Raw genomic sequence first — 72,089 nt, 5'->3', positions numbered from 1 at the left:
TGTGTGACTGATACCAGTTTGGAAGAGCTGGTCATGTCTAATAGTTATCTATGGAACTGATACCAGTGTGGAAGAGCTGGACATGTCTAATAGTTATCTATGGGACTGATACCAGTGTGAAGAGCTGGTCATGTCTATTAGTTATCTATGGGACTGATACCAGTGTGGAAGTGCTGGTCATGTCTAATAGTTATCTATGTGGGACTGATACCAGTGTGGAACAGCTGGTAATGTCTAATATTTATCTATGTGGGACTGATACCAGTGTGGAAGAGCTGGTCATGTCTAATAGTTATCTATGGGACTGATACCAGTGTGGAAGAGCTGGTCATGTCTAATAGTTATCTATGTGGGACTGATACCAGTGTGGAAGAGCTGGTCATGTCTAATAGTTATCTATGGGACTGATACCAGTGTGGAAGAGCTGGTCATGTCTAATTGATATCTATGTGGGACTGATACCAGTGTGGAAGAGCTGGTCATGTCTAATAGTTATCTATGTGACTGATACCAGTGTGGAAGAGCTGGTCATGTCTAATAGTTATCTATGTGGGACTGATACCAGTGTGGAAGAGCTGGTCATGTCTAATAGTTATCTATGGGACTGGTACCAGTGTGGAGGAGTTGGTCATGTCTAATAGTTATCTATGGGACTTATACCAGTGTGGGAGAGCTGGTCATGTCTAATAGTTATCTATGTGGGACTGGTATTAGTGTGGAAGAGCTGGTCATGTCTAATAGTTGTCTATGTGGGACTGATACCAGTGTGGAAGAGCTGGTCATGTCTAATAGTTATCTATGGGACTGATACCAGTGTGGAAGTGTTGTTCATGTCTAATAGTTATCTATGGGACTGATACCAGTGTGGAAGTGCTGGTCATGTCTAATAGTTATCTATGTGGGACTGATACCAGTGTGGAAGAGCTGGTCATGTCTAATAGTTATCTATGTGGGACTGATACCAGTGTGGAAGAGCTGGTCATGTCTAATAGTTATCTATGGGACTGATACCAGTGTGGAAGAGCTGGTCATGTCTAATAGTTATCTATGTGGGACTGATACCAGTGTGGAAGAGCTGGTCATGTCTAATAGTTATCTATGTGACTGATACCTGTGTGGAAGAGCTGGTCAATTCTAATAGTTATCTATGTGGGACTGATACCAGTGTTGGAGAGCTGGTCATGTCTAATAGTTATCTATGGGACTGGTATCAGTGTTGGCGAGCTGGTCGTGTCTAATAGTTATCTATGGTTCTGGTACCAGTGTGGAGGAGTTGGTCATTTCTAATAGTTATCTATGTGGGACTGATACCAGTGTGGAATAGCTGGTCATGTCTATTAGTTATCTATTGGACTGAGACCAGTGTGGAAGAGCTGGTCATGTCTAATGGTTATCTATGTGGGACTGATACCAGTGTGGAAGAGCTGGTCATGTCTAATAGTTATCTATGGGACTGATACCTTGTGTGGAAGAGCTGGTCATGTCTAATAGTTATCTATGTGGGACTGGTATTAGTGTGGAAGAGCTGGTCATGTCTAACAGTTGTCTATGTGGGACTGATACCAGTGTGGAAGAGCTGGTCATGTCTAATAGTTATCTATGGGACTGATACCAGTGTGGAAGAGCTGGTCATGTCTAATAGTTATCTATGTGGGACTGATACCAGTGTGGAAGAGCTGGTTATTTCTAATAGTTATCTATGTGGGACTGATACCAGTGTGGAATAGTTGTTCATGTCTAATAGTTATCTATGGGACTGATACCAGTGTGGAAGTGCTGGTCATGTTACGGTGCGTGAATGAGGACCCAAAAGCGAATCAACTTAAACAGAGCTTCTTTAATTACCAAACATAGGTAGGCTCAGATGGACCGGCAGATTCCGACAGGACAGGACAAGGTTACAGCAAACATGACGACAGTCTGGTTCAGGCATGAATGACACAAACAAACAAGAATCCGACAAGGACAGGAGCAGAAACAGAGAGAGATATAGGGACCTAATCAGAGGGAAAAAGGGAACAGGTGGGGAACGGGGTGAATGGGTAGTTAGAGGAGACAAGGGACAGCTGGGGGAAAGCGGGGGAGAAAAGGTAACCTAACACGACCAGCAGAGGGAGACAGGGTGAAGGGAAAGGACAGAGACAAGACAACATGACAGTACATGACAGTACCCCCCCACTCACCGAGCGCCTCCTGGCGCACTCGAGGAGGAAACCTGGCGGCAACGGAGGAAATCATCAATCAGCGCACGGTCCAGCACGTCCCGAGAGGGAACCCAACTCCTCTCCTCAGGACCGTACCCCTCCCAGTCAACTAGGTACTGATGACCACGGCCCCGAGGACGCATGTCCAAGATTTTACGGACCCTGTAGATAGGTGCGCCCTCGACAAGGATGGGGGGGGGGGGGGGGAAGACGAGCGGGGGCGCGAAGAACGGGCTTAACACAGGAGACATGGAAGACCGGGTGGACGCGACGAAGATATCGCGGAAGAAGAAGTCGCACTGCGACAGGATTAATGACCTGAGAGATACGGAATGGACCAATGAACCGCGGGGTCAACTTGCGAGAAGCCGTCTTAAGGGGAAGGTTCTGAGTGGAGAGCCAAACTCTCTGACCGCGACAATATCTAGGGCTCTTAGTTCTACGCTTATTAGCAGCTCTCACAGTCTGCGCCCTATAACGGCAAAGTGCAGACCTGACCCTCTTCCAGGTGCGCTCGCAACGTTGGACAAAAGCCTGAGCGGAGGGGACGCTGGACTCGGCGAACTGAGATGAGAACAACGGAGGCTGGTACCCGAGGCTACTCTGAAAAGGAGATAGCCCGGTCGCAGACGAAGGAAGCGAGTTGTGGGCGTATTCTGCCCAGGGGAGCTGTTCTGACCAAGACGCAGGGTTGCGAAAAGAAAGACTGCGTAAGATGCGACCAATAGTCTGATTGGCCCGTTCTGCTTGACCGTTAGACTGGGGGTGAAAGCCGGAAGAGAGACTGACGGAAGCCCCAATCAAACGGCAAAACTCCCTCCAAAATTGAGACGTGAATTGCGGACCTCTGTCCGAAACGACGTCTGACGGAAGGCCATGAATTCTGAAAACATTCTCGATGATGATTTGTGCCGTCTCTTTAGCAGAAGGAAGCTTAGCAAGGGGAATGAAATGAGCCGCCTTAGAGAACCTATCGACAACCGTAAGAATAACAGTCTTCCCCGCTGACGAAGGCAGTCCGGTGACAAAATCTAAGGCGATGTGAGACCACGGTCGAGAGGGAATAGGAAGCGGCCTGAGACGGCCGGCAGGAGGAGAGTTACCGGACTTAGTCTGCGCGCAGACCGAACAAGCAGCCACGAAACGACGCGTGTCATGCTCCCGGGTGGGCCACCAGAAACGCTGGCGAATGGAAGCAAGCGTACCCCGAACGCCAGGGTGGCCGGCTAACTTGGCAGAGTGAGCCCACTGAAGAACGGCCAGACGAGTAGGAACGGGAACGAAAAGAAGGTTCCTAGGACAAGCGCGCGGCGACGGAGTTTGAGTGAGTGCTTGCTTTACCTGCCTCTCAATTCCCCAGACAGTCAACCCGACAACACGCCCCTCAGGGAGAATCCCCTCGGGGTCAGTGGAGGCTACTGAAGAACTGAAGAGACGAGACAAAGCATCAGGCTTGGTGTTCTTAGAGCCCGGACGATAAGAAATCACGAACTCGAAACGAGCGAAAAACAGCGCCCAACGCGCCTGACGCGCATTAAGTCGTTTGGCAGAACGGATGTACTCAAGGTTCCTATGGTCAGTCCAAACGACAAAAGGAACGGTCGCCCCCTCCAACCACTGTCGCCATTCGCCTAGGGCTAACCGGATGGCGAGCAGTTCGCGGTTACCCACATCATAGTTACGTTCCGACGGCGACAGGCGATGAGAAAAATACGCGCATGGGTGGACCTTGTCGTCAGAGAGGGAGCGCTGAGAAAGGATGGCTCCCACTCCCACCTCTGACGCGTCAACCTCGACAACGAACTGTCTAGAGACGTCAGGTGTAACAAGGATAGGAGCGGATGTAAAACGATTCTTGAGGAGATCAAAAGCTCCCTGGGCGGAAACGGACCACTTAAAGCACGTCTTGACAGAAGTAAGGGCTGTGAGAGGAGCTGCCACCTGACCGAAATTACGGATGAAACGACGATAGAAGTTCGCGAAGCCGAGAAAGCGCTGCAGCTCGACGCGTGACTTAGGGGCGGGCCAATCAATGACAGCTTGGACCTTAGCGGGATCCATCTTAATGCCTTCAGCGGAAATAACAGAACCGAGAAATGTGACGGAGGAGGCATGAAAAGTGCACTTCTCAGCCTTCACAAAAAGACAATTCTCTAAAAGGCGCTGGAGGACACGTCGAACGTGCTGAACATGAATCTGGAGTGACGGTGAAAAAATCAGGATATCGTCAAGGTAAACGAAAACAAAGATGTTCAGCATGTCTCTCAGGACATCATTGACTAATGCCTGAAAGACAGCTGGAGCGTTAGCGAGGCCGAAAGGAAGAACCCGGTATTCAAAGTGCCCTAACGGAGTGTTAAACGCCGTCTTCCACTCGTCCCCCTCCCTGATGCGCACGAGATGGTAAGCGTTACGAAGGTCCAACTTAGTGAAAAACCTGGCTCCCTGCAGGATCTCGAAGGCTGAAGACATAAGAGGAAGCGGATAACGATTCTTCACTGTTATGTCATTCAGCCCTCGATAATCTATGCAGGGGCGCAGAGACCCGTCCTTCTTCTTGACAAAAAAAAACCCCGCTCCGGCGGGAGAGGAGGAGGGGACTATGGTACCGGCGTCAAGAGCTACAGACAAATAATCTTCGAGAGCCTTACGTTCGGGAGCCGACAGAGAGTATAGTCTACCCCGGGGGGGGGTGGTTCCCGGAAGGAGATCAATACTACAATCATACGACCGGTGTGGAGGAAGAGAGGTGGCCCTGGACCGACTGAACACCGTGCGCAGATCGTGATATTCCTCCGGCACCCCTGTCAAATCACCAGGCTCCTCCTGTGAAGAAGAGACAGAGGAAACAGGAGGGATAGCAGACATTAAACATTTCACATGACAAGAGACGTTCCAGGAGAGGATAGAATTACTAGACCAATTAATGGAAGGATTATGACAAACTAGCCAGGGATGGCCCAAAACAACAGGTGTAAAAGGTGAACGAAAAATTAAAAAAGAAATGGTTTCACTATGATTACCAGAAACAGTGAGGGTTAAAGGTAGCGTCTCACGCTGAATCCTGGGGAGAGGACTACCATCCAGGGCGAACAAGGCCGTGGGCTCCTTTAACTGTCTGAGAGGAATGTCATGTTCCCGAGCCCAGGTCTCGTCCATAAAACAGCCCTCCGCCCCAGAGTCTATTAAGGCACTGCAGGAAGCTGACGAACCGGTCCAGCGTAGATGGACCGACAAGGTAGTGCAGGATCTTGAAGGAGAGACAGGAGTAGTAGCGCTCACCAGTAGCCCTCCGCTTACTGACGAGCTCTGGCCTTTTACTGGACATGAAGTGACAAAATGACCAGCGGAACCGCAATAGAGACAGAGGCGGTTGGTGATTCTCCGTTCCCTCTCCTCAGTCGAGATGCGGATACCTCCCAGCTGCATGGACTCAGCACCCGAGCCGGCAGAGGAAGATGGTAGTGATGCGGAGAGGGAGGCGACGGAGAGCGCGAGCTCCTTTCCACGAGCTCGGTGACGAAGATCAACCCGTCGCTCAATGCGAATAGCGAGTTCAATCAAGGAATCCACGCTGGAAGGAACCTCCCGGGAGAGAATCTCATCCTTTACCTCTGCGCGGAAACCCTCCAGAAGACGAGCGAGCAAGGCCGGCTCGTTCCAGCCACTGGAGACAGCAAGAGTGCGAAACTCAATAGAGTAGTCTGTTATGGATCGATTGCCTTGACATAGGGAAGACAGGGCCCTGGAAGCCTCCTCCCCAAAAACAGATCGATCAAAAACCCGTATCATCTCCTCCTTAAAGTCTTGATACTGGTTAGTACACTCAGCCCTTGCCTCCCAGATTGCCGTGCCCCACTCACGAGCCCGTCCAATAAGGAGAGATATGACGTAGGCGACACGAGCAGTGCTCCTGGAGTAAGTGTTGGGCTGGAGAGAAAACACAATATCACACTGGGTGAGGAACGAGCGGCATTCAGTGGGCTCCCCAGAGTAACACGGCGGGTTATTGATTCTGGGCTCCGGAGATTCGAAAGCCCTGGAAGTGGCCGGTGGATCGAGGCGGAGATGGTGAACCTGTTCTGTGAGGTTGGAGACTTGGGTGGCCAGGGTCTCAACGGCATGTCGAGCAGCAGACAATTCCTGCTTGTGTCTGCCTAGCATCGCTCCCTGGATCTCGACGGCTGAGTGGAGAGGATCCGAAGTCGCTGGGTCCATTCTTGGTCGGATTCTTCTGTTACGGTGCGTGAATGAGGACCCAAAAGCGAATCAACTTAAACAGAGCTTCTTTAATTACCAAACATAGGTAGGCTCAGATGGACCGGCAGATTCCGACAGGACAGGACAAGGTTACAGCAAACATGACGACAGTCTGGTTCAGGCATGAATGACACAAACAAACAAGAATCCGACAAGGACAGGAGCAGAAACAGAGAGAGATATAGGGACCTAATCAGAGGGAAAAAGGGAACAGGTGGGGAACGGGGTGAATGGGTAGTTAGAGGAGACAAGGGACAGCTGGGGGAAAGCGGGGGAGAAAAGGTAACCTAACACGACCAGCAGAGGGAGACAGGGTGAAGGGAAAGGACAGAGACAAGACGACATGACAGTACATGACAGGTCATGTCTAATAGTTATCTATGTGGGACTGATACCAGTGTGGAAGAGCTGGTAATGTCTAATATTTATCTATGTGGGACTGATACCAGTGTGGAAGAGCTGGTCATGTTTAAAAGTTATCTATGGGACTGATACCAGTGTGGAAGAGCTGGTCATGTCTAATAGTTATCTATGTGGGACTGATACCAGTGTGGAAGAGCTGGTCATGTCTAATAGTTATCTATGGGACTGATACCAGTGTGGAAGAGCTGGTCATGTCTAATTGATATCTATGTGTGACTGATACCAGTGTGGAAGAGCTGGTCATGTCTAATAGTTATCTATGTGGGACTGATACCAGTGTGGAAGAGCTGGTCATGTCTAATAGTTATCTATGGGACTGGTACCAGTGTGGAGGAGTTGGTCATGTCTAATAGTTATCTATGGGACTGGTACCAGTGTGGAGGAGTTGGTCATGTCTAATAGTTATCTATGTGGGACTGATACCAGTGTGGGAGAGCTGGTCATGTCTAATAGTTATCTATGTGGGACTGATACCAGTGTGGAAGAGCTGGTCATGTCTAATAGTTATCTATGTGGGACTGATACCAGTGTGGAAGAGCTGGTCATGTCTAATAGTTATCTATGAGACTGATATCAGTGTGGAGGAGTTGGTCATGTCTAATAGTTATCTATGGGACTGATACCAGTGTGGCAGAGCTGGTCATGTGTAATAGTTATCTATGTGTGACTGATACCAGTTTGGAAGAGCTGGTCATGTCTAATAGTTATCTATGGAACTGATACCAGTGTGGAAGAGCTGGACATGTCTAATAGTTATCTATGGGACTGATACCAGTGTGAAGAGCTGGTCATGTCTATTAGTTATCTATGGGACTGATACCAGTGTGGAAGTGCTGGTCATGTCTAATAGTTATCTATGTGGGACTGATACCAGTGTGGAACAGCTGGTAATGTCTAATATTTATCTATGTGGGACTGATACCAGTGTGGAAGAGCTGGTCATGTCTAATAGTTATCTATGGGACTGATACCAGTGTGGAAGAGCTGGTCATGTCTAATAGTTATCTATGTGGGACTGATACCAGTGTGGAAGAGCTGGTCATGTCTAATAGTTATCTATGGGACTGATACCAGTGTGGAAGAGCTGGTCATGTCTAATTGATATCTATGTGGGACTGATACCAGTGTGGAAGAGCTGGTCATGTCTAATAGTTATCTATGTGACTGATACCAGTGTGGAAGAGCTGGTCATGTCTAATAGTTATCTATGTGGGACTGATACCAGTGTGGAAGAGCTGGTCATGTCTAATAGTTATCTATGGGACTGGTACCAGTGTGGAGGAGTTGGTCATGTCTAATAGTTATCTATGGGACTTATACCAGTGTGGGAGAGCTGGTCATGTCTAATAGTTATCTATGTGGGACTGGTATTAGTGTGGAAGAGCTGGTCATGTCTAATAGTTGTCTATGTGGGACTGATACCAGTGTGGAAGAGCTGGTCATGTCTAATAGTTATCTATGGGACTGATACCAGTGTGGAAGTGTTGTTCATGTCTAATAGTTATCTATGGGACTGATACCAGTGTGGAAGTGCTGGTCATGTCTAATAGTTATCTATGTGGGACTGATACCAGTGTGGAAGAGCTGGTCATGTCTAATAGTTATCTATGTGGGACTGATACCAGTGTGGAAGAGCTGGTCATGTCTAATAGTTATCTATGGGACTGATACCAGTGTGGAAGAGCTGGTCATGTCTAATAGTTATCTATGTGGGACTGATACCAGTGTGGAAGAGCTGGTCATGTCTAATAGTTATCTATGTGACTGATACCTGTGTGGAAGAGCTGGTCAATTCTAATAGTTATCTATGTGGGACTGATACCAGTGTTGGAGAGCTGGTCATGTCTAATAGTTATCTATGGGACTGGTATCAGTGTTGGCGAGCTGGTCGTGTCTAATAGTTATCTATGGTTCTGGTACCAGTGTGGAGGAGTTGGTCATTTCTAATAGTTATCTATGTGGGACTGATACCAGTGTGGAATAGCTGGTCATGTCTATTAGTTATCTATTGGACTGATACCAGTGTGGAAGAGCTGGTCATGTCTAATGGTTATCTATGTGGGACTGATACCAGTGTGGAAGAGCTGGTCATGTCTAATAGTTATCTATGGGACTGATACCTTGTGTGGAAGAGCTGGTCATGTCTAATAGTTATCTATGTGGGACTGGTATTAGTGTGGAAGAGCTGGTCATGTCTAACAGTTGTCTATGTGGGACTGATACCAGTGTGGAAGAGCTGGTCATGTCTAATAGTTATCTATGGGACTCATACCAGTGTGGAAGAGCTGGTCATGTCTAATAGTTATCTATGTGGGACTGATACCAGTGTGGAAGAGCTGGTCATTTCTAATAGTTATCTATGTGGGACTGATACCAGTGTGGAAGAGTTGTTCATGTCTAATAGTTATCTATGGGACTGATACCAGTGTGGAAGAGCTGGTCATGTCTAATAGTTATCTATGTGGGACTGATACCAGTGTGGAAGAGCTGGTCATGTTTATAATAGTTATCTATGGGACTGATACCAGTGTGGAGGAGTTGGTCATGTCTAATAGTTATCTATGGGACTGATGCCAGTGTGGGAGAGCTGGTCATGTCTAATAGTTATCTATGTGGGACTGATACCAGTGTGGAAGAGCTGGTAATGTCTAATAGTTATCTATGTGGGACTGATACCAGTGTGGAAGAGCTGGTCATGTCTAATAGTTATCTATGTGGGACTGATACTAATGTGGAACAGCTGGTCATGTCTAATAGCTATCTATGGGACTGATACCCGTGTGGAAGAGCTGGTCATGTCTAATAGTTATCTATGGGACTGATACCAGTGTGGGAGAGCTGGTCATGTCTAATAGTTATCTATGTGGGACTGATACCAGTGTGAAGAGCTGGTCATGTCTAATAGTTATCTATGTGGGACTGATACCAGTGTGGGAGAGCTGGTCATGTCTAATAGTTATCTATGTGGGACTGATACCAGTGTGGAAGAGCTGGTCATGTCTAATAGTTATCTACGGGACTGATACCAGTGTGAAGAGCTGGTCATGTCTAATAGTTATCTATGTGGGACTGATACCAGTGTGGAAGAGCTGGTCATGTCTAATAGTTATCTATGAGACTGATATCAGTGTGGAGGAGTTGGTCATGTCTAATAGTTATCTAAGGGACTGATACCAGTGTGGAAAAGCTGGTCATGTGTAATAGTTATCTATGTGTGACTGATACCAGTTTGGAAGAGCTGGTCATGTCTAATAGTTATCTATGGGACTGATACCAGTGTGAAGAGCTGGTCATGTCTATTAGTTATCTATGGGACTGATACCAGTGTGGAAGTGCTGGTCATGTCTAATAGTTATCTATGTGGGACTGATACCAGTGTGGAAGAGCTGGTAATGTCTAATATTTATCTATGTGGGACTGATACCAGTGTGGAAGAGCTGGTCATGTCTAATAGTTATCTATGGGACTGATACCAGTGTGGAAGAGCTGGTCATGTCTAATAGTTATCTATGTGGGACTGATAACAGTGTGGAAGAGCTGGTCATGTCTAATAGTTATCTATGTGACTGATACCTGTGTGGAGCTGGTCATATCTAATAGTTATCTATGTGGGACTGATACCAGTGTTGGAGAGCTGGTCATGTCTAATAGTTATCTATGGGACTGGTACCAGTGTTGGAGAGCTGGTCATGTCTAATAGTTATCTATGGTTCTGGTACCAGTGTGGAGGAGTTGGTCATTTCTAATAGTTATCTATGTGGGACTGATACCAGTGTGGAAGAGCTGGTCATGTCTAATAGTTATCTATGGGACTGATACCAGTGTGAAGAGCTGGTCATGTCTAATAGTTATCTATGTGACTGATACCAGTGTGGAAGAGCTGGTCATGTCTAATAGTTATCTATGTGGGACTGATACCAGTATGGAAGAGCTGGTCATGTCTAATAGTTATCTATGTGGGACTGATACCAGTGTGGAAGAGCTGGTCATGTCTAATAGTTATCTATGGGACTGATACCAGTGTGGGAGAGCTGGTCATGTCTAATAGTTATCTATGGGACTGATACCAGTGTGGAGGAGTTGGTCATGTCTAATAGTTATCTATGGGACTGATACCAGTGTGGGAGAGCTGGTCATGTCTAATAGTTATCTATGTGGGACTGATACCAGTGTGGAAGAGCTGGTAATGTCTAATAGTTATCTATGTGGGACTGATACCAGTGTGGAATAGCTGGTCATGTCTAATAATTATCTATGTGGGACTGATACCAGTGTGGAAGAGCTGGTCATGTCTAATAGCTATCTATGGGACTGATACCAGTGTGGAAGAGCTGGTCATGTCTAATAGTTATCTATGTGGGACTGATACCAGTGTGGAAGAGCTGGTTATGTCTAATAGTTATCTATGTTGGACTGATACCAGTGTGGAAGAGCTGGTCATGTCTAATAGTTATCTATGGGACTCATACCAGTGTGGAAGAGCTGGTCATGTCTAATAGTTATCTATGTGGGACTGATACCAATGTGGAAGAGCTGGTCATGTCTAACAGTTATCTATGTGGGACTGATACCAGTGTGGAATAGCTTGTCATGTCTATTAGTTATCTATGGGACTGATACCAGTGTGGAAGAGCTGGTCATGTCTAATAGTTATCTATGTGGGACTGATACCAGTGTGGAATAGCTGGTCATGTCTATTAGTTATCTATTGGACTGATACCAGTGTGGAAGAACTGGTCATGTCTAATGGTTATCTATGTGGGACTGATACCAGTGTGGAAGAGCTGGTCATGTCTAATAGTTATCTATGGGACTGATACCTTGTGTGGAAGAGCTGGTCATGTCTAATAGTTATCTATGTGGGACTGATATTAGTGTGGAAGAGCTGGTCATGTCTAATAGTTGTCTATGTGGGACTGATACCAGTGTGGAAGAGCTGGTCATGTCTAATAGTTATCTATGTTGGACTGATACCAGTGTGGAAGAGCTGGTCATGTCTAATAGTTATCTATTGGACTGATACCAGTGTGGAAGAGCTGGTCATGTCTAATAGTTATCTATGTGGGACTGATACCAATGTGGAAGAGCTGGTCATGTCTAACAGTTATCTATGTGGGACTGATACCAGTGTGGAATAGCTGGTCATGTCTATTAGTTATCTATGGGACTGATACCAGTGTGGAAGAGCTGGTCATGTCTAATAGTTATCTATGTGGGACTGATACCAGTTTGGAATAGCTGGTCATGTCTATTAGTTATCTATTGGACTGATACCAGTGTGGAAGAACTGGTCATGTCTAATGGTTATCTATGTGGGACTGATACCAGTGTGGAAGAGCTGGTCATGTCTAATAGTTATCTATGGGACTGATACCTTGTGTGGAAGAGCTGGTCATGTCTAATAGTTATCTATGTGGGACTGATATTAGTGTGGAAGAGCTGGTCATGTCTAATAGTTGTCTATGTGGGACTGATACCAGTGTGGAAGAGCTGGTCATTTCTAATAGTTCTCTATGTGGGACTGATACCAGTGTGGAAGAGCTGGTCATTTCTAATAGTTATCTATGTGGGACTGATACCAGTGTGGAAGAGTTGTTCATGTCTAATAGTTATCTATGGGACTGATACCAGTGTGGAAGAGCTGGTCATGTCTAATAGTTATCTATGTGGGACTGATACCAGTGTGGAAGAGCTGGCCATTTCTAATAGTTATCTATGTGGGACTGATACCAGTGTGGAAGAGCTGGTCATTTCTAATAGTTATCTATGTGGGACTGATACCAGTGTGGAAGAGCTGGTCATGTCTAATAGTTATCTATGGGACTGATACCAGTGTGAAGAGCTGGTCATGTCTAATAGTTATCTATGTGGGACTGATACCAGTGTGGAAGAGCTGGTCATGTCTAATAGCTATCTATGGGACTGATACCAGTGTGGAATAGCTGGTCATGTCTAATAATTATCTATGTGGGACTGATACCAGTGTGGAAGAGCTGGTCATGTCTAATAGCTATCTATGGGACTGATACCAGTGTGGAAGAGCTGGTCATGTCTAATAGTTATCTATGTGGGACTGATACCAGTGTGGAAGAGCTGGTTATGTATAATAGTTATCTATGTTGGACTGATACCAGTGTGGAAGAGCTGGTCATGTCTAATAGTTATCTATGGGACTGATACCAGTGTGGAAGAGCTGGTCATGTCTAATAGTTATCTATGTGGGACTGATACCAATGTGGAAGAGCTGGTCATGTCTAACAGTTATCTATGTGGGACTGATACCAGTGTGGAATAGCTGGTAATGTCTATTAGTTATCTATGGGACTGATACCAGTGTGGAAGAGCTGGTCATGTCTAATAGTTATCTATGTGGGACTGATACCAGTGTGGAATAGCTGGTCATGTCTATTAGTTATCTATTGGACTGATACCAGTGTGGAAGAACTGGTCATGTCTAATGGTTATCTATGTGGGACTGATACCAGTGTGGAAGAGCTGGTTATGTCTAATAGTTATCTATGTTGGACTGATACCAGTGTGGAAGAGCTGGTCATGTCTAATAGTTATCTATGGGACTGATACCAGTGTGGAAGAGCTGGTCATGTCTAATAGTTATCTATGTGGGACTGATACCAATGTGGAAGAGCTGGTCATGTCTAACAGTTATCTATGTGGGACTGATACCAGTGTGGAATAGCTGGTCATGTCTATTAGTTATCTATGGGACTGATACCAGTGTGGAAGAGCTGGTCATGTCTAATAGTTATCTATGTGGGACTGATACCAGTGTGGAATAGCTGGTCATGTCTATTAGTTATCTATTGGACTGATACCAGTGTGGAAGAACTGGTCATGTCTAATGGTTATCTATGTGGGACTGATACCAGTGTGGAAGAGCTGGTCATGTCTAATAGTTATCTATGGGACTGATACCTTGTGTGGAAGAGCTGGTAATGTCTACTATTTATCTATGTGGGACTGATACCAGTGTGGAAGAGCTGGTCATGTCTAATAGTTATCTATGTGACTGATACCTGTGTGGAAGAGCTGGTCATATCTAATAGTTATCTATGTGGGACTGATACCAGTGTTGGAGAGCTGGTCATGTCTAATAGTTATCTATGGGACTGGTACCAGTGTTGGAGAGCTGGTCATGTCTAATAGTTATCTATGGTTCTGGTACCAGTGTGGAGGAGTTGGTCATTTCTAATAGTTATCTATGTGGGACTGATACCAGTGTGGAAGAGCTGGTCATGTCTAATAGTTATCTATGGGACTGATACCAGTGTGAAGAGCTGGTCATGTCTAATAGTTATCTATGTGACTGATACCAGTGTGGAAGAGCTGGTCATGTCTAATAGTTATCTATGTGGGACTGATACCAGTATGGAAGAGCTGGTCATGTCTAATAGTTATCTATTGGACTGATACCAGTGTGGAAGAACTGGTCATGTCTAATGGTTATCTATGTGGGACTGATACCAGTGTGGAAGAGCTGGTTATGTCTAATAGTTATCTATGTTGGACTGATACCAGTGTGGAAGAGCTGGTCATGTCTAATAGTTATCTATGGGACTGATACCAGTGTGGAAGAGCTGGTCATGTCTAATAGTTATCTATGTGGGACTGATACCAATGTGGAAGAGCTGGTCATGTCTAACAGTTATCTATGTGGGACTGATACCAGTGTGGAATAGCTGGTCATGTCTATTAGTTATCTATGGGACTGATACCAGTGTGGAAGAGCTGGTCATGTCTAATAGTTATCTATGTGGGACTGATACCAGTGTGGAATAGCTGGTCATGTCTATTAGTTATCTATTGGACTGATACCAGTGTGGAAGAACTGGTCATGTCTAATGGTTATCTATGTGGGACTGATACCAGTGTGGAAGAGCTGGTCATGTCTAATAGTTATCTATGGGACTGATACCTTGTGTGGAAGAGCTGGTAATGTCTACTATTTATCTATGTGGGACTGATACCAGTGTGGAAGAGCTGGTCATGTCTAATAGTTATCTATGTGACTGATACCTGTGTGGAAGAGCTGGTCATATCTAATAGTTATCTATGTGGGACTGATACCAGTGTTGGAGAGCTGGTCATGTCTAATAGTTATCTATGGGACTGGTACCAGTGTTGGAGAGCTGGTCATGTCTAATAGTTATCTATGGTTCTGGTACCAGTGTGGAGGAGTTGGTCATTTCTAATAGTTATCTATGTGGGACTGATACCAGTGTGGAAGAGCTGGTCATGTCTAATAGTTATCTATGGGACTGATACCAGTGTGAAGAGCTGGTCATGTCTAATAGTTATCTATGTGACTGATACCAGTGTGGAAGAGCTGGTCATGTCTAATAGTTATCTATGTGGGACTGATACCAGTATGGAAGAGCTGGTCATGTCTAATAGTTATCTATGGGGACTGATACCAGTGTGGAAGAGCTGATCATGTCTAATAGTTATCTATGGGACTGATACCAGTGTGGGAGAGCTGGTCATGTCTAATAGTTATCTATGGGACTGATACCAGTGTGGAGGAGTTGGTCATGTCTAATAGTTATCTATGGGACTGATACCAGTGTGGGAGAGCTGGTCATGTCTAATAGTTATCTATGTGGGACTGATACCAGTGTGGAAGAGCTGGTAATGTCTAATAGTTATCTATGTGGGACTGATACCAGTGTGGAATAGCTGGTCATGTCTAATAATTATCTATGTGGGACTGATACCAGTGTGGAAGAGCTGGTCATGTCTAATAAATATCTATGGGACTGATACCAGTGTGGAAGAGCTGGTCATGTCTAATAGTTATCTATGTGGGACTGATACCAGTGTGGAAGAGCTGGTTATGTCTAATAGTTATCTATGTTGGACTGATACCAGTGTGGAAGAGCTGGTCATGTCTAATAGTTATCTATGGGACTGATACCAGTGTGGAAGAGCTGGTCATGTCTAATAGTTATCTATGTGGGACTGATACCAATGTGGAAGAGCTGGTCATGTCTAACAGTTATCTATGTGGGACTGATACCAGTGTGGAATAGCTGGTCATGTCTATTAGTTATCTATGGGACTGATACCAGTGTGGAAGAGCTGGTCATGTCTAATAGTTATCTATGTGGGACTGATACCAGTGTGGAATAGCTGGTCATGTCTAATAGTTATCTATGGGACTGATACCTTGTGTGGAAGAGCTGGTCATGTCTAACAGTTATCTATGTGGGACTGATACCAGTGTGGAATAGCTGGTAATGTCTATTAGTTATCTATGGGACTGATACCAGTGTGGAAGAGCTGGTCATGTCTAATAGTTATCTATGTGGGACTGATACCAGTGTGGAATAGCTGGTCATGTCTATTAGTTATCTATTGGACTGATACCAGTGTGGAAGAACTGGTCATGTCTAATGGTTATCTATGTGGGACTGATACCAGTGTGGAAGAGCTGGTTATGTCTAATAGTTATCTATGTTGGACTGATACCAGTGTGGAAGAGCTGGTCATGTCTAATAGTTATCTATGGGACTGATACCAGTGTGGAAGAGCTGGTCATGTCTAATAGTTATCTATGTGGGACTGATACCAATGTGGAAGAGCTGGTCATGTCTAACAGTTATCTATGTGGGACTGATACCAGTGTGGAATAGCTGGTCATGTCTATTAGTTATCTATGGGACTGATACCAGTGTGGAAGAGCTGGTCATGTCTAATAGTTATCTATGTGGGACTGATACCAGTGTGGAATAGCTGGTCATGTCTATTAGTTATCTATTGGACTGATACCAGTGTGGAAGAACTGGTCATGTCTAATGGTTATCTATGTGGGACTGATACCAGTGTGGAAGAGCTGGTCATGTCTAATAGTTATCTATGGGACTGATACCTTGTGTGGAAGAGCTGGTAATGTCTACTATTTATCTATGTGGGACTGATACCAGTGTGGAAGAGCTGGTCATGTCTAATAGTTATCTATGTGACTGATACCTGTGTGGAAGAGCTGGTCATATCTAATAGTTATCTATGTGGGACTGATACCAGTGTTGGAGAGCTGGTCATGTCTAATAGTTATCTATGGGACTGGTACCAGTGTTGGAGAGCTGGTCATGTCTAATAGTTATCTATGGTTCTGGTACCAGTGTGGAGGAGTTGGTCATTTCTAATAGTTATCTATGTGGGACTGATACCAGTGTGGAAGAGCTGGTCATGTCTAATAGTTATCTATGGGACTGATACCAGTGTGAAGAGCTGGTCATGTCTAATAGTTATCTATGTGACTGATACCAGTGTGGAAGAGCTGGTCATGTCTAATAGTTATCTATGTGGGACTGATACCAGTATGGAAGAGCTGGTCATGTCTAATAGTTATCTATTGGACTGATACCAGTGTGGAAGAACTGGTCATGTCTAATGGTTATCTATGTGGGACTGATACCAGTGTGGAAGAGCTGGTTATGTCTAATAGTTATCTATGTTGGACTGATACCAGTGTGGAAGAGCTGGTCATGTCTAATAGTTATCTATGGGACTGATACCAGTGTGGAAGAGCTGGTCATGTCTAATAGTTATCTATGTGGGACTGATACCAATGTGGAAGAGCTGGTCATGTCTAACAGTTATCTATGTGGGACTGATACCAGTGTGGAATAGCTGGTCATGTCTATTAGTTATCTATGGGACTGATACCAGTGTGGAAGAGCTGGTCATGTCTAATAGTTATCTATGTGGGACTGATACCAGTGTGGAATAGCTGGTCATGTCTATTAGTTATCTATTGGACTGATACCAGTGTGGAAGAACTGGTCATGTCTAATGGTTATCTATGTGGGACTGATACCAGTGTGGAAGAGCTGGTCATGTCTAATAGTTATCTATGGGACTGATACCTTGTGTGGAAGAGCTGGTAATGTCTACTATTTATCTATGTGGGACTGATACCAGTGTGGAAGAGCTGGTCATGTCTAATAGTTATCTATGTGACTGATACCTGTGTGGAAGAGCTGGTCATATCTAATAGTTATCTATGTGGGACTGATACCAGTGTTGGAGAGCTGGTCATGTCTAATAGTTATCTATGGGACTGGTACCAGTGTTGGAGAGCTGGTCATGTCTAATAGTTATCTATGGTTCTGGTACCAGTGTGGAGGAGTTGGTCATTTCTAATAGTTATCTATGTGGGACTGATACCAGTGTGGAAGAGCTGGTCATGTCTAATAGTTATCTATGGGACTGATACCAGTGTGAAGAGCTGGTCATGTCTAATAGTTATCTATGTGACTGATACCAGTGTGGAAGAGCTGGTCATGTCTAATAGTTATCTATGTGGGACTGATACCAGTATGGAAGAGCTGGTCATGTCTAATAGTTATCTATGGGGACTGATACCAGTGTGGAAGAGCTGATCATGTCTAATAGTTATCTATGGGACTGATACCAGTGTGGGAGAGCTGGTCATGTCTAATAGTTATCTATGGGACTGATACCAGTGTGGAGGAGTTGGTCATGTCTAATAGTTATCTATGGGACTGATACCAGTGTGGGAGAGCTGGTCATGTCTAATAGTTATCTATGTGGGACTGATACCAGTGTGGAAGAGCTGGTAATGTCTAATAGTTATCTATGTGGGACTGATACCAGTGTGGAATAGCTGGTCATGTCTAATAATTATCTATGTGGGACTGATACCAGTGTGGAAGAGCTGGTCATGTCTAATAAATATCTATGGGACTGATACCAGTGTGGAAGAGCTGGTCATGTCTAATAGTTATCTATGTGGGACTGATACCAGTGTGGAAGAGCTGGTTATGTCTAATAGTTATCTATGTTGGACTGATACCAGTGTGGAAGAGCTGGTCATGTCTAATAGTTATCTATGGGACTGATACCAGTGTGGAAGAGCTGGTCATGTCTAATAGTTATCTATGTGGGACTGATACCAATGTGGAAGAGCTGGTCATGTCTAACAGTTATCTATGTGGGACTGATACCAGTGTGGAATAGCTGGTCATGTCTATTAGTTATCTATGGGACTGATACCAGTGTGGAAGAGCTGGTCATGTCTAATAGTTATCTATGTGGGACTGATACCAGTGTGGAATAGCTGGTCATGTCTAATAGTTATCTATGGGACTGATACCTTGTGTGGAAGAGCTGGTCATGTCTAATAGTTATCTATGTGGGACTGATATTAGTGTGGAAGAGCTGGTCATGTCTAATAGTTGTCTATGTGGGACTGATACCAGTGTGGAAGAGCTGGTCATGTCTAATAGTTATCTATGGGACTGATACCAGTGTGGAAGAGCTGGTCATGTCTAATAGTTATCTATGTGGGACTGATACCAGTGTGGAAGAGCTGGTCATGTCTAATAGTTATCTATGTTGGACTGATACCAGTGTGGAAGAGCTGGTCATGTCTAATAGTTATCTATTGGACTGATACCAGTGTGGAAGAGCTGGTCATGTCTAATAGTTATCTATGTGGGACTGATACCAATATGGAAGAGCTGGTCATGTCTAACAGTTATCTATGTGGGACTGATACCAGTGTGGAATAGCTGGTCATGTCTAATAGTTATCTATGTGGGACTGATACCAGTGTGGAAGAGCTGGTCATGTCTAATAGTTATCTATGTGGGACTGATACCAGTGTGGAAGAGCTGGTCATTTCTATTAGTTATCTATGTGGGACTGATACCAGTGTGGAATAGCTGGTCATGTCTATTAGTTATCTATGGGACTGATACCAGTGTGGAAGAGCTGGTCATGTCTAATAGTTATCTATGTGGGACTGATACCAGTGTGGAATAGCTGGTCATGTCTAATAGTTATCTATGGGACTGATACCTTGTGTGGAAGAGCTGGTCATGTCTAATAGTTATCTATGTGGGACTGATATTAGTGTGGAAGAGCTGGTCATGTCTAATAGTTGTCTATGTGGGACTGATACCAGTGTGGAAGAGCTGGTCATGTCTAATAGTTATCTATGGGACTGATACCAGTGTGGAAGAGCTGGTCATGTCTAATAGTTATCTATGTGGGACTGATACCAGTGTGGAAGAGCTGGTCATGTCTAATAGTTATCTATGTTGGACTGATACCAGTGTGGAAGAGCTGGTCATGTCTAATAGTTATCTATTGGACTGATACCAGTGTGGAAGAGCTGGTCATGTCTAATAGTTATCTATGTGGGACTGATACCAATATGGAAGAGCTGGTCATGTCTAACAGTTATCTATGTGGGACTGATACCAGTGTGGAATAGCTGGTCATGTCTAATAGTTATCTATGTGGGACTGATACCAGTTTGGAATAGCTGGTCATGTCTATTAGTTATCTATTGGACTGATACCAGTGTGGAAGAACTGGTCATGTCTAATGGTTATCTATGTGGGACTGATACCAGTGTGGAAGAGCTGGTCATGTCTAATAGTTATCTATGGGACTGATACCTTGTGTGGAAGAGCTGGTCATGTCTAATAGTTATCTATGTGGGACTGATATTAGTGTGGAAGAGCTGGTCATGTCTAATAGTTGTCTATGTGGGACTGATACCAGTGTGGAAGAGCTGGTCATGTCTAATAGTTATCTATGGGACTGATACCAGTGTGGAAGAGCTGGTCATGTCTAATAGTTATCTATGTGGGACTGATACCAGTGTGGAAGAGCTGGTCATTTCTAATAGTTCTCTATGTGGGACTGATACCAGTGTGGAAGAGCTGGTCATTTCTAATAGTTATCTATGTGGGACTGATACCAGTGTGGAAGAGTTGTTCATGTCTAATAGTTATCTATGGGACTGATACCAGTGTGGAAGAGCTGGTCATGTCTAATAGTTATCTATGTGGGACTGATACCAGTGTGGAAGAGCTGGCCATTTCTAATAGTTATCTATGTGGGACTGATACCAGTGTGGAAGAGCTGGTCATTTCTAATAGTTATCTATGTGGGACTGATACCAGTGTGGAAGAGCTGGTCATGTCTAATAGTTATCTATGGGACTGATACCAGTGTGAAGAGCTGGTCATGTCTAATAGTTATCTATGTGACTGATACCAGTGTGGAAGAGCTGGTCATGTCTAATAGTTATCTATGTGGGACTGATACCAGTATGGAAGAGCTGGTCATGTCTAATAGTTATCTATGTGGGACTGATACCAGTGTGGAATAGCTGGTCATGTCTATTAGTTATCTATGGGACTGATACCAGTGTGGAGGAGTTGGTCATGTCTAATAGTTATCTATGGGACTGATACCAGTGTGGGAGAGCTGGTCATGTCTAATAGTTATCTATGTGGGACTGATACCAGTGTGGAAGAGCTGGTAATGTCTAATAGTTATCTATGTGGGACTGATGCCAGTGTGGAAGAGCTGGTCATGTCTAATAGTTATCTATGTGGGACTGATACCAGTGTGGAAGAGCTGGTCATGTCTAATAGCTATCTATGGGACTGATACCAGTGTGGAAGAGCTGGTCATGTCTAATAGTTATCTATGTAGGACTGATACCAATGTGGAAGATCTGGTCATGTCTAACAGTTATCTATGTGGGACTGATACCAGTGTGGAAGAGCTGGTCATGTCTAATAGTTATCTATGGGACTGATACCAGTGTGAAGAGCTGGTCATGTCTAATAGTTATCTATGTGACTGATACCAGTGTGGAAGAGCTGGTCATGTCTAATAGTTATCTATGTGGGACTGATACCAGTGTGGAAGAGCTGGTCATGTCTAATAGTTATCTATGGGACTGATACCAGTGTGAAGAGCTGGTCATGTCTAATAGTTATCTATGTGACTGATACCAGTGTGGAAGAGCTGGTCATGTCTAATAGTTATCTATGTGGGACTGATACCAGTATGGAAGAGCTGGTCATGTCTAATAGTTATCTATGGGGACTGATACCAGTGTGGAAGAGCTGATCATGTCTAATAGTTATCTATGGGACTGATACCAGTGTGGGAGAGCTGGTCATGTCTAATAGTTATCTATGGGACTGATACCAGTGTGGAGGAGTTGGTCATGTCTAATAGTTATCTATGGGACTGATACCAGTGTGGGAGAGCTGGTCATGTCTAATAGTTATCTATGTGGGACTGATACCAGTGTGGAAGAGCTGGTAATGTCTAATAGTTATCTATGTGGGACTGATACCAGTGTGGAATAGCTGGTCATGTCTAATAATTATCTATGTGGGACTGATACCAGTGTGGAAGAGCTGGTCATGTCTAATAAATATCTATGGGACTGATACCAGTGTGGAAGAGCTGGTCATGTCTAATAGTTATCTATGTGGGACTGATACCAGTGTGGAAGAGCTGGTTATGTCTAATAGTTATCTATGTTGGACTGATACCAGTGTGGAAGAGCTGGTCATGTCTAATAGTTATCTATGGGACTGATACCAGTGTGGAAGAGCTGGTCATGTCTAATAGTTATCTATGTGGGACTGATACCAATGTGGAAGAGCTGGTCATGTCTAACAGTTATCTATGTGGGACTGATACCAGTGTGGAATAGCTGGTCATGTCTATTAGTTATCTATGGGACTGATACCAGTGTGGAAGAGCTGGTCATGTCTAATAGTTATCTATGTGGGACTGATACCAGTGTGGAATAGCTGGTCATGTCTAATAGTTATCTATGGGACTGATACCTTGTGTGGAAGAGCTGGTCATGTCTAATAGTTATCTATGTGGGACTGATATTAGTGTGGAAGAGCTGGTCATGTCTAATAGTTGTCTATGTGGGACTGATACCAGTGTGGAAGAGCTGGTCATGTCTAATAGTTATCTATGGGACTGATACCAGTGTGGAAGAGCTGGTCATGTCTAATAGTTATCTATGTGGGACTGATACCAGTGTGGAAGAGCTGGTCATGTCTAATAGTTATCTATGTTGGACTGATACCAGTGTGGAAGAGCTGGTCATGTCTAATAGTTATCTATTGGACTGATACCAGTGTGGAAGAGCTGGTCATGTCTAATAGTTATCTATGTGGGACTGATACCAATATGGAAGAGCTGGTCATGTCTAACAGTTATCTATGTGGGACTGATACCAGTGTGGAATAGCTGGTCATGTCTAATAGTTATCTATGTGGGACTGATACCAGTTTGGAATAGCTGGTCATGTCTATTAGTTATCTATTGGACTGATACCAGTGTGGAAGAACTGGTCATGTCTAATGGTTATCTATGTGGGACTGATACCAGTGTGGAAGAGCTGGTCATGTCTAATAGTTATCTATGGGACTGATACCTTGTGTGGAAGAGCTGGTCATGTCTAATAGTTATCTATGTGGGACTGATATTAGTGTGGAAGAGCTGGTCATGTCTAATAGTTGTCTATGTGGGACTGATACCAGTGTGGAAGAGCTGGTCATGTCTAATAGTTATCTATGGGACTGATACCAGTGTGGAAGAGCTGGTCATGTCTAATAGTTATCTATGTGGGACTGATACCAGTGTGGAAGAGCTGGTCATTTCTAATAGTTCTCTATGTGGGACTGATACCAGTGTGGAAGAGCTGGTCATTTCTAATAGTTATCTATGTGGGACTGATACCAGTGTGGAAGAGTTGTTCATGTCTAATAGTTATCTATGGGACTGATACCAGTGTGGAAGAGCTGGTCATGTCTAATAGTTATCTATGTGGGACTGATACCAGTGTGGAAGAGCTGGCCATTTCTAATAGTTATCTATGTGGGACTGATACCAGTGTGGAAGAGCTGGTCATTTCTAATAGTTATCTATGTGGGACTGATACCAGTGTGGAAGAGCTGGTCATGTCTAATAGTTATCTATGGGACTGATACCAGTGTGAAGAGCTGGTCATGTCTAATAGTTATCTATGTGACTGATACCAGTGTGGAAGAGCTGGTCATGTCTAATAGTTATCTATGTGGGACTGATACCAGTATGGAAGAGCTGGTCATGTCTAATAGTTATCTATGTGGGACTGATACCAGTGTGGAATAGCTGGTCATGTCTATTAGTTATCTATGGGACTGATACCAGTGTGGAGGAGTTGGTCATGTCTAATAGTTATCTATGGGACTGATACCAGTGTGGGAGAGCTGGTCATGTCTAATAGTTATCTATGTGGGACTGATACCAGTGTGGAAGAGCTGGTAATGTCTAATAGTTATCTATGTGGGACTGATGCCAGTGTGGAAGAGCTGGTCATGTCTAATAGTTATCTATGTGGGACTGATACCAGTGTGGAAGAGCTGGTCATGTCTAATAGCTATCTATGGGACTGATACCAGTGTGGAAGAGCTGGTCATGTCTAATAGTTATCTATGTAGGACTGATACCAATGTGGAAGATCTGGTCATGTCTAACAGTTATCTATGTGGGACTGATACCAGTGTGGAAGAGCTGGTCATGTCTAATAGTTATCTATTGGACTGATACCAGTGTGGAAGAGCTGGTCATGTCTAATAATTATCTATGTGGGACTGATACCAGTGTGGAATAGCTGGTCATGTCTATTAGTTATCTATTGGACTGATACCAGTGTGGAAGAACTGGTCATGTCTAATGGTTATCTATGTGGGACTGATACCAGTGTGGAAGAGCTGGTCATGTCTAATAGTTATCTATGGGACTGATACCTTGTGTGGAAGAGCTGGTCATGTCTAATAGTTATCTATGTGGGACTGATATTAGTGTGGAAGAACTGGTCATGTCTAATAGTTGTCTATGTGGGACTGATACCAGTGTGGAAGAGCTGGTCATGTCTAATAGTTATCTATGGGACTGATACCAGTGTGGAAGAGCTGGTCATGTCTAATAGTTATCTATGTGGGACTGATACCAGTGTGGAAGAGCTGGTCATGTCAAATAGTTATCTATGTGACTGATACCAGTGTGGAAGAGCTGTTCATGTCTAATAGTTATCTATGTGGGACTGATACCAGTGTGGAAGAGCTGGTCATGTCTAATAGTTATCTATGTGGGACTGATACCAGTGTGGAGGAGTTGGTCATGTCTAATAGTTATCTATGGAACTGATACCAGTGTGGGAGAGCTGGTCATGTCTAATAGTTATCTATGTGGGACTGATACCAGTGTGGAAGAGCTGGTAATGTCTAATAGTTATCTATGTGGGACTGATACCAGTGTGGAAGAGCTGGTCATGTCTAATAGTTATCTATGTGGGACTGATACCAGTGTGGAAGAGCTGGTCATGTCTAATAGTTATCTATGGGACTGATACCAGTGTGGAAGAGCTGGTCATGTCTTATAGTTATCTATGTGGGACTGATACCAGTGTGGAAGAGCTGGTTATGTCTAATAGTTATCTATGTTGGACTGATACCAGTGTGGAAGAGCTGGTCATGTCTAATAGTTATCTATGGGACTGATACCAGTGTGGAAGAGCTGGTCATGTCTAATAGTTACCTATGTGGGACTGATACCAGTTTGGAAGAGCTGGTCATGTCTAACAGTTATCTATGTGGGACTGATACCAGTGTGGAATAGCTGGTCATGTCTATTAGTTATCTATGGGACTGATACCAGTGTGGAAGAGCTGGTCATGTCTAATAGTTATCTATGTGGGACTGATACCAGTATGGAAGAGCTGGTCATGTCTAATAGTTATCTATGGGACTGATACCAGTGTGGAAGAGCTGGTCATGTCTAATAGTTATCTATGTGGGACTGACACCAATGTGGAAGAGCTGGTCATGTCTAACAGTTATCTATGTGGGACTGATACCAGTGTGGAATAGCTGGTCATGTCTATTAGTTATCTATGGGACTGATACCAGTGTGGAGGAGTTGGTCATGTCTAATAGTTATCTATGGGACTGATACCAGTGTGGGAGAGCTGGTCATGTCTAATAGTTATCTATGTGGGACTGATACCAGTGTGGAAGAGCTGGTAATGTCTAATAGTTATCTATGTGGGACTGATGCCAGTGTGGAAGAGCTGGTCATGTCTAATAGTTATCTATGTGGGACTGATACCAGTGTGGAAGAGCTGGTCATGTCTAATAGCTATCTATGGGACTGATACCAGTGTGGAAGACCTGGTCATGTCTAATAGTTATCTATGGGACTGATACCAGTGTGGAAGAGCTGGTCATGTCTAATAGTTATCTATGTGGGACTGATACCAATGTGGAAGATCTGGTCATGTCTAACAGTTATCTATGTGGGACTGATACCAATGTGGAAGATCTGGTCATGTCTAACAGTTATCTATGTGGGACTGATACCAGTGTGGAAGAGCTGGTCATGTCTGATAGTTATCTATGTGGGACTGATATTAGTGTGGAAGAGCTGGTCATGTCTAATAGTTGTCTGTGTGGGACTGATACCAGTGTGGAAGAGCTGGTCATGTCTAATAGTTATCTATGGGACTGATACCAGTGTGGAAGAGCTGGTCATGTCTAATAGTTATCTATGTGGGACTGATACCAGTGTGGAAGAGCTGGTCATTTCTAATAGTTATCTATGTGGGACTGATACCAGTGTGGAAGAGCTGGTCATTTCTAATAGTTATCTATGTGGGACTGATACCAGTGTGGAAGAGTTGTTCATGTCTAATAGTTATCTATGGGACTGATACCAGTGTGGAGGAGTTGGTCATGTCTAATAGTTATCTATGGGACTGATACCAGTGTGGGAGAGCTGGTCATGTCTAATAGTTATCTATGTGGGACTGATACCAGTGTGGAAGAGCTGGTAATGTCTAATAGTTATCTATGTGGGACTGATACCAGTGTGGAAGAGCTGGTCATGTCTAATAGTTATCTATGTGGGACTGATACCAGTGTGGAAGAGCTGGTCATGTCTAATAGCTATCTATGGGACTGATACCAGTGTGGAATAGCTGGTCATGTCTAATAGTTATCTATGGGACTGATACCAGTGTGGAAGAGCTGGTCATGTCTAACAGTTATCTATGTGGGACTGATACCAGTGTGGAATAGCTGGTCATGTCTATTAGTTATCTATGGGACTGATACCAGTGTGGAGGAGTTGGTCATGTCTAATAGTTATCTATGGGACTGATACCAGTGTGGGAGAGCTGGTCATGTCTAATAGTTATCTATGTGGGACTGATACCAGTGTGGAAGAGCTGGTAATGTCTAATAGTTATCTATGTGGGACTGATGCCAGTGTGGAAGAGCTGGTCATGTCTAATAGTTATCTATGTGGGACTGATACCAGTGTGGAAGAGCTGGTCATGTCTAATAGCTATCTATGGGACTGATACCAGTGTGGAAGAGCTGGTCATGTCTAATAGTTATCTATGTAGGACTGATACCAATGTGGAAGATCTGGTCATGTCTAACAGTTATCTATGTGGGACTGATACCAGTGTGGAAGAGCTGGTCATGTCTAATAGTTATCTATTGGACTGATACCAGTGTGGAAGAGCTGGTCATGTCTAATAATTATCTATGTGGGACTGATACCAGTGTGGAATAGCTGGTCATGTCTATTAGTTATCTATTGGACTGATACCAGTGTGGAAGAACTGGTCATGTCTAATGGTTATCTATGTGGGACTGATACCAGTGTGGAAGAGCTGGTCATGTCTAATAGTTATCTATGGGACTGATACCTTGTGTGGAAGAGCTGGTCATGTCTAATAGTTATCTATGTGGGACTGATATTAGTGTGGAAGAACTGGTCATGTCTAATAGTTGTCTATGTGGGACTGATACCAGTGTGGAAGAGCTGGTCATGTCTAATAGTTATCTATGGGACTGATACCAGTGTGGAAGAGCTGGTCATGTCTAATAGTTATCTATGTGGGACTGATACCAGTGTGGAAGAGCTGGTCATTTCTAATAGTTATCTATGTGGGACTGATACCAGTGTGGAAGAGTTGTTCATGTCTAATAGTTATCTATGGGACTGATACCAGTGTGGAAGAGCTGGTCATGTCTAATAGTTATCTATGTGGGACTGATACCAGTGTGGAAGTGCTGGTAATGTCTAGTAGTTATCTATGGGACTGATACCAGTGTGGAAGAGCTGGTCATGTCTAACAGCTATCTATGGGACTGATACCAGTGTGGAATAGCTGGTCATGTCTAATAGTTATCTATGGGACTGATACCAGTGTGGAAGAGCTGGTCATGTCTAACAGTTATCTATGTGGGACTGATACCAGTGTGGAATAGCTGGTCATGTCTATTAGTTATCTATGGGACTGATACCAGTGTGGAGGAGTTGGTCATGTCTAATAGTTATCTATGGGACTGATACCAGTGTGGGAGAGCTGGTCATGTCTAATAGTTATCTATGTGGGACTGATACCAGTGTGGAAGAGCTGGTAATGTCTAATAGTTATCTATGTGGGACTGATGCCAGTGTGGAAGAGCTGGTCATGTCTAATAGTTATCTATGTGGGACTGATACCAGTGTGGAAGAGCTGGTCATGTCTAATAGCTATCTATGGGACTGATACCAGTGTGGAAGAGCTGGTCATGTCTAATAGTTATCTATGTAGGACTGATACCAATGTGGAAGATCTGGTCATGTCTAACAGTTATCTATGTGGGACTGATACCAGTGTGGAAGAGCTGGTCATGTCTAATAGTTATCTATTGGACTGATACCAGTGTGGAAGAGCTGGTCATGTCTAATAATTATCTATGTGGGACTGATACCAGTGTGGAATAGCTGGTCATGTCTATTAGTTATCTATTGGACTGATACCAGTGTGGAAGAACTGGTCATGTCTAATGGTTATCTATGTGGGACTGATACCAGTGTGGAAGAGCTGGTCATGTCTAATAGTTATCTATGGGACTGATACCTTGTGTGGAAGAGCTGGTCATGTCTAATAGTTATCTATGTGGGACTGATATTAGTGTGGAAGAACTGGTCATGTCTAATAGTTGTCTATGTGGGACTGATACCAGTGTGGAAGAGCTGGTCATGTCTAATAGTTATCTATGGGACTGATACCAGTGTGGAAGAGCTGGTCATGTCTAATAGTTATCTATGTGGGACTGATACCAGTGTGGAAGAGCTGGTAATGTCTAATAGTTATCTATGTGGGACTGATGCCAGTGTGGAAGAGCTGGTCATGTCTAATAGTTATCTATGTGGGACTGATACCAGTGTGGAAGAGCTGGTCATGTCTAATAGCTATCTATGGGACTGATACCAGTGTGGAAGAGCTGGTCATGTCTAATAGTTATCTATGTAGGACTGATACCAATGTGGAAGATCTGGTCATGTCTAACAGTTATCTATGTGGGACTGATACCAGTGTGGAAGAGCTGGTCATGTCTAATAGTTATCTATTGGACTGATACCAGTGTGGAAGAGCTGGTCATGTCTAATAATTATCTATGTGGGACTGATACCAGTGTGGAATAGCTGGTCATGTCTATTAGTTATCTATTGGACTGATACCAGTGTGGAAGAACTGGTCATGTCTAATGGTTATCTATGTGGGACTGATACCAGTGTGGAAGAGCTGGTCATGTCTAATAGTTATCTATGGGACTGATACCTTGTGTGGAAGAGCTGGTCATGTCTAATAGTTATCTATGTGGGACTGATATTAGTGTGGAAGAACTGGTCATGTCTAATAGTTGTCTATGTGGGACTGATACCAGTGTGGAAGAGCTGGTCATGTCTAATAGTTATCTATGGGACTGATACCAGTGTGGAAGAGCTGGTCATGTCTAATAGTTATCTATGTGGGACTGATACCAGTGTGGAAGAGCTGGTCATTTCTAATAGTTATCTATGTGGGACTGATACCAGTGTGGAAGAGTTGTTCATGTCTAATAGTTATCTATGGGACTGATACCAGTGTGGAAGAGCTGGTCATGTCTAATAGTTATCTATGTGGGACTGATACCAGTGTGGAAGTGCTGGTAATGTCTAGTAGTTATCTATGGGACTGATACCAGTGTGGAAGAGCTGGTCATGTCTAATAGTTATCTATGTGGGACTGATACCAGTGTGGAAGAGCTGGTCATGTCTAATAGCTATCTATGGGACTGATACCAGTGTGGAATAGCTGGTCATGTCTAATAGTTATCTATGGGACTGATACCAGTGTGGAATAGCTGGTCATGTCTAACAGTTATCTATGTGGGACTGATACCAGTGTGGAATAGCTGGTCATGTCTATTAGTTATCTATGGGACTGATACCAGTGTGGAGGAGTTGGTCATGTCTAATAGTTATCTATGGGACTGATACCAGTGTGGGAGAGCTGGTCATGTCTAATAGTTATCTATGTGGGACTGATACCAGTGTGGAAGAGCTGGTAATGTCTAATAGTTATCTATGTGGGACTGATGCCAGTGTGGAAGAGCTGGTCATGTCTAATAGTTATCTATGTGGGACTGATACCAGTGTGGAAGAGCTGGTCATGTCTAATAGCTATCTATGGGACTGATACCAGTGTGGAAGAGCTGGTCATGTCTAATAGTTATCTATGTAGGACTGATACCAATGTGGAAGATCTGGTCATGTCTAACAGTTATCTATGTGGGACTGATACCAGTGTGGAAGAGCTGGTCATGTCTAATAGTTATCTATTGGACTGATACCAGTGTGGAAGAGCTGGTCATGTCTAATAATTATCTATGTGGGACTGATACCAGTGTGGAATAGCTGGTCATGTCTATTAGTTATCTATTGGACTGATACCAGTGTGGAAGAACTGGTCATGTCTAATGGTTATCTATGTGGGACTGATACCAGTGTGGAAGAGCTGGTCATGTCTAATAGTTATCTATGGGACTGATACCTTGTGTGGAAGAGCTGGTCATGTCTAATAGTTATCTATGTGGGACTGATATTAGTGTGGAAGAACTGGTCATGTCTAATAGTTGTCTATGTGGGACTGATACCAGTGTGGAAGAGCTGGTCATGTCTAATAGTTATCTATGGGACTGATACCAGTGTGGAAGAGCTGGTCATGTCTAATAGTTATCTATGTGGGACTGATACCAGTGTGGAAGAGCTGGTCATTTCTAATAGTTATCTATGTGGGACTGATACCAGTGTGGAAGAGTTGTTCATGTCTAATAGTTATCTATGGGACTGATACCAGTGTGGAAGAGCTGGTCATGTCTAATAGTTATCTATGTGGGACTGATACCAGTGTGGAAGTGCTGGTAATGTCTAGTAGTTATCTATGGGACTGATACCAGTGTGGAAGAGCTGGTCATGTCTATTCTTTGTCTATGTGGGACTGATACCAGTGTGGAAGAGCTGGTCATGTCTAATAGTTATCTTTGTGGGACTAATACCAGTGTCGAAGAGCTGGTCATGTCAAATAGTTATCTATGTGACTGATACCAGTGTGGAAGAGCTGTTCATGTCTAATAGTTATCTATGTGGGACTGATACCAGTGTGGAAGAGCTGGTCATGTCTAATAGTTATCTATGTGGGACTGATACCAGTGTGGAAGAGCTGGTCATGTCTAATAGTTATCTATGGGACTGATACCAGTGTGGGAGAGCTGGTCATGTCTAATAGTTATCTATGTGGGACTGATACCAGTGTGGAAGAGCTGGTCATGTCTAATAGTTATCTATGGGACTGATACCAGTGTGGAGGAGTTGGTCATGTCTAATAGTTATCTATGGAACTGGTACCAGTGTGGGAGAGCTGGTCATGTCTAATAGTTATCTATGTGGGACTGATACCAGTGTGGAAGAGCTGGTAATGTCTAATAGTTATCTATGTGGGACTGATACCAGTGTGGAAGAGCTGGTCATGTCTAATAGTTATCTATGTGGGACTGATACCAGTGTGGAAGAGCTGGTCATGTCTAATAGTTATCTATGGGACTGATACCAGTGTGGAAGAGCTGGTCATGTCTAATAGTTATCTATGTGGGACTGATACCAGTGTGGAAGAGCTGGTTATGTCTAATAGTTATCTATGTTGGACTGATACCAGTGTGGAAGAGCTGGTCATGTCTAATAGTTATCTATGGGACTGATACCAGTGTGGAAGAGCTGGTCATGTCTAATAGTTACCTATGTGGGACTGATACCAGTTTGGAAGAGCTGGTCATGTCTAACAGTTATCTATGTGGGACTGATACCAGTGTGGAATAGCTGGTCATGTCTATTAGTTATCTATGGGACTGATACCAGTGTGGAAGAGCTGGTCATGTCTAATAGTTATCTATGTGGGACTGATACCAGTGTGGAAGAGCTGGTTATGTCTAATAGTTATCTATGGGACTGATACCAGTGTGGAAGAGCTGGTCATGTCTAATAGTTATCAATGGGACTGATACCACTGTGGAAGAACTGGACATGTCTAATAGTTATCTATGGGACTGACACCAGTGTGGAAGAGCTGGTCATGTCTAATAGTTATCTATGTGGGACGCATAAAAGTGTGGAATAGCTGGTAATGTCTATTAGTTATCTATGGGACTGATACCAGTGTGGGAGAGCTGGTCATGTCTAATAGTTATCTATGGGACTGATACCGGTGTGGAAGAGCTGGTCATTTCTAATAGTTATCTATGTGGGACAGAAACCAGTGTGGAAGAGCTGGTTATGTCTAATAGTTATCTATGTGGGACTGATACCAGTGTGGAAGAGCTGGCCATTTCTAATAGTTATCTATGTGGGACTGATACCAGTGTGGAAGAGCTGGTCATTTCTAATAGTTATATATGTGGGACTGATACCAGTGTGGAAGAGCTGGTATTGTCTAATAGTTATCTATGGGACTGATACCAGTGTGGAGGAGTTGGTCATGTCTAATAGTTATCTATGGGACTGATACCAGTGTGGGAGAGCTGGTCATGTCTAATAGTTATCTATGTGGGACTGATACCAGTGTGGAAGAGCTGGTCATGTCTAATAGTTATCTATGGTACTGATACCAGTGTGGAGGAGTTGGTCATGTCTAATAGTTATCTATGGGACTGATACCAGTGTGGGAGAGCTGGTCATGTCTAATAGTTATCTATGTGGGACTGATACAAGTGTGGAAGAACTGGTCATGTCTAATAGTTATCTATGGGTCTGACACCAGTGTGGAAGATCTGGTCATGTCTAATAGTTATCTATGTGGGACTGATAAAAGTGTGGAATAGCTGGTAATGTCTATTAGTTATCTATGGGACTGATACCAGTGTGGGAGAGCTGGTCATGTCTAATAGTTATCTATGTGGGACTGATACCAGTGTGGAAGAGCTGGTCATGTCTAATAGTTATCTAAGGGACTGATACCAGTGTGGAAGAGCTGGTAATGTCTAATAGTTATCTATGGGACTGATACCAGTGTGGAAGAGCTGGTCATGTCTATTAGTTATCTATGTGGGAATGATACCAGTGTGGAGGAGCTGGTCATGTCTAATGGTCATCTTTGTTGGACTGATACCAGTGTGGAAGAGCTGGTCATGTCTAATAGTTATCTATGGGACTGATACATTGTGTGGAAGAGCTGGTCATGTCTAATAGTTATATATGTGGGACTGATATTAGTGTGGAAGAGCTGGTCATGTCTAATAGTTGTCTATGTGGGACTGATACCAGTGTGGAAGAGCTGGTCATGTCTAATAGTTATCTATGGGACTGATACCAGTGTGGAAGAGCTGGTCATGTCTAATAGTTATCTATGGGACTGACACCAGTGTGGAAGAGCTGGTCATGTCTAATAGTTATCTATGTGGGACTGATAAAAGTGTGGAATAGCTGGTAATGTCTATTAGTTATCTATGGGACTGATACCAGTGTGGGAGAGCTGGTCATGTCTAATAGTTATCTATGGGACTGATACCGGTGTGGAAGAGCTGGTCATTTCTAATAGTTATCTATGTGGGACAGAAACCAGTGTGGAAGAGCTGGTTATGTCTAATAGTTATCTATGTGGGACTGATACCAGTGTGGAAGAGCTGGCCATTTCTAATAGTTATCTATGTGGGACTGATACCAGTGTGGAAGAGCTGGTCATTTCTAATAGTTATATATGTGGGACTGATACCAGTGTGGAAGAGCTGGTCTTGTCTAATAGTTATCTATGGGACTGATACCAGTGTGGAGGAGTTGGTCATGTCTAATAGTTATCTATGGGACTGATACCAGTGTGGGAGAGCTGGTCATGTCTATTAGTTATCTATGTGGGAATGATACCAGTGTGGAGGAGCTGGTCATGTCTAATGGTCATCTATGTTGGACTGATACCAGTGTGGAAGAGCTGGTCATGTCTAATAGTTATCTATGTGGGACTGATAAAAGTGTGGAATAGCTGGTAATGTCTATTAGTTATCTATGGGACTGATACCAGTGTGGGAGAGCTGGTCATGTCTAATAGTTATCTATGTGGGACTGATACCAGTGTGGAAGAGCTGGTCATGTCTAATAGTTATCTAAGGGACTGATACCAGTGTGGAAGAGCTGGTCATGTCTAATAGTTATCTATGGGACTGATACCAGTGTGGAAGAGCTGGTCATGTCTATTAGTTATCTATGTGGGAATGATACCAGTGTGGAGGAGCTGGTCATGTCTAATGGTCATCTATGTTGGACTGATACCAGTGTGGAAGAGCTGGTCATGTCTAATAGTTATCTATGGGACTGATACATTGTGTGGAAGAGCTGGTCATGTCTAATAGTTATATATGTGGGACTGATATTAGTGTGGAAGAGCTGGTCATGTCTAATAGTTGTCTATGTGGGACTGATACCAGTGTGGAAGAGCTGGTCATGTCTAATAGTTATCTATGGGACTGATACCAGTGTGGAAGAGCTGGTCATGTCTAATAGTTATCTATGTGGGACTGATACCAGTGTGGAAGAGCTGGTCATTTCTAATAGTTATCTATGTGGGACTGATACCAGTGTGGAAGAGCTAGTCATGTCTAATAGTTATCTATGTGGGACTGATACCAGTGTGGAAGAGCTGGTCATGTCTAATAGTTATCTATGTGGGACTGATACCAGTGTGGAAGAGCTGGTCATGTCTAATAGTTATCTATGGGACTGATACCAGTGTGGGAGAGCTGGTCATGTCTAATAGTTATCTATGTGGGACTGATACCCGTGTGGAAGAGCTGGTCATGTCTAATAGTTATCTATGGGACTGATACCAGTGTGGGAGAGCTGGTCATGTCTAATAGTTATCTATGTGGGACTGATACCAGTGTGGACGAGCTGGTCATGTCTAATAGTTATCTATGTGGGACTGATACCAGTGTGGAAGAGCTGGTCATGTCTAATAGTTATCTATGGGACTGATACCAGTGTGGAAGAGCTGGTCATGTCTAATAGTTATCTATGTGGGACTGATACCAGTGTGGAGGAGTTGGTCATGTCTAATAGTTATCTATGGGACTGATACCAGTGTGGGAGAGCTGGTCATGTCTAATAGTTATCTATGTGGGACTGATACCAGTGTGGAAGAGCTGGTAATGTCTAATAGTTATCTATGTGGGACTGATACCAGTGTGGACGAGCTGGTCATGTCTAATAGTTATCTATGTGGGACTGATACCAGTGTGGAAGAGCTGGTCATGTCTAATAGTTATCTATGGGACTGATACCAGTGTGGAAGAGCTGGTCATGTCTATTAGTTGTCTATGTGGGACTGATACCAGTGTGGAAGAGCTGGTCATGTCTAATAGTTATCTATGGGACTGATACCAGTGTGGAAGAGCTGGTCATGTCTAATAGTTGTCTATGTGGGACTGATACCAGTGTGGAAGAGCTGGTCATGTCTAATAGTTATCTATGGGACTGATACCAGTGTGGAAGAGCTGGTCATGTCTAATAGTTATCTATGGGACTGACACCAGTGTGGAAGAGCTGGTCATGTCTAATAGTTATCTATGTGGGACTGATAAAAGTGTGGAATAGCTGGTAATGTCTATTAGTTATCTATGGGACTGATACCAGTGTGGGAGAGCTGGTCATGTCTAATAGTTATCTATGGGACTGATACCGGTGTGGAAGAGCTGGTCATGTCTAATAGTTATCTATGGGACTGATACCAGTGTGTAAGAGCTGGTCATGTCTATTAGTTGTCTATGTGGGACTGATACCAGTGTGGAAGAGCTGGTCATGTCTAATAGTTATCTATGGGACTGATACCAGTGTGGAAGAGCTGGTCATGTCTAATAGTTGTCTATGTGGGACTGATACCAGTGTGGAAGAGCTGGTCATGTCTAATAGTTATCTATGGGACTGATACCAGTGTGGAAGAGCTGGTCATGTCTAATAGTTATCTATGGGACTGACACCAGTGTGGAAGAGCTGGTCATGTCTAATAGTTATCTATGTGGGACTGATAAAAGTGTGGAATAGCTGGTAATGTCTATTAGTTATCTATGGGACTGATACCAGTGTGGGAGAGCTGGTCATGTCTAATAGTTATCTATGGGACTGATACCGGTGTGGAAGAGCTGGTCATTTCTAATAGTTATCTATGTGGAACAGAAACCAGTGTGGAAGAGCTGGTTATGTCTAATAGTTATCTATGTGGGACTGATACCAGTGTGGAAGAGCTGGCCATTTCTAATAGTTATCTATGTGGGACTGATACCAGTGTGGAAGAGCTGGTCATTTCTAATAGTTATATATGTGGGACTGATACCAGTGTGGAAGAGCTGGTCATGTCTAATAGTTATCTATGGTACTGATACCAGTGTGGAGGAGTTGGTCATGTCTAATAGTTATCTATGGGACTGATACCAGTGTGGGAGAGCTGGTCATGTCTAATAGTTATCTATGTGGGACTGATACAAGTGTGGAAGAACTGGTCATGTCTAATAGTTATCTATGGGTCTGACACCAGTGTGGAAGATCTGGTCATGTCTAATAGTTATCTATGTGGGACTGATAAAAGTGTGGAATAGCTGGTAATGTCTATTAGTTATCTATGGGACTGATACCAGTGTGGGAGAGCTGGTCATGTCTAATAGTTATCTATGTGGGACTGATACCAGTGTGGAAGAGCTGGTCATGTCTAATAGTTATCTAAGGGACTGATACCAGTGTGGAAGAGCTGGTCATGTCTAATAGTTATCTATGGGACTGATACCAGTGTGGAAGAGCTGGTCATGTCTATTAGTTATCTATGTGGGAATGATACCAGTGTGGAGGAGCTGGTCATGTCTAATGGTCATCTATGTTGGACTGATACCAGTGTGGAAGAGCTGGTCATGTCTAATAGTTATCTATGGGACTGATACATTATGTGGAAGAGCTGGTCATGTCTAATAGTTATATATGTGGGACTGATATTAGTGTGGAAGAGCTGGTCATGTCTAATAGTTGTCTATGTGGGACTGATACCAGTGTGGAAGAGCTGGTCATGTCTAATAGTTATCTATGGGACTGATACCAGTGTGGAAGAGCTGGTCATGTCTAATAGTTATCTATGTGGGACTGATGCCAGTGTGGAAGAGCTGGTCATTTCTAATAGTTATCTATGTGGGACTGATACCAGTGTGGAAGAGCTAGTCATGTCTAATAGTTATCTATGTGGGACTGATACCAGTGTGGAATAGCTGGTCATGTCTAATAGTTATCTATGTGGGACTGATACCAGTGTGGAAGAGCTGGTCATGTCTAATAGTTATCTATGGGACTGATACCAGTGTGGGAGAGCTGGTCATGTCTAATAGTTATCTATGTGGGACTGATACCCGTGTGGAAGAGCTGGTCATGTCTAATAGTTATCTATGGGACTGATACCAGTGTGGGAGAGCTGGTCATGTCTAATAGTTATCTATGTGGGACTGATACCAGTGTGGAAGAGCTGGTAATGTCTAATAGTTATCTATGTGGGACTGATACCAGTGTGGACGAGCTGGTCATGTCTAATAGTTATCTATGTGGGACTGATACCAGTGTGGAAGAGCTGGTCATGTCTAATAGTTATCTATGGGACTGATACCAGTGTGGAAGAGCTGGTCATGTCTAATAGTTATCTATGTGGGACTGATACCAGTGTGGAGGAGTTGGTCATGTCTAATAGTTATCTATGGGACTGATACCAGTGTGGGAGAGCTGGTCATGTCTAATAGTTATCTATGTGGGACTGATACCAGTGTGGAAGAGCTGGTAATGTCTAATAGTTATCTATGTGGGACTGATACCAGTGTGGACGAGCTGGTCATGTCTAATAGTTATCTATGTGGGACTGATACCAGTGTGGAAGAGCTGGTCATGTCTAATAGTTATCTATGTGGGACTGATACCAGTGTGGAAGTGCTGGTAATGTCTAGTAGTTATCTATGGGACTGACACCAGTGTGGAAGAGCTGGTCCTGTCTAATAGTTATCTAAGGGACTGATACCAGTGTGGAAGAGCTGGTCATGTCTAATAGTTATCTATGGGACTGATACCAGTGTGGAAGAGCTGGTCATGTCTATTAGTTATCTATGTGGGACTGATACCAGTGTGGAAGAGCTGGTCATGTCTAATATTGATATATGTGGGAATGATACCAGTGTGGAGGAGCTGGTCATGTCTAATAGTTATCTATGTGGGACTGATACCAGTGTGGAAGAGCTGGTCATGTCTAATGGTTATCTATGTGGGACTGATACCAGTGTGGAAGAGCTGGTCATGTCTAATAGTTATCTATGGGACTGATACATTGCGTGGAAGAGCTGGTCATGTCTAATAGTTATATATGTGGGACTGATATTAGTGTGGAAGAGCTGGTCATGTCTAATAGTTGTCTATGTGGGACTGATACCAGTGTGGAAGAGCTGGTCATGTCTAATAGTTATCTATGGGACTGATACCAGTGTGGAAGAGCTGGTCATGTCTAATAGTTATCTATGTGGGACTGATACCAGTGTGGAAGAGCTGGTCATTTCTAATAGTTATCTATGTGGGACTGATACCAGTGTGGAAGAGTTGTTCATGTCTAATAGTTATCTATGGGACTGATACCAGTGTGGAAGAGCTGGTCATGTCTAATAGTTATCTATGTGGGACTGATACCAGTGTGGAAGTGCTGGTAATGTCTAGTAGTTATCTATGGGACTGATACCAGTGTGGAAGAGCTGGTCATGTCTATTAGTTATCTATGTGGGACTGATACCAGTGTGGAAGAGCTGGTCATGTCTAATAGTTATCTATGTGGGACTAATACCAGTGTCGAAGAGCTGGTCATGTCTAATAGTTATCTATGTGGGACTGATACCAGTGTGGAAGAGCTGGTCATGTCAAATAGTTATCTATGTGACTGATACCAGTGTGGAAGAGCTGGTCATGTCTAATAGTTATGTATGTGGGACTGATACCAGTGTGGAAGAGCTGGTCATGTCTAATAGTTATCTATGTGGGACTGATACCAGTGTGGAAGAGCTGGTCATGTCTAATAGTTATCTATGGGACTGATACCAGTGTGGGAGAGCTGGTCATGTCTAATAGTTATCTATGTGGGACTGATACCCGTGTGGAAGAGCTGGTCATGTCTAATAGTTATCTATGGGACTGATACCAGTGTGGAGGAGTTGGTCATGTCTAATAGTTATCTATGGGACTGATACCAGTGTGGGAGAGCTGGTCATATCTAATAGTTATCTGTGTGGGACTAATACCAGTGTGGAAGAGCTGGTAATGTCTAATAGTTATCTATGTGGGACTGATACCAGTGTGGAATAGCTGGTCATGTCTAATAATTATCTATGTGGGACTGATACCAGTGTGGAAGAGCTGGTCATGTCTATTAGTTATCTATGTGGGACTGATACCAGTGTGGAAGAGCTGGTCATGTCTAATATTGATATATGGTGGAATGATACCAGTGTGGAGGAGCTGGTCATGTCTAATAGTTATCTATGTGGGACTGATACCAGTGTGGAAGAGCTGGTCATGTCTAATGGTTATCTATGTGGGACTGATACCAGTGTGGAAGAGCTGGTCATGTCTAATAGTTATCTATGGGACTGATACATTGCGTGGAAGAGCTGGTCATGTCTAATAGTTATATATGTGGGACTGATATTAGTGTGGAAGAGCTGGTCATGTCTAATAGTTGTCTATGTGGGACTGATACCAGTGTGGAAGAGCTGGTCATGTCTAATAGTTATCTATGGGACTGATACCAGTGTGGAAGAGCTGGTCATGTCTAATAGTTATCTATGTGGGACTGATACCAGTGTGGAAGAGCTGGTCATTTCTAATAGTTATCTATGTGGGACTGATACCAGTGTGGAAGAGTTGTTCATGTCTAATAGTTATCTATGGGACTGATACCAGTGTGGAAGAGCTGGTCATGTCTAATAGTTATCTATGTGGGACTGATACCAGTGTGGAAGTGCTGGTAATGTCTAGTAGTTATCTATGGGACTGATACCAGTGTGGAAGAGCTGGTCATGTCTATTAGTTATCTATGTGGGACTGATACCAGTGTGGAAGAGCTGGTCATGTCTAATAGTTATCTATGTGGGACTAATACCAGTGTCGAAGAGCTGGTCATGTCTAATAGTTATCTATGTGGGACTGATACCAGTGTGGAAGAGCTGGTCATGTCAAATAGTTATCTATGTGACTGATACCAGTGTGGAAGAGCTGGTCATGTCTAATAGTTATGTATGTGGGACTGATACCAGTGTGGAAGAGCTGGTCATGTCTAATAGTTATCTATGTGGGACTGATACCAGTGTGGAAGAGCTGGTCATGTCTAATAGTTATCTATGGGACTGATACCAGTGTGGGAGAGCTGGTCATGTCTAATAGTTATCTATGTGGGACTGATACCCGTGTGGAAGAGCTGGTCATGTCTAATAGTTATCTATGGGACTGATACCAGTGTGGAGGAGTTGGTCATGTCTAATAGTTATCTATGGGACTGATACCAGTGTGGGAGAGCTGGTCATATCTAATAGTTATCTGTGTGGGACTAATACCAGTGTGGAAGAGCTGGTAATGTCTAATAGTTATCTATGTGGGACTGATACCAGTGTGGACGAGCTGGTCATGTCTAATAGTTATCTGTGTGGGACTGATACCAGTGTGGAAGAGCTGGTCATGTCTAATAGTTATCTATGGGACTGATACCAGTGTGGAAGAGCTGGTCATGTCTAATAGTTATCTATGTGGGACTGATACCAGTGTGGAAGTGCTGGTAATGTCTAGTAGCTATCTATGGGACTGATACCAGTGTGGAAGAGCTGGTCATGTCTATTAGTTATCTATGTGGGACTGATAAAAGTGTGGAATAGCTGGTAATGTCTATTAGTTATCTATGGGACTGATACCAGTGTGGGAGAGCTGGTCATGTCTAATAGTTATCTATGTGGGACTGATACCAGTGTGGAAGAGCTGGTCATGTCTAATAGTTATCTAAGGGACTGATACCAGTGTGGAAGAGCTGGTCATGTCTAATAGTTATCTATGGGACTGATACCAGTGTGGAAGAGCTGGTCATGTCTATTAGTTATCTATGTGGGAATGATACCAGTGTGGAGGAGCTGGTCATGTCTAATGGTCATCTATGTTGGACTGATACCAGTGTGGAAGAGCTGGTCATGTCTAATAGTTATCTATGGGACTGATACATTGTGTGGAAGAGCTGGTCATGTCTAATAGTTATATATGTGGGACTGATATTAGTGTGGAAGAGCTGGTCATGTCTAATAGTTGTCTATGTGGGACTGATACCAGTGTGGAAGAGCTGGTCATGTCTAATAGTTATCTATGGGACTGATACCAGTGTGGAAGAGCTGGTCATGTCTAATAGTTATCTATGTGGGACTGATACCAGTGTGGAAGAGCTGGTCATTTCTAATAGTTATCTATGTGGGACTGATACCAGTGTGGAAGAGCTAGTCATGTCTAATAGTTATCTATGTGGGACTGATACCAGTGTGGAAGAGCTGGTCATGTCTAATAGTTATCTATGTGGGACTGATACCAGTGTGGAAGAGCTGGTCATGTCTAATAGTTATCTATGGGACTGATACCAGTGTGGGAGAGCTGGTCATGTCTAATAGTTATCTATGTGGGACTGATACCCGTGTGGAAGAGCTGGTCATGTCTAATAGTTATCTATGGGACTGATACCAGTGTGGAAGAGCTGGTAATGTCTAATAGTTATCTATGTGGGACTGATACCAGTGTGGAAGAGCTGGTCATGTCTAATAGTTATCTATGGTACTGATACCAGTGTGGAGGAGTTGGTCATGTCTAATAGTTATCTATGGGACTGATACCAGTGTGGGAGAGCTGGTCATGTCTAATAGTTATCTATGTGGGACTGATACAAGTGTGGAAGAACTGGTCATGTCTAATAGTTATCTATGGGTCTGACACCAGTGTGGAAGATCTGGTCATGTCTAATAGTTATCTATGTGGGACTGATAAAAGTGTGGAATAGCTGGTAATGTCTATTAGTTATCTATGGGACTGATACCAGTGTGGGAGAGCTGGTCATGTCTAATAGTTATCTATGTGGGACTGATACCAGTGTGGAAGAGCTGGTCATGTCTAATAGTTATCTATGTGGGACTGATACCAGTGTGGAAGAGCTGGTAATGTCTAATAGTTATCTATGGGACTGATACCAGTGTGGAAGAGCTGGTCATGTCTATTAGTTATCTATGTGGGAATGATACCAGTGTGGAGGAGCTGGTCATGTCTAATGGTCATCTATGTTGGACTGATACCAGTGTGGAAGAGCTGGTCATGTCTAATAGTTATCTATGGGACTGATACATTGTGTGGAAGAGCTGGTCATGTCTAATAGTTATATATGTGGGACTGATATTAGTGTGGAAGAGCTGGTCATGTCTAATAGTTGTCTATGTGGGACTGATACCAGTGTGGAAGAGCTGGTCATGTCTAATAGTTATCTATGGGACTGATACCAGTGTGGAAGAGCTGGTCATGTCTAATAGTTATCTATGGGACTGACACCAGTGTGGAAGAGCTGGTCATGTCTAATAGTTATCTATGTGGGACTGATAAAAGTGTGGAATAGCTGGTAATGTCTATTAGTTATCTATGGGACTGATACCAGTGTGGGAGAGCTGGTCATGTCTAATAGTTATCTATGGGACTGATACCGGTGTGGAAGAGCTGGTCATTTCTAATAGTTATCTATGTGGGACAGAAACCAGTGTGGAAGAGCTGGTTATGTCTAATAGTTATCTATGTGGGACTGATACCAGTGTGGAAGAGCTGGCCATTTCTAATAGTTATCTATGTGGGACTGATACCAGTGTGGAAGAGCTGGTCATTTCTAATAGTTATATATGTGGGACTGATACCAGTGTGGAAGAGCTGGTCTTGTCTAATAGTTATCTATGGGACTGATACCAGTGTGGAGGAGTTGGTCATGTCTAATAGTTATCTATGGGACTGATACCAGTGTGGGAGAGCTGGTCATGTCTATTAGTTATCTATGTGGGAATGATACCAGTGTGGAGGAGCTGGTCATGTCTAATGGTCATCTATGTTGGACTGATACCAGTGTGGAAGAGCTGGTCATGTCTAATAGTTATCTATGTGGGACTGATAAAAGTGTGGAATAGCTGGTAATGTCTATTAGTTATCTATGGGACTGATACCAGTGTGGGAGAGCTGGTCATGTCTAATAGTTATCTATGTGGGACTGATACCAGTGTGGAAGAGCTGGTCATGTCTAATAGTTATCTAAGGGACTGATACCAGTGTGGAAGAGCTGGTCATGTCTAATAGTTATCTATGGGACTGATACCAGTGTGGAAGAGCTGGTCATGTCTATTAGTTATCTATGTGGGAATGATACCAGTGTGGAGGAGCTGGTCATGTCTAATGGTCATCTATGTTGGACTGATACCAGTGTGGAAGAGCTGGTCATGTCTAATAGTTATCTATGGGACTGATACATTGTGTGGAAGAGCTGGTCATGTCTAATAGTTATATATGTGGGACTGATATTAGTGTGGAAGAGCTGGTCATGTCTAATAGTTGTCTATGTGGGACTGATACCAGTGTGGAAGAGCTGGTCATGTCTAATAGTTATCTATGGGACTGATACCAGTGTGGAAGAGCTGGTCATGTCTAATAGTTATCTATGTGGGACTGATACCAGTGTGGAAGAGCTGGTCATTTCTATTAGTTATCTATGTGGGACTGATACCAGTGTGGAAGAGCTAGTCATGTCTAATAGTTATCTATGTGGGACTGATACCAGTGTGGAAGAGCTGGTCATGTCTAATAGTTATCTATGTGGGACTGATACCAGTGTGGAAGAGCTGGTCATGTCTAATAGTTATCTATGGGACTGATACCAGTGTGGGAGAGCTGGTCATGTCTAATAGTTATCTATGTGGGACTGATACCCGTGTGGAAGAGCTGGTCATGTCTAATAGTTATCTATGGGACTGATACCAGTGTGGGAGAGCTGGTCATGTCTAATAGTTATCTATGTGGGACTGATACCAGTGTGGAAGAGCTGGTAATGTCTAATAGTTATCTATGTGGGACTGATACCAGTGTGGACGAGCTGGTCATGTCTAATAGTTATCTATGTGGGACTGATACCAGTGTGGAAGAGCTGGTCATGTCTAATAGTTATCTATGGGACTGATACCAGTGTGGAAGAGCTGGTCATGTCTAATAGTTATCTATGTGGGACTGATACCAGTGTGGAGGAGTTGGTCATGTCTAATAGTTATCTATGGGACTGATACCAGTGTGGGAGAGCTGGTCATGTCTAATAGTTATCTATGTGGGACTGATACCAGTGTGGAAGAGCTGGTAATGTCTAATAGTTATCTATGTGGGACTGATACCAGTGTGGACGAGCTGGTCATGTCTAATAGTTATCTATGTGGGACTAATACCAGTGTGGAAGAGCTGGTCATGTCTAATAGTTATCTATGGGACTGATACCAGTGTGGAAGAGCTGGTCATGTCTATTAGTTATCTATGTGGGACTGATACCAGTGTGGAAGAGCTGGTCATGTCTAATAGTTATCTAAGGGACTGATACCAGTGTGGAAGAGCTGGTCATGTCTAATAGTTATCTATGGGACTGATACCAGTGTGTAAGAGCTGGTCATGTCTATTAGTTGTCTATGTGGGACTGATACCAGTGTGGAAGAGCTGGTCATGTCTAATAGTTATCTATGGGACTGATACCAGTGTGGAAGAGCTGGTCATGTCTAATAGTTGTCTATGTGGGACTGATACCAGTGTGGAAGAGCTGGTCATGTCTAATAGTTATCTATGGGACTGATACCAGTGTGGAAGAGCTGGTCATGTCTAATAGTTATCTATGGGACTGACACCAGTGTGGAAGAGCTGGTCATGTCTAATAGTTATCTATGTGGGACTGATAAAAGTGTGGAATAGCTGGTAATGTCTATTAGTTATCTATGGGACTGATACCAGTGTGGGAGAGCTGGTCATGTCTAATAGTTATCTATGGGACTGATACCGGTGTGGAAGAGCTGGTCATGTCTAATAGTTATCTATGGGACTGATACCAGTGTGTAAGAGCTGGTCATGTCTATTAGTTGTCTATGTGGGACTGATACCAGTGTGGAAGAGCTGGTCATGTCTAATAGTTATCTATGGGACTGATACCAGTGTGGAAGAGCTGGTCATGTCTAATAGTTGTCTATGTGGGACTGATACCAGTGTGGAAGAGCTGGTCATGTCTAATAGTTATCTATGGGACTGATACCAGTGTGGAAGAGCTGGTCATGTCTAATAGTTATCTATGGGACTGACACCAGTGTGGAAGAGCTGGTCATGTCTAATAGTTATCTATGTGGGACTGATACCAGTGTGGAATAGCTGGTAATGTCTATTAGTTATCTATGGGACTGATACCAGTGTGGGAGAGCTGGTCATGTCTAATAGTTATCTATGGGACTGATACCGGTGTGGAAGAGCTGGTCATTTCTAATAGTTATCTATGTGGAACAGAAACCAGTGTGGAAGAGCTGGTTATGTCTAATAGTTATCTATGTGGGACTGATACCAGTGTGGAAGAGCTGGCCATTTCTAATAGTTATCTATGTGGGACTGATACCAGTGTGGAAGAGCTGGTCATTTCTAATAGTTATATATGTGGGACTGATACCAGTGTGGAAGAGCTGGTCATGTCTAATAGTTATCTATGGTACTGATACCAGTGTGGAGGAGTTGGTCATGTCTAATAGTTATCTATGGGACTGATACCAGTGTGGGAGAGCTGGTCATGTCTAATAGTTATCTATGTGGGACTGATACAAGTGTGGAAGAACTGGTCATGTCTAATAGTTATCTATGGGTCTGACACCAGTGTGGAAGATCTGGTCATGTCTAATAGTTATCTATGTGGGACTGATAAAAGTGTGGAAAAGCTGGTAATGTCTATTAGTTATCTATGGGACTGATACCAGTGTGGGAGAGCTGGTCATGTCTAATAGTTATCTATGTGGGACTGATACCAGTGTGGAAGAGCTGGTCATGTCTAATAGTTATCTAAGGGACTGATACCAGTGTGGAAGAGCTGGTCATGTCTAATAGTTATCTATGGGACTGATACCAGTGTGGAAGAGCTGGTCATGTCTATTAGTTATCTATGTGGGAATGATACCAGTGTGGAGGAGCTGGTCATGTCTAATGGTCATCTATGTTGGACTGATACCAGTGTGGAAGAGCTGGTCATGTCTAATAGTTATCTATGGGACTGATACATTATGTGGAAGAGCTGGTCATGTCTAATAGTTATATATGTGGGACTGATATTAGTGTGGAAGAGCTGGTCATGTCTAATAGTTGTCTATGTGGGACTGATACCAGTGTGGAAGAGCTGGTCATGTCTAATAGTTATCTATGGGACTGATACCAGTGTGGAAGAGCTGGTCATGTCTAATAGTTATCTATGTGGGACTGATACCAGTGTGGAAGAGCTGGTCATTTCTAATAGTTATCTATGTGGGACTGATACCAGTGTGGAAGAGCTAGTCATGTCTAATAGTTATCTATGTGGGACTGATACCAGTGTGGAAGAGCTGGTCATGTCTAATAGTTATCTATGTGGGACTGATACCAGTGTGGAAGAGCTGGTCATGTCTAATAGTTATCTATGGGACTGATACCAGTGTGGGAGAGCTGGTCATGTCTAATAGTTATCTATGTGGGACTGATACCCGTGTGGAAGAGCTGGTCATGTCTAATAGTTATCTATGGGACTGATACCAGTGTGGGAGAGCTGGTCATGTCTAATAGTTATCTATGTGGGACTGATACCAGTGTGGAAGAGCTGGTAATGTCTAATAGTTATCTATGTGGGACTGATACCAGTGTGGACGAGCTGGTCATGTCTAATAGTTATCTATGTGGGACTGATACCAGTGTGGAAGAGCTGGTCATGTCTAATAGTTATCTATGGGACTGATACCAGTGTGGAAGAGCTGGTCATGTCTAATAGTTATCTATGTGGGACTGATACCAGTGTGGAGGAGTTGGTCATGTCTAATAGTTATCTATGGGACTGATACCAGTGTGGGAGAGCTGGTCATGTCTAATAGTTATCTATGTGGGACTGATACCAGTGTGGAAGAGCTGGTAATGTCTAATAGTTATCTATGTGGGACTGATACCAGTGTGGACGAGCTGGTCATGTCTAATAGTTATCTATGTGGGACTGATACCAGTGTGGAAGAGCTGGTCATGTCTAATAGTTATCTATGGGACTGATACCAGTGTGGAAGAGCTGGTCATGTCTAATAGTTATCTATGTGGGACTGATACCAGTGTGGAAGTGCTGGTAATGTCTAGTAGTTATCTATGGGACTGACACCAGTGTGGAAGAGCTGGTCCTGTCTAATAGTTATCTAAGGGACTGATACCAGTGTGGAAGAGCTGGTCATGTCTAATAGTTATCTATGGGACTGATACCAGTGTGGAAGAGCTGGTCATGTCTATTAGTTATCTATGTGGGACTGATACCAGTGTGGAAGAGCTGGTCATGTCTAATATTGATATATGTGGGAATGATACCAGTGTGGAGGAGCTGGTCATGTCTAATAGTTATCTATGTGGGACTGATACCAGTGTGGAAGAGCTGGTCATGTCTAATGGTTATCTATGTGGGACTGATACCAGTGTGGAAGAGCTGGTCATGTCTAATAGTTATCTATGGGACTGATACATTGCGTGGAAGAGCTGGTCATGTCTAATAGTTATATATGTGGGACTGATATTAGTGTGGAAGAGCTGGTCATGTCTAATAGTTGTCTATGTGGGACTGATACCAGTGTGGAAGAGCTGGTCATGTCTAATAGTTATCTATGGGACTGATACCAGTGTGGAAGAGCTGGTCATGTCTAATAGTTATCTATGTGGGACTGATACCAGTGTGGAAGAGCTGGTCATTTCTAATAGTTATCTATGTGGGACTGATACCAGTGTGGAAGAGTTGTTCATGTCTAATAGTTATCTATGGGACTGATACCAGTGTGGAAGAGCTGGTCATGTCTAATAGTTATCTATGTGGGACTGATACCAGTGTGGAAGTGCTGGTAATGTCTAGTAGTTATCTATGGGACTGATACCAGTGTGGAAGAGCTGGTCATGTCTATTAGTTATCTATGTGGGACTGATACCAGTGTGGAAGAGCTGGTCATGTCTAATAGTTATCTATGTGGGACTAATACCAGTGTCGAAGAGCTGGTCATGTCTAATAGTTATCTATGTGGGACTGATACCAGTGTGGAAGAGCTGGTCATGTCAAATAGTTATCTATGTGACTGATACCAGTGTGGAAGAGCTGGTCATGTCTAATAGTTATGTATGTGGGACTGATACCAGTGTGGAAGAGCTGGTCATGTCTAATAGTTATCTATGTGGGACTGATACCAGTGTGGAAGAGCTGGTCATGTCTAATAGTTATCTATGGGACTGATACCAGTGTGGGAGAGCTGGTCATGTCTAATAGTTATCTATGTGGGACTGATACCCGTGTGGAAGAGCTGGTCATGTCTAATAGTTATCTATGGGACTGATACCAGTGTGGAGGAGTTGGTCATGTCTAATAGTTATCTATGGGACTGATACCAGTGTGGGAGAGCTGGTCATATCTAATAGTTATCTGTGTGGGACTAATACCAGTGTGGAAGAGCTGGTAATGTCTAATAGTTATCTATGTGGGACTGATACCAGTGTGGACGAGCTGGTCATGTCTAATAGTTATCTGTGTGGGACTGATACCAGTGTGGAAGAGCTGGTCATGTCTAATAGTTATCTATGGGACTGATACCAGTGTGGAAGAGCTGGTCATGTCTAATAGTTATCTATGTGGGACTGATACCAGTGTGGAAGTGCTGGTAATGTCTAGTAGCTATCTATGGGACTGATACCAGTGTGGAAGAGCTGGTCATGTCTATTAGTTATCTATGTGGGACTGATAAAAGTGTGGAATAGCTGGTAATGTCTATTAGTTATCTATGGGACTGATACCAGTGTGGGAGAGCTGGTCATGTCTAATAGTTATCTATGTGGGACTGATACCAGTGTGGAAGAGCTGGTCATGTCTAATAGTTATCTAAGGGACTGATACCAGTGTGGAAGAGCTGGTCATGTCTAATAGTTATCTATGGGACTGATACCAGTGTGGAAGAGCTGGTCATGTCTATTAGTTATCTATGTGGGAATGATACCAGTGTGGAGGAGCTGGTCATGTCTAATGGTCATCTATGTTGGACTGATACCAGTGTGGAAGAGCTGGTCATGTCTAATAGTTATCTATGGGACTGATACATTGTGTGGAAGAGCTGGTCATGTCTAATAGTTATATATGTGGGACTGATATTAGTGTGGAAGAGCTGGTCATGTCTAATAGTTGTCTATGTGGGACTGATACCAGTGTGGAAGAGCTGGTCATGTCTAATAGTTATCTATGGGACTGATACCAGTGTGGAAGAGCTGGTCATGTCTAATAGTTATCTATGTGGGACTGATACCAGTGTGGAAGAGCTGGTCATTTCTAATAGTTATCTATGTGGGACTGATACCAGTGTGGAAGAGCTAGTCATGTCTAATAGTTATCTATGTGGGACTGATACCAGTGTGGAAGAGCTGGTCATGTCTAATAGTTATCTATGTGGGACTGATACCAGTGTGGAAGAGCTGGTCATGTCTAATAGTTATCTATGGGACTGATACCAGTGTGGGAGAGCTGGTCATGTCTAATAGTTATCTATGTGGGACTGATACCCGTGTGGAAGAGCTGGTCATGTCTAATAGTTATCTATGGGACTGATACCAGTGTGGAAGAGCTGGTAATGTCTAATAGTTATCTATGTGGGACTGATACCAGTGTGGAAGAGCTGGTCATGTCTAATAGTTATCTATGGTACTGATACCAGTGTGGAGGAGTTGGTCATGTCTAATAGTTATCTATGGGACTGATACCAGTGTGGGAGAGCTGGTCATGTCTAATAGTTATCTATGTGGGACTGATACAAGTGTGGAAGAACTGGTCATGTCTAATAGTTATCTATGGGTCTGACACCAGTGTGGAAGATCTGGTCATGTCTAATAGTTATCTATGTGGGACTGATAAAAGTGTGGAATAGCTGGTAATGTCTATTAGTTATCTATGGGACTGATACCAGTGTGGGAGAGCTGGTCATGTCTAATAGTTATCTATGTGGGACTGATACCAGTGTGGAAGAGCTGGTCATGTCTAATAGTTATCTATGTGGGACTGATACCAGTGTGGAAGAGCTGGTAATGTCTAATAGTTATCTATGGGACTGATACCAGTGTGGAAGAGCTGGTCATGTCTATTAGTTATCTATGTGGGAATGATACCAGTGTGGAGGAGCTGGTCATGTCTAATGGTCATCTATGTTGGACTGATACCAGTGTGGAAGAGCTGGTCATGTCTAATAGTTATCTATGGGACTGATACATTGTGTGGAAGAGCTGGTCATGTCTAATAGTTATATATGTGGGACTGATATTAGTGTGGAAGAGCTGGTCATGTCTAATAGTTGTCTATGTGGGACTGATACCAGTGTGGAAGAGCTGGTCATGTCTAATAGTTATCTATGGGACTGATACCAGTGTGGAAGAGCTGGTCATGTCTAATAGTTATCTATGGGACTGACACCAGTGTGGAAGAGCTGGTCATGTCTAATAGTTATCTATGTGGGACTGATAAAAGTGTGGAATAGCTGGTAATGTCTATTAGTTATCTATGGGACTGATACCAGTGTGGGAGAGCTGGTCATGTCTAATAGTTATCTATGGGACTGATACCGGTGTGGAAGAGCTGGTCATTTCTAATAGTTATCTATGTGGGACAGAAACCAGTGTGGAAGAGCTGGTTATGTCTAATAGTTATCTATGTGGGACTGATACCAGTGTGGAAGAGCTGGCCATTTCTAATAGTTATCTATGTGGGACTGATACCAGTGTGGAAGAGCTGGTCATTTCTAATAGTTATATATGTGGGACTGATACCAGTGTGGAAGAGCTGGTCTTGTCTAATAGTTATCTATGGGACTGATACCAGTGTGGAGGAGTTGGTCATGTCTAATAGTTATCTATGGGACTGATACCAGTGTGGGAGAGCTGGTCATGTCTATTAGTTATCTATGTGGGAATGATACCAGTGTGGAGGAGCTGGTCATGTCTAATGGTCATCTATGTTGGACTGATACCAGTGTGGAAGAGCTGGTCATGTCTAATAGTTATCTATGGGACTGATACCAGTGTGGAAGAGCTGGTCATGTCTATTAGTTATCTATGTGGGAATGATACCAGTGTGGAGGAGCTGGTCATGTCTAATGGTCATCTATGTTGGACTGATACCAGTGTGGAAGAGCTGGTCATGTCTAATAGTTATCTATGGGACTGATACATTGTGTGGAAGAGCTGGTCATGTCTAATAGTTATATATGTGGGACTGATATTAGTGTGGAAGAGCTGGTCATGTCTAATAGTTGTCTATGTGGGACTGATACCAGTGTGGAAGAGCTGGTCATGTCTAATAGTTATCTATGGGACTGATACCAGTGTGGAAGAGCTGGTCATGTCTAATAGTTATCTATGTGGGACTGATACCAGTGTGGAAGAGCTGGTCATTTCTATTAGTTATCTATGTGGGACTGATACCAGTGTGGAAGAGCTAGTCATGTCTAATAGTTATCTATGTGGGACTGATACCAGTGTGGAAGAGCTGGTCATGTCTAATAGTTATCTATGTGGGACTGATACCAGTGTGGAAGAGCTGGTCATGTCTAATAGTTATCTATGGGACTGATACCAGTGTGGGAGAGCTGGTCATGTCTAATAGTTATCTATGTGGGACTGATACCCGTGTGGAAGAGCTGGTCATGTCTAATAGTTATCTATGGGACTGATACCAGTGTGGGAGAGCTGGTCATGTCTAATAGTTATCTATGTGGGACTGATACCAGTGTGGAAGAGCTGGTAATGTCTAATAGTTATCTATGTGGGACTGATACCAGTGTGGACGAGCTGGTCATGTCTAATAGTTATCTATGTGGGACTGATACCAGTGTGGAAGAGCTGGTCATGTCTAATAGTTATCTATGGGACTGATACCAGTGTGGAAGAGCTGGTCATGTCTAATAGTTATCTATGTGGGACTGATACCAGTGTGGAGGAGTTGGTCATGTCTAATAGTTATCTATGGGACTGATACCAGTGTGGGAGAGCTGGTCATGTCTAATAGTTATCTATGTGGGACTGATACCAGTGTGGAAGAGCTGGTAATGTCTAATAGTTATCTATGTGGGACTGATACCAGTGTGGACGAGCTGGTCATGTCTAATAGTTATCTATGTGGGACTAATACCAGTGTGGAAGAGCTGGTCATGTCTAATAGTTATCTATGGGACTGATACCAGTGTGGAAGAGCTGGTCATGTCTAATAGTTATCTATGTGGGACTGATACCAGTGTGGAAGTGCTGGTAATGTCTAGTAGTTATCTATGTGGGACTGACAGCAGTGTGGAAGAGCTGGTCATGTCTATTAGTTATCTATGTGGGACTGATACCAGTGTGGAAGAGCTGGTCATGTCTAATAGTTATCTAAGGGACTGATACCAGTGTGGAAGAGCTGGTCATGTCTAATAGTTATCTATGGGACTGATACCAGTGTGGAAGAGCTGGTCATGTCTATGAGTTGTCTATGTGGGACTGATACCAGTGTGGAAGAGCTGGTCATGTCTAATAGTTATCTATGGGACTGATACCAGTGTGGAAGAGCTGGTCATGTCTAATAGTTGTCTATGTGGGACTGATACCAGTGTGGAAGAGCTGGTCATGTCTAATAGTTATCTATGGGACTGATACCAGTGTGGAAGAGCTGGTCATGTCTAATAGTTATCTATGGGACTGACACCAGTGTGGAAGAGCTGGTCATGTCTAATAGTTATCTATGTGGGACTGATAAAAGTGTGGAATAGCTGGTAATGTCTATTAGTTATCTATGGGACTGATACCAGTGTGGGAGAGCTGGTCATGTCTAATAGTTATCTATGGGACTGATACCGGTGTGGAAGAGCTGGTCATTTCTAATAGTTATCTATGTGGGACAGAAACCAGTGTGGAAGAGCTGGTTATGTCTAATAGTTATCTATGTGGGACTGATACCAGTGTGGAAGAGCTGGCCATTTCTAATAGTTATCTATGTGGGACTGATACCAGTGTGGAAGAGCTGGTCATTTCTAATAGTTATATATGTGGGACTGATACCAGTGTGGAAGAGCTGGTCTTGTCTAATAGTTATCTATGGGACTGATACCAGTGTGGAGGAGTTGGTCATGTCTAATAGTTATCTATGGGACTGATACCAGTGTGGGAGAGCTGGTCATGTCTAATAGTTATCTATGTGGGACTGATACCAGTGTGGAAGAGCTGGTCATGTCCAATAGTTATCTATGGTACTGATACCAGTGTGGAGGAGTTGGTCATGTCTAATAGTTATCTATGGGACTGATACCAGTGTGGGAGAGCTGGTCATGTCTAATAGTTATCTATGTGGGACTGATACAAGTGTGGAAGAACTGGTCATGTCTAATAGTTATCTATGGGTCTGACACCAGTGTGGAAGATCTGGTCATGTCTAATAGTTATCTATGTGGGACTGATAAAAGTGTGGAATAGCTGGTAATATCTATTAGTTATCTATGGGACTGATACCAGTGTGGGAGAGCTGGTCATGTCTAATAGTTATCTATGTGGGACTGATACCAGTGTGGAAGAGCTGGTCATGTCTAATAGTTATCTAAGGGACTGATACCAGTGTGGAAGAGCTGGTCATGTCTAATAGTTATCTATGGGACTGATACCAGTGTGGAAGAGCTGGTCATGTCTATTAGTTATCTATGTGGGAATGATACCAGTGTGGAGGAGCTGGTCATGTCTAATGGTCATCTATGTTGGACTGATACCAGTGTGGAAGAGCTGGTCATGTCTAATAGTTATCTATGGGACTGATACATTATGTGGAAGAGCTGGTCATGTCTAATAGTTATATATGTGGGACTGATATTAGTGTGGAAGAGCTGGTCATGTCTAATAGTTGTCTATGTGGGACTGATACCAGTGTGGAAGAGCTGGTCATGTCTAATAGTTATCTATGGGACTGATACCAGTGTGGAAGAGCTGGTCATGTCTAATAGTTATCTATGTGGGACTGATACCAGTGTGGAAGAGCTGGTCATTTCTAATAGTTATCTATGTGGGACTGATACCAGTGTGGAAGAGCTAGTCATGTCTAATAGTTATCTATGTGGGACTGATACCAGTGTGGAAGAGCTGGTCATGTCTAATAGTTATCTATGTGGGACTGATACCAGTGTGGAAGAGCTGGTCATGTCTAATAGTTATCTATGGGACTGATACCAGTGTGGGAGAGCTGGTCATGTCTAATAGTTATCTATGTGGGACTGATACCCGTGTGGAAGAGCTGGTCATGTCTAATAGTTATCTATGGGACTGATACCAGTGTGGGAGAGCTGGTCATGTCTAATAGTTATCTATGTGGGACTGATACCAGTGTGGAAGAGCTGGTAATGTCTAATAGTTATCTATGTGGGACTGATACCAGTGTGGACGAGCTGGTCATGTCTAATAGTTATCTATGTGGGACTGATACCAGTGTGGAAGAGCTGGTCATGTCTAATAGTTATCTATGGGACTGATACCAGTGTGGAAGAGCTGGTCATGTCTAATAGTTATCTATGTGGGACTCATACCAGTGTGGAGGAGTTGGTCATGTCTAATAGTTATCTATGGGACTGATACCAGTGTGGGAGAGCTGGTCATGTCTAATAGTTATCTATGTGGGACTGATACCAGTCTGGAAGAGCTGGTAATGTCTAATAGTTATCTATGTGGGACTGATACCAGTGTGGACGAGCTGGTCATGTCTAATAGTTATCTATGTGGGACTGATACCAGTGTGGAAGAGCTGGTCATGTCTAATAGTTATCTATGGGACTGATACCAGTGTGGAAGAGCTGGTCATGTCTAATAGTTATCTATGTGGGACTGATACCAGTGTGGAAGTGCTGGTAATGTCTAGTAGTTATCTATGGGACTGACACCAGTGTGGAAGAGCTGGTCATGTCTATTAGTTATCTATGTGGGACTGATACCAGTGTGGAAGAGCTGGTCATGTCTAATAGTTATCTAAGGGACTGATACCAGTGTGGAAGAGCTGGTCATGTCTAATAGTTATCTATGGGACTGATACCAGTGTGGAAGAGCTGGTCATGTCTATTAGTTATCTATGTGGGACTGATACCAGTGTGGAAGGGCTGGTCATGTCTATTAGTTATCTATGTGGGACTGATACCAGTGTGGAAGAGCTGGTCCTGTCTAATAGTTATCTAAGGGACTGATACCAGTGTGGAAGAGCTGGTCATGTCTAATAGTTATCTATGGGACTGATACCAGTGTGGAAGAGCTGGTCATGTCTATTAGTTATCTATGTGGGACTGATACCAGTGTGGAAGAGCTGGTCATGTCTAATATTGATATATGTGGGAATGATACCAGTGTGGAGGAGCTGGTCATGTCTAATAGTTATCTATGTGGGACTGATACCAGTGTGGAAGAGCTGGTCATGTCTAATGGTTATCTATGTGGGACTGATACCAGTGTGGAAGAGCTGGTCATGTCTAATAGTTATCTATGGGACTGATACATTGTGTGGAAGAGCTGGTCATGTCTAATAGTTATATATGTGGGACTGATATTAGTGTGGAAGAGCTGGTCATGTCTAATAGTTGTCTATGTGGGACTGATACCAGTGTGGAAGAGCTGGTCATGTCTAATAGTTATCTATGGGACTGATACCAGTGTGGAAGAGCTGGTCATGTCTAATAGTTATCTATGTGGGACTGATACCAGTGTGGAAGAGCTGGTCATTTCTAATAGTTATCTATGTGGGACTGATACCAGTGTGGAAGAGCTGGTCATGTCTAATAGTTATCTATGTGGGACGCATAAAAGTGTGGAATAGCTGGTAATGTCTATTAGTTATCTATGGGACTGATACCAGTGTGGGAGAGCTGGTCATGTCTAATAGTTATCTATGGGACTGATACCGGTGTGGAAGAGCTGGTCATTTCTAATAGTTATCTATGTGGGACAGAAACCAGTGTGGAAGAGCTGGTTATGTCTAATAGTTATCTATGTGGGACTGATACCAGTGTGGAAGAGCTGGCCATTTCTAATAGTTATCTATGTGGGACTGATACCAGTGTGGAAGAGCTGGTCATTTCTAATAGTTATATATGTGGGACTGATACCAGTGTGGAAGAGCTGGTCTTGTCTAATAGTTATCTATGGGACTGATACCAGTGTGGAGGAGTTGGTCATGTCTAATAGTTATCTACGGGACTGATACCAGTGTGGGAGAGCTGGTCATGTCTAATAGTTATCTATGTGGGACTGATACCAGTGTGGAAGAGCTGGTCATGTCTAATAGTTATCTATGTGGGACTGATACCAGTGTGGAAGAGCTGGTCATGTCTAATAGTTATCTATGGGACTGATACCAGTGTGGGAGAGCTGGTCATGTCTAATAGTTATCTATGGGACTGATACCAGTGTGGAAGAGCTGGTCATGTCTAATAGTTATCTATGTGGGACTAATACCAGTGTGGAAGAGCTGGTAATGTCTAATAGTTATCTATGTGGGACTGATACCAGTGTGGACGAGCTGGTCATGTCTAATAGTTATCTGTGTGGGACTGATACCAGTGTGGAAGAGCTGGTCATGTCTAATAGTTATCTATGGGACTGATACCAGTGTGGAAGAGCTGGTCATGTCTAATAGTTATCTATGTGGGACTGATACCAGTGTGGAAGAGCTGGTTATGTCTAATAGTTATCTATGTTGGACTGATACCAGTGTGGAAGAGCTGGTCATGTCTAATAGTTATCTATGGGACTGATACCAGTGTGGAAGAGCTGGTCATGTCTAATAGTTACCTATGTGGGACTGATACCAGTTTGGAAGAGCTGGTCATGTCTAACAGTTATCTATGTGGGACTGATACCAGTGTGGAATAGCTGGTCATGTCTAATAGTTATCTAAGGGACTGATACCAGTGTGGAAGAGCTGGTCATGTCTAATAGTTATCTATGGGACTGATACCAGTGTGGAAGAGCTGGTCATGTCTAATCGTTATCTATGGGACTGATACCAGTGTGGAAGAGCTGGTCATGTCTAATCGTTATCTATGGGACTGATACCAGTGTGGAAGAGCTGGTCATGTCTAATAGTTATCTATGGGACTGATACCAGTGTGGAAGAGCTGGTCATGTCTAATAGTTATCTATGGGACTGACACCAGTGTGGAAGAGCTGGTCATGTCTAATAGTTATCTATGTGGGACTGATAAAAGTGTGGAATAGCTGGTAATGTCTATTAGTTATCTATGGGACTGATACCAGTGTGGGAGAGCTGGTCATGTCTAATAGTTATCTATGGGACTGATACCGGTGTGGAAGAGCTGGTCATTTCTAATAGTTATCTATGTGGGACAGAAACCAGTGTGGAAGAGCTGGTTATGTCTAATAGTTATCTATGTGGGACTGATACCAGTGTGGAAGAGCTGGCCATTTCTAATAGTTATCTATGTGGGACTGATACCAGTGTGGAAGAGCTGGTCATTTCTAATAGTTATATATGTGGGACTGATACCAGTGTGGAAGAGCTGGTCTTGTCTAATAGTTATCTATGGGACTGATACCAGTGTGGAGGAGTTGGTCATGTCTAATAGTTATCTATGGGACTGATACCAGTGTGGGAGAGCTGGTCATGTCTAATAGTTATCTATGTGGGACTGATACCAGTGTGGAAGAGCTGGTCATGTCCAATAGTTATCTATGGTACTGATACCAGTGTGGAGGAGTTGGTCATATCTAATAGTTATCTATGGGACTGATACCAGTGTGGGAGAGCTGGTCATGTCTAATAGTTATCTATGTGGGACTGATACAAGTGTGGAAGAACTGGTCATGTCTAATAGTTATCTATGGGTCTGACACCAGTGTGGAAGATCTGGTCATGTCTAATAGTTATCTATGTGGGACTGATAAAAGTGTGGAATAGCTGGTAATATCTATTAGTTATCTATGGGACTGATACCAGTGTGGGAGAGCTGGTCATGTCTAATAGTTATCTATGTGGGACTGATACCAGTGTGGAAGAGCTGGTCATGTCTAATAGTTATCTAAGGGACTGATACCAGTGTGGAAGAGCTGGTCATGTCTAATAGTTATCTATGGGACTGATACCAGTGTGGAAGAGCTGGTCATGTCTATTAGTTATCTATGTGGGAATGATACCAGTGTGGAGGAGCTGGTCATGTCTAATGGTCATCTATGTTGGACTGATACCAGTGTGGAAGAGCTGGTCATGTCTAATAGTTATCTATGGGACTGATACATTATGTGGAAGAGCTGGTCATGTCTAATAGTTATATATGTGGGACTGATATTAGTGTGGAAGAGCTGGTCATGTCTAATAGTTGTCTATGTGGGACTGATACCAGTGTGGAAGAGCTGGTCATGTCTAATAGTTATCTATGGGACTGATACCAGTGTGGAAGAGCTGGTCATGTCTAATAGTTATCTATGTGGGACTGATACCAGTGTGGAAGAGCTGGTCATTTCTAATAGTTATCTATGTGGGACTGATACCAGTGTGGAAGAGCTAGTCATGTCTAATAGTTATCTATGTGGGACTGATACCAGTGTGGAAGAGCTGGTCATGTCTAATAGTTATCTATGTGGGACTGATACCAGTGTGGAAGAGCTGGTCATGTCTAATAGTTATCTATGGGACTGATACCAGTGTGGGAGAGCTGGTCATGTCTAATAGTTATCTATGTGGGACTGATACCCGTGTGGAAGAGCTGGTCATGTCTAATAGTTATCTATGGGACTGATACCAGTGTGGGAGAGCTGGTCATGTCTAATAGTTATCTATGTGGGACTGATACCAGTGTGGAAGAGCTGGTAATGTCTAATAGTTATCTATGTGGGACTGATACCAGTGTGGACGAGCTGGTCATGTCTAATAGTTATCTATGTGGGACTGATACCAGTGTGGAAGAGCTGGTCATGTCTAATAGTTATCTATGGGACTGATACCAGTGTGGAAGAGCTGGTCATGTCTAATAGTTATCTATGTGGGACTCATACCAGTGTGGAGGAGTTGGTCATGTCTAATAGTTATCTATGGGACTGATACCAGTGTGGGAGAGCTGGTCATGTCTAATAGTTATCTATGTGGGACTGATACCAGTCTGGAAGAGCTGGTAATGTCTAATAGTTATCTATGTGGGACTGATACCAGTGTGGAAGAGCTGGTCATGTCCAATAGTTATCTATGGTACTGATACCAGTGTGGAGGAGTTGGTCATGTCTAATAGTTATCTATGGGACTGATACCAGTGTGGGAGAGCTGGTCATGTCTAATAGTTATCTATGTGGGACTGATACAAGTGTGGAAGAACTGGTCATGTCTAATAGTTATCTATGGGTCTGACACCAGTGTGGAAGATCTGGTCATGTCTAATAGTTATCTATGTGGGACTGATAAAAGTGTGGAATAGCTGGTAATATCTATTAGTTATCTATGGGACTGATACCAGTGTGGGAGAGCTGGTCATGTCTAATAGTTATCTATGTGGGACTGATACCAGTGTGGAAGAGCTGGTCATGTCTAATAGTTATCTAAGGGACTGATACCAGTGTGGAAGAGCTGGTCATGTCTAATAGTTATCTATGGGACTGATACCAGTGTGGAAGAGCTGGTCATGTCTATTAGTTATCTATGTGGGAATGATACCAGTGTGGAGGAGCTGGTCATGTCTAATGGTCATCTATGTTGGACTGATACCAGTGTGGAAGAGCTGGTCATGTCTAATAGTTATCTATGGGACTGATACATTATGTGGAAGAGCTGGTCATGTCTAATAGTTATATATGTGGGACTGATATTAGTGTGGAAGAGCTGGTCATGTCTAATAGTTGTCTATGTGGGACTGATACCAGTGTGGAAGAGCTGGTCATGTCTAATAGTTATCTATGGGACTGATACCAGTGTGGAAGAGCTGGTCATGTCTAATAGTTATCTATGTGGGACTGATACCAGTGTGGAAGAGCTGGTCATTTCTAATAGTTATCTATGTGGGACTGATACCAGTGTGGAAGAGCTAGTCATGTCTAATAGTTATCTATGTGGGACTGATACCAGTGTGGAAGAGCTGGTCATGTCTAATAGTTATCTATGTGGGACTGATACCAGTGTGGAAGAGCTGGTCATGTCTAATAGTTATCTATGGGACTGATACCAGTGTGGGAGAGCTGGTCATGTCTAATAGTTATCTATGTGGGACTGATACCCGTGTGGAAGAGCTGGTCATGTCTAATAGTTATCTATGGGACTGATACCAGTGTGGGAGAGCTGGTCATGTCTAATAGTTATCTATGTGGGACTGATACCAGTGTGGAAGAGCTGGTAATGTCTAATAGTTATCTATGTGGGACTGATACCAGTGTGGACGAGCTGGTCATGTCTAATAGTTATCTATGTGGGACTGATACCAGTGTGGAAGAGCTGGTCATGTCTAATAGTTATCTATGGGACTGATACCAGTGTGGAAGAGCTGGTCATGTCTAATAGTTATCTATGTGGGACTCATACCAGTGTGGAGGAGTTGGTCATGTCTAATAGTTATCTATGGGACTGATACCAGTGTGGGAGAGCTGGTCATGTCTAATAGTTATCTATGTGGGACTGATACCAGTCTGGAAGAGCTGGTAATGTCTAATAGTTATCTATGTGGGACTGATACCAGTGTGGACGAGCTGGTCATGTCTAATAGTTATCTATGTGGGACTGATACCAGTGTGGAAGAGCTGGTCATGTCTAATAGTTATCTATGGGACTGATACCAGTGTGGAAGAGCTGGTCATGTCTAATAGTTATCTATGTGGGACTGATACCAGTGTGGAAGTGCTGGTAATGTCTAGTAGTTATCTATGGGACTGACACCAGTGTGGAAGAGCTGGTCATGTCTATTAGTTATCTATGTGGGACTGATACCAGTGTGGAAGAGCTGGTCATGTCTAATAGTTATCTAAGGGACTGATACCAGTGTGGAAGAGCTGGTCATGTCTAATAGTTATCTATGGGACTGATACCAGTGTGGAAGAGCTGGTCATGTCTATTAGTTATCTATGTGGGACTGATACCAGTGTGGAAGGGCTGGTCATGTCTATTAGTTATCTATGTGGGACTGATACCAGTGTGGAAGAGCTGGTCCTGTCTAATAGTTATCTAAGGGACTGATACCAGTGTGGAAGAGCTGGTCATGTCTAATAGTTATCTATGGGACTGATACCAGTGTGGAAGAGCTGGTCATGTCTATTAGTTATCTATGTGGGACTGATACCAGTGTGGAAGAGCTGGTCATGTCTAATATTGATATATGTGGGAATGATACCAGTGTGGAGGAGCTGGTCATGTCTAATAGTTATCTATGTGGGACTGATACCAGTGTGGAAGAGCTGGTCATGTCTAATGGTTATCTATGTGGGACTGATACCAGTAAGGAAGAGCTGGTCATGTCTAATAGTTATCTATGGGACTGATACATTGTGTGGAAGAGCTGGTCATGTCTAATAGTTATATATGTGGGACTGATATTAGTGTGGAAGAGCTGGTCATGTCTAATAGTTGTCTATGTGGGACTGATACCAGTGTGGAAGAGCTGGTCATGTCTAATAGTTATCTATGGGACTGATACCAGTGTGGAAGAGCTGGTCATGTCTAATAGTTATCTATGTGGGACTGATACCAGTGTGGAAGAGCTGGTCATTTCTAATAGTTATCTATGTGGGACTGATACCAGTGTGGAAGAGCTGGTCATGTCTAATAGTTATCTATGTGGGACGCATAAAAGTGTGGAATAGCTGGTAATGTCTATTAGTTATCTATGGGACTGATACCAGTGTGGGAGAGCTGGTCATGTCTAATAGTTATCTATGGGACTGATACCGGTGTGGAAGAGCTGGTCATTTCTAATAGTTATCTATGTGGGACAGAAACCAGTGTGGAAGAGCTGGTTATGTCTAATAGTTATCTATGTGGGACTGATACCAGTGTGAAAGAGCTGGCCATTTCTAATAGTTATCTATGTGGGACTGATACCAGTGTGGAAGAGCTGGTCATTTCTAATAGTTATATATGTGGGACTGATACCAGTGTGGAAGAGCTGGTCTTGTCTAATAGTTATCTATGGGACTGATACCAGTGTGGAGGAGTTGGTCATGTCTAATAGTTATCTACGGGACTGATACCAGTGTGGGAGAGCTGGTCATGTCTAATAGTTATCTATGTGGGACTGATACCAGTGTGGAAGAGCTGGTCATGTCTAATAGTTATCTATGTGGGACTGATACCAGTGTGGAAGAGCTGGTCATGTCTAATAGTTATCTATGGGACTGATACCAGTGTGGGAGAGCTGGTCATGTCTAATAGTTATCTATGGGACTGATACCAGTGTGGAAGAGCTGGTCATGTCTAATAGTTATCTATGTGGGACTAATACCAGTGTGGAAGAGCTGGTAATGTCTAATAGTTATCTATGTGGGACTGATACCAGTGTGGACGAGCTGGTCATGTCTAATAGTTATCTGTGTGGGACTGATACCAGTGTGGAAGAGCTGGTCATGTCTAATAGTTATCTATGGGACTGATACCAGTGTGGAAGAGCTGGTCATGTCTAATAGTTATCTATGTGGGACTGATACCAGTGTGGAAGAGCTGGTTATGTCTAATAGTTATCTATGTTGGACTGATACCAGTGTGGAAGAGCTGGTCATGTCTAATAGTTATCTATGGGACTGATACCAGTGTGGAAGAGCTGGTCATGTCTAATAGTTACCTATGTGGGACTGATACCAGTTTGGAAGAGCTGGTCATGTCTAACAGTTATCTATGTGGGACTGATACCAGTGTGGAATAGCTGGTCATGTCTATTAGTTATCTATGGGACTGATACCAGTGTGGAAGAGCTGGTCATGTCTAATAGTTATCTATGTGGGACTGATACCAGTGTGGAAGAGTTGGTTATGTCTAATAGTTATCTATGGGACTGATACCAGTGTGGAAGAGCTGGTCATGTCTAATAGTTATCAATGGGACTGATACCACTGTGGAAGAACTGGACATGTCTAATAATTATCTATGGGACTGACACCAGTGTGGAAGAGCTGGTCATGTCTAATAGTTATCTATGTGGGACTGATAAAAGTGTGGAATAGCTGGTAATGTCTATTAGTTATCTATGGGACTGATACCAGTGTGGGAGAGCTGGTCATGTCTAATAGTTATCTATGGGACTGATACCGGTGTGGAAGAGCTGGTCATTTCTAATAGTTATCTATGTGGGACAGAAACCAGTGTGGAAGAGCTGGTTATGTCTAATAGTTATCTATGTGGGACTGATACCAGTGTGGAAGAGCTGGCCATTTCTAATAGTTATCTATGTGGGACTGATACCAGTGTGGAAGAGCTGGTCATTTCTAATAGTTATATATGTGGGACTGATACCAGTGTGGAAGAGCTGGTCTTGTCTAATAGTTATCTATGGGACTGATACCAGTGTGGAGGAGTTGGTCATGTCTAATAGTTATCTACGGGACTGATACCAGTGTGGGAGAGCTGGTCATGTCTAATAGTTATCTATGTGGGACTGATACCAGTGTGGAAGAGCTGGTCATGTCTAATAGTTATCTATGTGGGACTGATACCAGTGTGGAAGAGCTGGTCATGTCTAATAGTTATCTATGGGACTGATACCAGTGTGGGAGAGCTGGTCATGTCTAATAGTTATCTATGGGACTGATACCAGTGTGGAAGAGCTGGTCATGTCTAATAGTTATCTATGTGGGACTGATACCAGTGTGGAAGAGCTGGTTATGTCTAATAGTTATCTATGTTGGACTGATACCAGTGTGGAAGAGCTGGTCATGTCTAATAGTTATCTATGGGACTGATACCAATGTGGAAGAGCTGGTCATGTCTAATAGTTACCTATGTGGGACTGATACCAGTTTGGAAGAGCTGGTCATGTCTAACAGTTATCTATGTGGGACTGATACCAGTGTGGAATAGCTGGTCATGTCTATTAGTTATCTATGGGACTGATACCAGTGTGGAAGAGCTGGTCATGTCTAATAGTTATCTATGTGGGACTGATACCAGTGTGGAAGAGCTGGTTATGTCTAATAGTTATCTATGGGACTGATACCAGTGTGGAAGAGCTGGTCATGTCTAATAGTTATCAATGGGACTGATACCACTGTGGAAAAACTGGACATGTCTAATAGTTATCTATGGGACTGACACCAGTGTGGAAGAGCTGGTCATGTCTAATAGTTATCTATGTGGGACTGATAAAAGTGTGGAATAGCTGGTAATGTCTATTAGTTATCTATGGGACTGATACCAGTGTGGGAGAGCTGGTCATGTCTAATAGTTATCTATGGGACTGATACCGGTGTGGAAGAGCTGGTCATTTCTAATAGTTATCTATGTGGGACAGAAACCAGTGTGGAAGAGCTGGTTATGTCTAATAGTTATCTATGTGGGACTGATACCAGTGTGGAAGAGCTGGCCATTTCTAATAGTTATCTATGTGGGACTGATACCAGTGTGGAAGAGCTGGTCATTTCTAATAGTTATATATGTGGGACTGATACAAGTGTGGAAGAGCTGGTATTGTCTAATAGTTATCTATGGGACTGATACCAGTGTGGAGGAGTTGGTCATGTCTAATAGTTATCTATGGGACTGATACCAGTGTGGGAGAGCTGGTCATGTCTAATAGTTATCTATGTGGGACTGATACCAGTGTGGAAGAGCTGGTCATGTCTAATAGTTATCTATGGTACTGATACCAGTGTGGAGGAGTTGGTCATGTCTAATAGTTATCTATGGGACTGATACCAGTGTGGGAGAGCTGGTCATGTCTAATAGTTATCTATGTGGGACTGATACAAGTGTGGAAGAACTGGTCATGTCTAATAGTTATCTATGGGTCTGACACCAGTGTGGAAGATCTGGTCATGTCTAATAGTTATCTATGTGGGACTGATAAAAGTGTGGAATAGCTGGTAATGTCTATTAGTTATCTATGGGACTGATACCAGTGTGGGAGAGCTGGTCATGTCTAATAGTTATCTATGTGGGACTGATACCAGTGTGGAAGAGCTGGTCATGTCTAATAGTTATCTAAGGGACTGATACCAGTGTGGAAGAGCTGGTAATGTCTAATAGTTATCTATGGGACTGATACCAGTGTGGAAGAGCTGGTCATGTCTATTAGTTATCTATGTGGGAATGATACCAGTGTGGAGGAGCTGGTCATGTCTAATGGTCATCTATGTTGGACTGATACCAGTGTGGAAGAGCTGGTCATGTCTAATAGTTATCTATGGGACTGATACATTGTGTGGAAGAGCTGGTCATGTCTAATAGTTATATATGTGGGACTGATATTAGTGTGGAAGAGCTGGTCATGTCTAATAGTTGTCTATGTGGGACTGATACCAGTGTGGAAGAGCTGGTCATGTCTAATAGTTATCTATGGGACTGATACCAGTGTGGAAGAGCTGGTCATGTCTAATAGTTATCTATGGGACTGACACCAGTGTGGAAGAGCTGGTCATGTCTAATAGTTATCTATGTGGGACTGATAAAAGTGTGGAATAGCTGGTAATGTCTATTAGTTATCTATGGGACTGATACCAGTGTGGGAGAGCTGGTCATGTCTAATAGTTATCTATGGGACTGATACCGGTGTGGAAGAGCTGGTCATTTCTAATAGTTATCTATGTGGGACAGAAACCAGTGTGGAAGAGCTGGTTATGTCTAATAGTTATCTATGTGGGACTGATACCAGTGTGGAAGAGCTGGCCATTTCTAATAGTTATCTATGTGGGACTGATACCAGTGTGGAAGAGCTGGTCATTTCTAATAGTTATATATGTGGGACTGATACCAGTGTGGAAGAGCTGGTCTTGTCTAATAGTTATCTATGGGACTGATACCAGTGTGGAGGAGTTGGTCATGTCTAATAGTTATCTATGGGACTGATACCAGTGTGGGAGAGCTGGTCATGTCTATTAGTTATCTATGTGGGAATGATACCAGTGTGGAGGAGCTGGTCATGTCTAATGGTCATCTATGTTGGACTGATACCAGTGTGGAAGAGCTGGTCATGTCTAATAGTTATCTATGTGGGACTGATAAAAGTGTGGAATAGCTGGTAATGTCTATTAGTTATCTATGGGACTGATACCAGTGTGGGAGAGCTGGTCATGTCTAATAGTTATCTATGTGGGACTGATACCAGTGTGGAAGAGCTGGTCATGTCTAATAGTTATCTAAGGGACTGATACCAGTGTGGAAGAGCTGGTCATGTCTAATAGTTATCTATGGGACTGATACCAGTGTGGAAGAGCTGGTCATGTCTATTAGTTATCTATGTGGGAATGATACCAGTGTGGAGGAGCTGGTCATGTCTAATGGTCATCTATGTTGGACTGATACCAGTGTGGAAGAGCTGGTCATGTCTAATAGTTATCTATGGGACTGATACATTGTGTGGAAGAGCTGGTCATGTCTAATAGTTATATATGTGGGACTGATATTAGTGTGGAAGAGCTGGTCATGTCTAATAGTTGTCTATGTGGGACTGATACCAGTGTGGAAGAGCTGGTCATGTCTAATAGTTATCTATGGGACTGATACCAGTGTGGAAGAGCTGGTCATGTCTAATAGTTATCTATGTGGGACTGATACCAGTGTGGAAGAGCTGGTCATTTCTAATAGTTATCTATGTGGGACTGATACCAGTGTGGAAGAGCTAGTCATGTCTAATAGTTATCTATGTGGGACTGATACCAGTGTGGAAGAGCTGGTCATGTCTAATAGTTATCTATGTGGGACTGATACCAGTGTGGAAGAGCTGGTCATGTCTAATAGTTATCTATGGGACTGATACCAGTGTGGGAGAGCTGGTCATGTCTAATAGTTATCTATGTGGGACTGATACCCGTGTGGAAGAGCTGGTCATGTCTAATAGTTATCTATGGGACTGATACCAGTGTGGGAGAGCTGGTCATGTCTAATAGTTATCTATGTGGGACTGATACCAGTGTGGAAGAGCTGGTCATTTCTAATAGTTATATATGTGGGACTGATACCAGTGTGGAAGAGCTGGTCTTGTCTAATAGTTATCTATGGGACTGATACCAGTGTGGAGGAGTTGGTCATGTCTAATAGTTATCTATGGGACTGATACCAGTGTGGGAGAGCTGGTCATGTCTATTAGTTATCTATGTGGGAATGATACCAGTGTGGAGGAGTTGGTCATGTCTAATAGTTATCTATGGGACTGATACCAGTGTGGGAGAGCTGGTCATGTCTAATAGTTATCTATGTGGGACTGATACCAGTGTGGAAGAGCTGGTAATGTCTAATAGTTATCTATGTGGGACTGATACCAGTGTGGACGAGCTGGTCATGTCTAATAGTTATCTATGTGGGACTGATACCAGTGTGGAAGAGCTGGTCATGTCTAATAGTTATCTATGGGACTGATACCAGTGTGGAAGAGCTGGTCATGTCTAATAGTTATCTATGTGGGACTGATACCAGTGTGGAAGTGCTGGTAATGTCTAGTAGTTATCTATGTGGGACTGACACCAGTGTGGAAGAGCTGGTCATGTCTATTAGTTATCTATGTGGGACTGATACCAGTGTGGAAGAGCTGGTCATGTCTAATAGTTATCTAAGGAACTGATACCAGTGTGGAAGAGCTGGTCATGTCTAATAGTTATCTATGGGACTGATACCAGTGTGGAAGAGCTGGTCATGTCTATTAGTTGTCTATGTGGGACTGATACCAGTGTGGAAGAGCTGGTCATGTCTAATAGTTATCTATGGGACTGATACCAGTGTGGAAGAGCTGGTCATGTCTAATAGTTGTCTATGTGGGACTGATACCAGTGTGGAAGAGCTGGTCATGTCTAATAGTTATCTATGGGACTGATACCAGTGTGGAAGAGCTGGTCATGTCTAATAGTTATCTATGGGACTGACACCAGTGTGGAAGAGCTGGTCATGTCTAATAGTTATCTATGTGGGACTGATAAAAGTGTGGAATAGCTGGTAATGTCTAGTAGTTATCTATGGGACTGATACCAGTGTGGAAGAGCTGGTCATGTCTATTAGTTATCTATGTGGGACTGATACCAGTGTGGAAGAGCTGGTCATGTCTAATAGTTATCTATGGGACTGATACCAGTGTGGAAGAGCTGGTCATGTCTAATAGTTATCTATGGGACTGATACATTATGTGGAAGAGCTGGTCATGCCTAATAGTTATATATGTGGGACTGATATTAGTGTGGAAGAGCTGGTCATGTCTAATAGTTGTCTATGTGGGACTGATACCAGTGTGGAAGAGCTGGTCATGTCTAATAGTTGTCTATGTGGGACTGATACCAGTGTGGAAGAGCTGGTCATGTCTAATAGTTATCTATGGGACTGATACCAGTGTGGAAGAGCTGGTCATGTCTAATAGTTATCTATGTGGGACTGATACCCGTGTGGAAGAGCTGGTCATGTCTAATAGTTATCTATGGGACTGATACATTATGTGGAAGAGCTGGTCATGTCTAATAGTTATATATGTGGGACTGATATTAGTGTGGAAGAGCTGGTCATGTCTAATAGTTGTCTATGTGGGACTGATACCAGTGTGGAAGAGCTGGTCATGTCTAATAGTTATCTATGGGACTGATACCAGTGTGGAAGAGCTGGTCATGTCTAATAGTTATCTATGTGGGACTGATACCCGTGTGGAAGAGCTGGTCATGTCTAATAGTTATCTATGGGACTGATACATTATGTGGAAGAGCTGGTCATGTCTAATAGTTATATATGTGGGACTGATATTAGTGTGGAAGAGCTGGTCATGTCTAATAGTTGTCTATGTGGGACTGATACCAGTGTGGAAGAGCTGGTCATGTCTAATAGTTATCTATGGGACTGATACCAGTGTGGAAGAGCTGGTCATGTCTAATAGTTATCTATGTGGGACTGATACCAGTGTGGACGAGCTGGTCATGTCTAATAGTTATCTATGTGGGACTGATACCAGTGTGGAAGAGCTGGTCATGTCTAATAGTTATATATGTGGGACTGATATTAGTGTGGAAGAGTTGGTCATGTCTAATAGTTATCTATGGGACTGATACCAGTGTGGGAGAGCTGGTCATGTCTAATAGTTATCTATGTGGGACTGATACCAGTGTGGAAGAGCTGGTAATGTCTAATAGTTATCTATGTGGGACTGATACCAGTGTGGACGAGCTGGTCATGTCTAATAGTTATCTATGTGGGACTGATACCAGTGTGGAAGAGCTGGTCATGTCTAATAGTTATCTATGGGACTGATACCAGTGTGGAAGAGCTGGTCATGTCTAATAGTTATCTATGTGGGACTGATACCAGTGTGGAAGTGCTGGTAATGTCTAGTAGTTATCTATGGGACTGACACCAGTGTGGAAGAGCTGGTCATGTCTATTAGTTATCTATGTGGGACTGATACCAGTGTGGAAGAGCTGGTCATGTCTAATAGTTATCTAAGGGACTGATACCAGTGTGGAAGAGCTGGTCATGTCTAATAGTTATCTATGGGACTGATACCAGTGTGGAAGAGCTGGTCATGTCTATTAGTTATCTATGTGGGACTGATACCAGTGTGGAAGGGCTGGTCATGTCTATCAGTTATCTATGTGGGACTGATACCAGTGTGGAAGAGCTGGTCCTGTCTAATAGTTATCTAAGGGACTGATACCAGTGTGGAAGAGCTGGTCATGTCTAATAGTTATCTATGGGACTGATACCAGTGTGGAAGAGCTGGTCATGTCTATTCGTTATCTATGTGGGACTGATACCAGTGTGGAAGAGCTGGTCATGTCTAATATTGATATATGTGGGAATGATACCAGTGTGGAGGAGCTGGTCATGTCTAATAGTTATCTATGTGGGACTGATACCAGTGTGGAAGAGCTGGTCAAGTCTAATGGTTATCTATGTGGGACTGATACCAGTGTGGAAGAGCTGGTCATGTCTAATAGTTATCTATGGGACTGATACATTGCGTGGAAGAGCTGGTCATGTCTAATAGTTATATATGTGGGACTGATATTAGTGTGGAAGAGCTGGTCATGTCTAATAGTTGTCTATGTGGGACTGATACCAGTGTGGAAGAGCTGGTCATGTCTAATAGTTATCTATGGGACTGATACCAGTGTGGAAGAGCTGGTCATGTCTAATAGTTATCTATGTGGGACTGATACCAGTGTGGAAGAGCTGGTCATTTCTAATAGTTATCTATGTGGGACTGATACCAGTGTGGAAGAGTTGTTCATGTCTAATAGTTATCTATGGGACTGATACCAGTGTGGAAGAGCTGGTCATGTCTAATAGTTATCTATGTGGGACTGATACCAGTGTGGAAGTGCTGGTAATGTCTAGTAGTTATCTATGGGACTGATACCAGTGTGGAAGAGCTGGTCATGTCTATTAGTTATCTATGTGGGACTGATACCAGTGTGGAAGAGCTGGTCATGTCTAATAGTTATCTATGGGACTGATACCAGTGTGGAAGAGCTGGTCATGTCTAATAGTTATCTATGGGACTGATACATTATGTGGAAGAGCTGGTCATGTCTAATAGTTATATATGTGGGACTGATATTAGTGTGGAAGAGCTGGTCATGTCTAATAGTTGTCTATGTGGGACTGATACCAGTGTGGAAGAGCTGGTCATGTCTAATAGTTGTCTATGTGGGACTGATACCAGTGTGGAAGAGCTGGTCATGTCTAATAGTTATCTATGGGACTGATACCAGTGTGGAAGAGCTGGTCATGTCTAATAGTTATCTATGTGGGACTGATACCCGTGTGGAAGAGCTAGTCATGTCTAATAGTTGTCTATGTGGGACTGATACCAGTGTGGAAGAGCTGGTCATGTCTAATAGTTATCTATGGGACTGATACCAGTGTGGAAGAGCTGGTCATGTCTAATAGTTATCTATGTGGGACTGATACCCGTGTGGAAGAGCTGGTCATGTCTAATAGTTATCTATGGGACTGATACATTATGTGGAAGAGCTGGTCATGTCTAATAGTTATATATGTGGGACTGATATTAGTGTGGAAGAGCTGGTCATGTCTAATAGTTGTCTATGTGGGACTGATACCAGTGTGGAAGAGCTGGTCATGTCTAATAGTTATCTATGGGACTGATACCAGTGTGGAAGAGCTGGTCATGTCTAATAGTTATCTATGTGGGACTGATACCAGTGTGGAAGAGCTGGTCATTTCTAATAGTTATCTATGTGGGACTGATACCAGTGTGGAAGAGCTAGTCATGTCTAATAGTTATCTATGTGGGACTGATACCAGTGTGGAAGAGCTGGTCATGTCTAATAGTTATCTATGTGGGACTGATACCAGTGTGGAAGAGCTGGTCATGTCTAATAGTTATCTATGGGACTGATACCAGTGTGGGAGAGCTGGTCATGTCTAATAGTTATCTATGTGGGACTGATACCCGTGTGGAAGAGCTGGTCATGTCTAATAGTTATCTATGGGACTGATACCAGTGTGGGAGAGCTGGTCATGTCTAATAGTTATCTATG

Source organism: Oncorhynchus mykiss, chromosome 16, assembly GCF_057628025.1.
Source record: "Oncorhynchus mykiss isolate SJ-2025 chromosome 16, ASM5762802v1, whole genome shotgun sequence".
In the NCBI taxonomy this organism is placed as follows: Eukaryota; Metazoa; Chordata; class Actinopteri; order Salmoniformes; family Salmonidae; genus Oncorhynchus; species Oncorhynchus mykiss.
The sequence above is the reverse complement of the archived record's forward strand: the minus strand, read 5'-3'. Positions refer to the sequence as shown.